General features: G+C 43.9%; 3 protein-coding genes, 1 long non-coding RNA gene and 1 other non-coding gene across 6 annotated transcripts; 2 read left to right on the top strand and 3 right to left on the bottom strand.

Moving 5' to 3' along the window:
* Positions 1-18238: 18238 nt before the first annotated feature.
* Positions 18239-28805, bottom strand: LOC121569296 (lipase member H). Of its 2 annotated transcripts, XM_041880121.2 has the most exons (11): positions 28675-28805; positions 25682-25787; positions 21983-22265; positions 21725-21833; positions 21442-21543; positions 21268-21357; positions 20682-20849; positions 20448-20537; positions 19406-19514; positions 19146-19319; positions 18239-19026 (listed from the first exon to the last, which is right to left on the bottom strand). In XM_041880121.2, exons 1-11 carry the CDS (start codon positions 28724-28726, stop codon positions 18942-18944), a joined length of 1368 nt encoding a protein of 455 aa, XP_041736055.2. In that variant the 5' UTR covers positions 28727-28805; the 3' UTR covers positions 18239-18941. The 2 variants fall into 2 exon arrangements, with proteins under 2 accessions (XP_041736055.2, XP_041736056.2); XM_041880122.2 differs by lacking the exon at positions 20448-20537.
* On the bottom strand, positions 23334-23408 carry trnaa-ggc. The gene has a single exon. It is a non-coding gene; the product is annotated as a tRNA-Ala (tRNA).
* Positions 28806-35474: 6669 nt separating the features above from the next.
* LOC121570472 (SH2 domain-containing protein 1B2-like) lies at positions 35475-37482 on the top strand. The gene is made up of 4 exons (XM_041881936.1): positions 35475-35696; positions 36351-36414; positions 37039-37207; positions 37382-37482. Exons 1-4 carry the CDS (start codon positions 35557-35559, stop codon positions 37420-37422), a joined length of 414 nt encoding a protein of 137 aa, XP_041737870.1. The 5' UTR covers positions 35475-35556; the 3' UTR covers positions 37423-37482.
* Positions 37483-38165: 683 nt separating this feature from the next.
* On the bottom strand, positions 38166-38892 carry LOC121570700. The gene is made up of 3 exons (XR_006001511.1): positions 38803-38892; positions 38342-38426; positions 38166-38261 (listed from the first exon to the last, which is right to left on the bottom strand). It is a non-coding gene; the product is annotated as an uncharacterized LOC121570700 (long non-coding RNA).
* A 4453-nt stretch (positions 38893-43345) lies between these two features.
* On the top strand, positions 43346-56449 carry LOC121569297 (protein CIP2A homolog). Its single transcript, XM_041880123.2, is given in 23 exon segments — positions 43346-43689; positions 44050-44152; positions 49156-49303; positions 49461-49573; positions 50112-50206; positions 50323-50419; positions 50849-50971; positions 51074-51219; positions 51327-51642; positions 51786-51948; positions 52021-52168; positions 52248-52347; positions 52430-52448; positions 52451-52547; positions 52625-52808; positions 52966-53040; positions 53908-54018; positions 54124-54180; positions 54282-54421; positions 54515-54628; positions 54715-54797; positions 55137-55276; positions 56006-56449. Coding segments are annotated over 22 exon segments (2718 nt in total). The 5' UTR covers positions 43346-43689; position 44050; the 3' UTR covers positions 56153-56449.
* The last annotated feature ends 15640 nt before the right edge of the window (positions 56450-72089 follow it).

Genomic DNA, 72089 nt, shown 5'->3' with positions numbered 1-72089 from the left:
TCTAACTCTGAATTCGGTCCATAAAAGTTGATAGAGACAGGAGACAAGTAAGAGACGGATCTGAAAGGACGGGTGACCTGTCCGCAGGAGCAGCCGGGAATCCAGCTCGCCTCAGGAAACTGATCTAGACGGCCGTCAATACAAAGGTAAGCAGAACCTGTTAAAACAAAATCTGCATATTGTATTGTAGGATAAACCCAAATTATGATCAGTAGTACTGGGCGTGAGTATGGATTACTGATAAATTTATAACATATCTATTATGACTCAAAAGGCACAGCTATGTAAAGATATCTGAATTCTTTAGGTTCTTACTGTTGAAATGTGACTCTCTAGGGGAGGAGTCTAGTTACAGGTTGTGGTTCACGAGAGACGGACCCTTTTATTTTTTGCTGTTGATATCTGAAATCTTAGGTTTTTACTGTTGAAATGTGACTCTAAGAGAAGAAGTCTAGTTACAGTGGTTTTTTTCCTGTTGAAATGCGGCTTTCTAGTGAGGAGCCTATTACAGAGGTTTTGGTCCACAAGCGATGGACTCTTTTATTTGATCCACAAGAGAAGGATCTGGTGACTTGATAAAAGATTCAGATAGTCGGGTTGAGTTAATTCCGTGAGAATCCAAGTCCAGAAAAGGTTCTCCCGACTAGACGCCAGTTGAATGGTTTAAACGACTGGGAGTCTCCTTGAGGAGAATCAAAAAAAATAATAAAAAAATACAAGTTCAGATAGTCGGGCAATTTGGTTGACGTGGCACTCAACTATATGTACTGTGAGGAACTTAAACTGAATTCGTGTGTTGATGCTGATATGTAATGAAAATGTAATTGTTGAAATGATAACCTGAATGTTGTGTAAGATTGGCCGTTTCATGAGACTAACTAGTGGATAACTTTTAAGAGGACCACTGAGTCCTATTTTGCCTGTTATGTAGCCGCTGCGCTAAAAGCTGACTTGAACTTTTTCCCTCTTGGGGTGTTGGTATTTAAATAATTCCCAAAATTAAATTGATAATTATTTTGGGAGCGCTCGAGTTTGCTAATATATTGTTCCAAAAGGGCGATTCTGATACCTTTTGGGAAAATATATAATAACTCGAATACCTGAAAAACAATAATAACTTTTGCAAAATAATTCCCAAAATTAAATTGATAATTATTTTGGGAGCGCTCGAGTTTGCTAATATATTGTTCCAAAAGGGCGATTCTGATACCTTTTGGGAAAATATATAATAACTCGAATACCTGAAAAACAATAATAACTTTTGCAAAATAATTCCCAAAATTAAATTGATAATTATTTTGGGAGCGCTCGAGTTTGCTAATATATTGTTCCAAAAGGGCGATTCTGATACCTTTTGGGAAAATATATAATAACTCGAATACCTGAAAAAACAATAATAACTTTTGCTAAATAAATCCCTAGAATTAGATTGATAATTATTTTAGGAGCGCTTGGGTTTGTTAATGTATTCTTCCAAAAGGGCGATTCTGATACCTTTTGGGAAAGTATATAATAGCTCGAGTACCTGAAAGACAATAATAACTTTTGCAAAATAATTCATGGGATTAAATTGATGATTGTTTTGGGAGCGCTCGGGTTTGTTAATATATTGTTCCAAAAGGGCGGTTCTGATACCTTTTGGGAAAATATATAATAATTCGAATAATTGAAAAACAATAATACCTTTTGCAAAATAATTCCTAATAATAAAGCATTGAACATTTTTTGTGTACGAGGGTGGGACATCAGAGATAAATCTCAGTCAGCGCCAAGAATACATTGCTGGATTCGGCCAGTGACGGGCTAAGAGCACCAAGATAGTCTAATAAACTGTATAACCATGGCAACCACTACCGTCCCAAAACTCAAATTTAATGAATATCTAGATCAAAGAATACAGGATAGAGCGGGAGGGAAAGAACAGTATAAGACAGTAAAGAAAGTGTGGGAGGGAGTGAAACTCAAATGGACACAGGCAGGTTACTTTAGCGGGGGTGCCCCGTCTAAAGGGCAACTCACCTCTATGGAGATAGAGCTAGGGGAGGCAGTGAGGGAAGGAACAGAAAGTGAAGTGAAAAGGAATAAGTCTCACTTATTCAAGAAGGAAGGGACTAAACACAGAGAGAGAGCAGAGGCTGAGCTAAGGATAGGTACGTGGGCAATTGAGGAAACACGACGAGCACACCCATACAAGAAACCAGACATGATGGGTGTGGTGATTGAACCCACAACTGAGACAACACCAATAGTGGGGACACAGTCCATGAGTGACATACCAGCGCCCTCAGCACCACTGTATCCGACCCTGCCACAGGAAGCGAAGAGCACACCACCCGCATACACACCCACTCCTCCAACTAACCCTTATAACCCATTCCTAAGTCCTGCAGTGGTACAAGCGCCTGTGTTCGTGGTGCAAGGAGGACACCTAGAGGGGAACATGGCACTAAGCGTAGGGCAAGGAGTACTTCACTGTGTGGAAGTCCGAGCCAACAGCGAGCCACAAGGACGAGAGGAGCCACACCCGGCCGGCGGAACCCAACCCAGACCCAGTCCCACAAGTGGGGGTTCCAACCCAGAGTCCCTGGTAATGATGACTCAAAACCAACCGTCAGATCTATACAGGAAAGGGGAGCATCTGGCCTAAGACAAGCAGCTGCACCCAATCAGCCTAAACCCAGACTCTTAGAATGGTTTGTCGAAAGGGGAAGTACCCAATCCATGACAGAAGGGGGTGCAGGGGACAATGAGCTTTGGGGGTCGATAGGGTCCGGCTCATTAAGAAGCTCACGGGGGGTCTCAATCGGGGACCCACCAAGTGAGGATGATGAAGGAGAACAAAGGAAGGAAGAAAAAACCTATGAGGCTGAGTGGGATGCGTGTCAGGGACAGGCGTCACATAACACCACCATAATAGAAGAAGCAGAGAAGGGGAAGACCTGGGCCTTGAAAGGGGGTGATGGTGGGGGGAAGTTGTTGACTTGCATGAACCCATCAGAAAATCTGCCAGACTCAGGGAAAGGGGATTGAACTCCCAAATGCCACTTAGACCAACAGCAGACCGACAACATGAAGAATACCAACCCTGGAAGATGACTGACCTGACCGCCCTGATGGATCAGATGCCCAGCCTCCATGGTGGAGCGTCTGCTTGGCTGTTGCAACTTCAAACCCTTACATCTGGATTTAGGCTTGCTCTGGCAGACATGAAGGCACTCTTGGCCAGGGCCACAGATCACACCACCATGATGGTACTGACAAGAGAGGCAGGTCTGGAAAAGAGCGGAGGTGTGACGCCACCGGAAGTCTATAGAACTGTGTTGTGGGAAGTTCTGAGGAGGGCATATCCTACCGAACGAAACCATGCAACACTGACCTCTTTACCATCGGCCCTGGGGAACAGCCAGCTGCCTACCTGGACAGGGCCAAAACCACCTGGAGAACGGTCCATGACGAACCATATGATCACTCCGACACCACGTGCAGCATGTGGAAAGAGATGGTGGTGAGCGGGACCCCAAGTGACGTTCGAACCAAACTAAGGGGAACTGTGGGATTAATGGCACTCCCTAGGGCGCAGTTTAGCTCCCATGTTCATCATCACATCACCCAATACAACAAAGACAAGGGAGGGGCGGAAACACATGTCCAATCCCTGCAGGTGCAGCTGCTCAAACTACAACTGAAAGAGGCACAGAAGGGAGATAAGCCAAAGAAACAGATGGTGGCTGAAGACCAACCTGACATTTCTCAAATAATTGAAAAAACTGTCTCACAAATGATACAAACACAACAGCCGCCTCCAACAACACTCCCAACGATCGCAATGGTGCCTCAGCCATACTATCAAGCACCAACTCCACCGTATCAGCCACCGGTGGCACCATACCAGACTCAATGGGGACAGCCAAGGCCACAAGGTAATAGGGGGGCCTGTTACAATTGTCATCAATATGGCCACTCTGTCAGATGGTGTCCATTACCACCTAGTCCGCAACAGCAACACTGGCTGGCAAACAGGGGTAGAGGTTATGCCTTCAGATCAAGAGGAGGCCCAAGACCGATGTACCAGCCACATGCTGCCCTACCAGCATATAACCACCCACAACAAGACCCAAACCAACAGCCTAACCAGCAGCCAGCTCCTACCTTCCAGGGCATGTCAGACGAATATCCTCCCTGGCCCTGAAGCTGCCCACCACCACAGAACGGGAATGGGGGTCAGCATTTTCCACTTCATACTGAACCAACTGTCATGTGTGAAGTGGAGGGAGTTACCCACCAATTTTTGGTAGATACAGGATGTACGTACTCTGCCATAAGATCTCGTCAACCACTCTCTTCGGAATCAATACAGGTGGTGGGGGTATCAGGAACACCCGAAGCACAAAACAAGACCATACCATTGCTCTTCCAATGGGGCCCTTCCAATTTGAAGCATCAATTCCTATATTGTCCCAACTGTCCAATCAACCTATTAGGAAGGGACCTATTGTGCAAACTGAAATGTTCAATCTACCTTACCGAAAAGGGTGTGGAGGTTTCCATTGATCCCATTACCTCCACACCAGTTCATCCAGTTAGGGTGCTGATGCTACCCATCATCCCAACCCCAGTGCTCTCCCTGACCCAAGAAATATACTGGTTGAAGTGCATTGAATCCGGCCAAGGAACCCCTGAGGTTCAATTCAAGTTCAACCAGCTGAGACAACTCATTTACACATTTCACCCATACAAGACTCCTCAAGCTGAAATCCACTGTACACTTAATGTGACTGATAATGATGTCAACCCATATACCGATGACTGGGATGAAAACATGATGCACCTGACACCAACAATCAGATGTTGTACCATAGTGTGTGGACAGGAAGGAGTGGCTGCTCCGGTTATCCTACCTTCCCATTTGAAATCCTGGTACCTACTGGGCGAAGAATCTGCTCCCCATGTTACACTGGCAGTTGGAAACGGTTTTGAAGCAAGGAGCCTTGGGCCTATGATCAGAAGAGCATCCAAACTCCAGTGGGAACCCACCCAAACTCCAGGAAGCAGGACCAAGAAACTTACACTCCTCACTTACCTGGACACCTGAAGCATCAACAGCATTTGCTCTCCTAAAAACCGATCTCTCGGTGGCAGCAGCTCTGACAGCACCCGACTACAAAAACAAATTTCATCTTGATGTTTCTGAAAAGGAGGGGTTCACTTCTTCCATCCTTTTTCAGAAACAAGAGGGGGAGAGAATAGTACTGATGTATCATTCCTCTAAGTTGGACCATATTGAAGCAGGTCAGACAACATGTTCCAGGTACGTGGCTGCAGTGGCAAAAGCTATTGAAAAAACCGCCCACCTGGTAATGTGCCACAAATTGGAAATCCATACGCATCATGGGGTTGCAGCATATCTGATGAGCAAGGAATTCACGTTCAGCGCTGAAAGAAAGAACAAAATCCAGAATAAATGCACCCAATCACACATTACTTTTGTCAACACCGACAAAAACATGGCAGACGCACTCAATGCAGAAGAAGGGTTGGCACACTCCTGCGAAGAGAGGGCGGCACAGGAACTGAAACTGCGACCAGACTTGGGAAACGAACCCCTTACCAATCCTGATCTATGGTTGTACACCGATGGATGCTGCTATAGAGGAGAAGAAGGGAACATAGCAGCATATGCAGTGGTACAGCAGCTTCCAGACGGGTCACACGTGACCCTGGAATCAGACATCATCCCACAACCTGCCTCAGCCCAACTAGCCGAGATCATTGGTTTGACTCAAGCCCTGGAAAAGGCTGAAGGAAAGACTGTGAACATCTACACTGACTCAGCATATGCTCATGGAGCAGTCCATACAGATGGACCACAATGGGTCAGACGTAACTTCACCACAACAGGAAACCTTCCGATCAAACACAAGGCACAAATGGAGAGACTGATAAAAGCAGTCTCACTACCTGAGCAGGTGGCCATCATGAAGTGCAAAGGACATCAGCAACTCAAGAACAAAGTCAGCGAGGGAAATGACGCAGCTGACAAAGCAGCCAAGAAAGCTGGGGGCTACACTCCAAGACAGATGGTGCTGCAGACTCAACCAGTTAGAACAGAACTCACAGACCAACACATAAAGGAACTACAATTCACAGCGGGCCCGTATGAGCACTCGGTATGGGGACAGATGGGAGCCACCAAAGGACCTGATGAACTTTGGAGATGCCATGACGGCAGGTTGGTGGCCCCAGCTAATCTCTGTCCCGAGCTGATACGTGATGCTCATGGGCCCACCCATGAAGGGAAACTCAAAACTTTACAGAAGGTTTCCCATATTTGGTGGCACCCACACATTAAGGACATGACAGACTTGTTTTGTGATGAGTGCAGCATTTGTGGCAGCCACAACCCAAAGAAACCTTTCCAAACACCCATGGGTTCATACCCAGTACCTAATGCATGTTTTCAGGACATTAGCATAGATTACACTGACATGGGGGCTGATAATGTAACTAATGGGAAAAGGTACTTATTGGTAATGGTAGATCGATTCTCCAAATGGGTTGAGGCAATACCAACAGCACGTGAGGATGCTAGGTCAGTTATTAAGTGGCTGCAGACTGAACTCATACCAAGGTATGGGGTTCCAAGACAAATTCGATCCGACAACGGGTCCCATTTCAGTAACCAACACCTGAGACAGGTGGAGGAGAGGTTCGGCATTGTGCACAAGTTTGGGTCTGTGTACCGGCCGCAATCTCAGGGCCTCGTGGAACGCGCCAATCAAACTTTGAAGGCTAAGATAGCCAAGGTATGTGCAGGTTCAAAGTTGACGTGGGTTGAAGCTCTGCTCCTGGCGTTGATGGCCATGAGAGCCTCTCCAGGAGCAGGCACCCATCTCTCTCCACATGAGATTATGACTGGTAGAGTCATGCCTGGTCCACCAAGGGAGGGAGGTCATATGCCCGCCCTTGATGTACAACAAATTGTAATGTCTGAATATGTGAGAAAACTAACGGAACTCTCTGCAGCTCTCTCCAGACAGATTCACAAGGTCCAAGAGGGGGAGCTGACGGGAGATCCGGCGCCGCTGAAGGTAAAGGTTGGCGACTGGGTAAGGATCAAGGTTCACAAAAGAAAGTGGCAAGATCCCAGGTGGACTGGACCGTACGAAGTGAAGGAGGTTACTTCACACTCAGTCCAGGTCAAAAGGTAAATCAGGCGCACCTTGGCACCACTTGACACATTGTACACCAGCACCAACTCCTTCCAGAACCCTGACTGAAGTCAGAAGTGATTTAATCACATTAAATTCGGATCAAATTCTTGACACCAACACTATCTGAATATGTGGAGGAGACTCCCATCTTCAGATACTGGAGGGGAAAAACAGAGGAGGGACAGACCACCATGGGAGAGACTGGGGTGCTCTGCTCCACTCCTTGTTTTGCTGATTGTAACTATTGGGGTTACTCTAGGAATCATACTCTGGTCAGTACAGCACATGACACAGACACCCATTACACCCACTAGTAAACCTAACGACACATTCAATGCCACAACCATACGTCCGACCAACCTGCACTCCGACACATTGAGCCCAGATCAGAATGTAAGCCACAGCCACCACGTAAATAAACGACAAGTTGTCTCTAACACCCTTTCCTGTGGGCCCAGACAATTGTATAGAAGCACCACATTATGTATACCCTTTAATGTTACCACTACTGCGACAGTGCCGTGGGTAGACTTCAGAGAACTTACCTACTACCGTGACTGGGACTGGTATATGACAGTGGGGGTCACCCATAGCGATTGGACTTGGACAAACTTGGTATGTGAGACTAATTATGACTGGTCCAGTTGCACCTCTACTACATTAGGAAAACAATGGAGGAAACTCTTGACTTTGACAAAAAACTCTAAAGGACTCAAATTTACTATCTATCCTGGTATTGCATTAGGCTGCCAGGACTTTAGACTTGCTCCTTATGTAAGCTGTACCACTGCACCAGTCCATTGGAATGTTCGAATTTGTCATATTAATAACACAAAAGCACAGGCTATTAATGAAAATGGTAATAAGAATAATTCTATTATTTTACTTACCACTCCACCTACTTTGGATGATGCAATCCTGACCGCTACAGGTGTCTCCGGCCTTTCTAACAACTGGCTCTTGTTGACTGAGGAAGCGGCAAAGGTGACTCATCAGAGTTGTGTGGTTTGTATGGGGGGCACGGCCATTGCTTCGCATTATCCCTGCCGCCATTACGCCAGAATGCTTCCTGTCTGTCATGAAACATGACAACCCTTCCGCCAATTGTACACTATGGGACGTAGTTCATCCCTTGGTTACTAAAGCAACTAAGAAACCAATTTTTTCCTATCAGGTGGCTAGAGCTAACTTTACCTGTGTTAATCTCACGAAAGGTCTACCATTGTTGGGTATGGTACCTGTTGGATGGTGTCGGTTTATCTATACGCCTAATGCTGAGTTTAAACCTGTTTCCAGGGCTGATGTCTGGTGGTGGTGTGGAGGCGTTCATCTGTTTGATGGACTGCCTGGAAATGCCACAGGCACCTGTGCACTAGTCTCTCTTTTGCTACCAATTTCTGTGTATCCAACAGGTGTTCAGGAGCTGGTGACCCATGTGTCTGACTTAATTCCTACCAGGACCAGGCGCGCTGTGGGCCCTACTCATGGGGACCCAACCTACATTGATGCAATTGGGGTCCCTAGGGGGGTACCAGATGAGTATAAATTGATTGACCAAGTAGCCGCAGGTTTTGAATCTTCATTTTGCTGGTGGTGCACAATTAATAAAAATGTTGACAGAATCAATTATGTCCATTTTAATGTTCAAAAATTAGGCAATTGGACACAACAAGGTTTTGAGGCGGTGCATGGCCAGTTGGCTGCGACCTCTCTCATGGCTTTCCAAAATCGTATTGCTGTCGACATGCTCCTGGCTGAAAAAGGAGGAGTATGTGCTATGTTTGGTGAACAATGTTGTACCTTTATTCCCAACAATACAGCCACAGATGGCAGCTTGACTGTCGCCCTGGAAGGGTTACGAACTCTTAATGGCAAAATGAAGAGCCACTCAGGGGTGGATACTTCAATGTGGGACTCTTGGATGGATGCGTTTGGTAAATATAAAACGCTTGTTTCTTCTATACTTGTATCCATCTCTGTTTTTGCTGCAATTCTAGTGCTTTGTGGATGCTGTTGCATTCCATGCATACGGACGCTGACAACCAGGATTATAACCACCGCTATTGATCCACATCCTGCAGATAACGGTCAGATGTTTCCTTTGCTTGCTATTGACGATGCTGACCAAGGATATCTGGATGATGAATAGCATTTAAGCTTTTTGTCACGTCTCTTGTGAGACGTGAAGAGGGGGAATGTAAAACTTTATCCTCTGATAAAGTTTTCCCTATTTTGCCAATTGCAGCATTTAAGCTTTTTGTCACGTCTCTTGTGAGACGTGAAGAGGGGGAATGTAAAACTTTATCTTCTGATAAAGTTTTCCCTATTTTGCCAATTGCATTATTAAGCTTGTGTCACGTCTCTTGTGAGACGTGAAGAGGGGGAATGTAAAACTTTATCCTCTGATAAAGTTTTCCCTATTTTGCCAATTGCAGCATTTAAGCTTTTTGTCACGTCTCTTGTGAGACGTGAAGAGGGGGAATGTAAAACTTTATCCTCTGATAAAGTTTTCCCTATTTTGCCAATTGCAGCATTTAAGCTTTTTGTCACGTCTCTTGTGAGACGTGAAGAGGGGGAATGTAAAACTTTATCTTCTGATAAAGTTTTCCCTATTTTGCCAATTACACTGTTAGCTTGTGTCACGTCTTAAGTTTTCCTTCTTTACTGTTACTTGGTCACGTCTCTGGGGAGACGTGAAGAGAGGGATTTGTCGTAGTAAATATATTATGTTATAGCTTGGTCTGACTAAAATCTTGTGCATGACCCATCTTGTGTGGGGCCTTTGGATTTAATACAATGCACAAAGACTTCTATCTTGTCGGCCTTATCAGCAGGTGGCTATGGACAACACCCACGCCATAGGTCTCTCAGTTCTCCCAACTCACAAAGTTATTGCTCTGAGGACATACACACACACACCCCCACACACACACACACATACACACACACACACACACACACATCATCATTGTTAAACATACACACATACACACACACACACATACACACACATACACACACACACACATACACACACACACACACACACACACACACATACACACACGCACACACACACACACACACACATCATCATTGTTAAACATACACACAACACACACACACACTACACACACATACACACACACACACATACACACACACACACACACACACACACACACACATACACACACGCACACACACACACACACACATCATCATTGTTAAGCACACACACACAAAAACCCCCTTCTCTTAGGCTGAACATCTGAAGACAGAGAACCCGACTCAGAGCCAATGCAATGGAAGTGACCTCGACCAACTCATCAGGACCAATCAGAAGATCAGAACTACTAGAATCAACCTACTTTATTTTATTGTATAAAATGTCAGCACACAATGTTTAGGGGCTCGCTCTCTCAGATATCTCCCTACGAGGTTGACGAACGGGTCCGTGCACGCTATTTACAGATATCTTTACCTCTGAATAAACTGCCTCATATTATACAATTATCCACCTTGTCCGAAAGTCTCTACTTGGTCTCCGTTCTCCAGTAAACTTGTGATCATCAACAAGTGCAACATTGTATCAAATCATCAACTGGATCTGGCCCAAAGCTGTTGCTAGCGAACTTGCAACATTGTATCAACTAGCCTATTCCGGGCCCACCGCTATGACGTTTCCACTGGCTATATGGGATCATCAGATAATGATATTTTGCTCTTTCACACCGAGGCTTGGTGATTATCGAGGCCGGGATTGTTGGAATTATTTTTCAAATACGGAGGAACTCACTCACAATGGATGCTAAAAAAAAAACACTTAGTTTGCTTGTGTGAGGTGAAGAAAAAATGAATGAGAAACTCAAATTATTAGTGGTGGACGTGGTGAGTTAAGTCAATCAGACATTGCCAAATGAGCACTTTCCTATATGCATGCATTCTGGAGAGAGATGCACCATATCTTCGCCACACATCCCTCCCCTTCTTCTTGATGCAACATTTTAAATTATACTCAAAACACATTAACTTCACACATATTTTAGATGCTTTTCACTGACAGCGCAACTCAATCAGCTAGACATATTGTCACGTGCGCTGCCCCAATTGTGGGCTTCCCAAATAGGCATAGTCCTACACACGTGATTTAAAACGATCCACAGCTATTAAAAAATAATAAAAAAGAAGTTAATGATCCTCTGTGGCTAAGTCATGCTCCCTGGTGAAGTATTTTGAGTGTTTTTATTTAGACAGGAGTAATTATATAATTTTTGCAAAACATAAATTTACTTGAGGGCAATCCAGCATCCGCCAACTTTCCTTTCCAATTCGCAAGAGGCTGAAACCAGAGATTTGTATATAATGACGAGATGCTCATTTGACAATGGGCGTCTTTGTCCCAAATGCGGGAAGGCAGGCGACAAGCTTAGGTCTGCATATTATTCCCACAGAAACGCATTGGGCTTATACTGGACAGATTTTGGCGAGAGTGAGCCCTCTCCCTTTGACTCTTCCTCTCTGCTGAAACAATATCACTGGAGAAAGCATCCGAGTGAGCGAAACAGCGCCCCTATATATGTAGCCCATGTATCTTGAGCTGTCGGCAAGACATATTACGACATGCCATACTATTTTGGTCCAGACAGCATCAGATACATGGTTTACACATACTGAGACAGAGGGGCGCTGTTTTGCTCGAGCCGATGCTTTAACTGAGATTGATGTCTTTCTGTCGGCACGTGTCTAGGTCAAATAACTGCTCAATATTTCAATATTTTATTTGATTGGGCAAGGAGGTACGGTAGGGCGGAGCAAGCCCCTTAATGCCCGCCCATAACGCTGGCCCTGCAAACTGAGCTAATTGATCAGTTCAATGATTGCCTAAATTCAACACACCTGATCTTCCAGTTCAGTTAAATCAAAAACATGAAGTGCTTGCAGCACACAGTGAAATATATTTTCCCTAACCAGAAATATTGTATTTTCAATTGTTTGAAGCTTGTGTACAAAACAGAAAGTAACAGGCAAAAATGAAACTTAAGAACTGGAAGCATAGAAATAGTGCACATAGAACAGATCTACCCCTTCTTAGACTTGCTTTCAATGAGAATGACAGATCTATAACACACATTTATATGTGAATTTGGTCCGGTTGCCCAAAAAGTGACATATTGCAGCTTTAATTGAGGGGAAGTGACATAATGCGAGCATCCTGTTAATGGGGAGCCACCTAATTCATTGCTCTACGATCATATTAGTTTATGTTGATGGTTTGTTTGACCGGTGTACCATAGTTGATGTTGTTGACCTGTCTCTACTGTACCCTGTGGTGCCAGACCATGGTATTGTTTCTGATCTGTCTGGTTTTAAAGGCATGGGTTACGCTCCACATGAGGAAATGCCCTACTGATCTACTGATGATATCAAATAAAAGAGGTTACTTCTCATACCATGTTGGCTAGTGTGTTGGTGTTAGGTAGTGTTAGTCAAATCAAATAAAATTTTATTGGCCACATGCGCCGAATACAACAGGTGCAGACATTACAGTGAAATGCTTACTTACAGCCCTTAACCAACAGTGGATTTATTTTTAATAAAAAAGTAGAATAAAACAACAGTGTTGAGAAAAAAAGAGCAGAAGTAAAATAAAATAACAGTAGGGAGGCTATATATACAGGGGGGTACCGGTGCAGAGTCAATGTGCGGGGCCACCGGCTAGTTGAGGTAGTTGAAGTAATATGTACAGTGGGGAAAAAAAGTATTTAGTCAGCCACCAATTGTGCAAGTTCTCCCACTTAAAAAGATGAGAGAGGCCTGTAATTTTCATCATAGGTACACGTCAACTATGACAGACAAATTGAGATTTTCTTTCTCCAGAAAATCTATTGTAGGATTTTTAATGAATTTATTTGCAAATTATGGTGGAAAATAACTATTTGGTCACCTACAAACAAGCAAGATTTCTGGCTCTCACAGACCTGTAACGTCTTCTTTAAGAGGCTCCTATGTCCTCCACTCGTTACCTGTATTAATGGCACCTGTTTGAACTTGTTATCAGTATAAAAGACACCTGTCCACAACCTCAAACAGTCACACTCCAAACTCCACTATGGCCAAGACCAAAGAGATGTCAAAGGACACCAGAAACAAAATTGTAGACCTGCACCAGGCTGGGAAGACTGAATCTGTAATAGGTAAGCAGCTTGGTTTGAAGAAATCAAATGTGGGAGCAATTATTAGGAAATGGAAGACATACAAGACCACTGATAATCTCCCTCGATCTGGGGCTCCACGCAAGATCTCACCCCGTGGGGTCAAAATGATCACAAGAACGGTGAGCAAAAATCCCAGAACCACACGGGGGGACCTAGTGAATGACCTGCAGAGAGCTGGGACCAAAGTAACAAAGCCTACCATCAGTAACACTACACCGCCAGGGACTCAAATCCTGCAGTGACAGACGTGTCCCCCTGCTTAAGCCAGTACATGTCCAGGCCCGTCTGAAGTTTGCTAGAGTGCATTTGGATGATCCAGAAGAGGATTGGGAGAATGTCATATGGTCAGATGAAACCAAAATATAACTTTTTGGTAAAAACTCAACTCGTCGTGTTTGGAGGACAAAGAATGCTGAGTTGCATCCAAAGAACACCATACCTACTGTGAAGCATGGGGGTGGAAACATCATGCTTTGGGGCTGTTTTTCTGCAAAGGGACCAGGACGACTGATCTGTGTAAAGGAAAGAATGAATGGGGCCATGTATCATGAGATTTTTAGTGAAAACCTCCTTCCATCAGCAAGGGCATTGAAGATGAAACGTGGCTGGGTCTTTCAGCATGACAATGATCCCAAACACACCGCCCGGGCAACGAAGGAGTGGCTTCGTAAGAAGCATTTCAAGGTCCTGGAGTGGCCTAGCCAGTCTCCAGATCTCAACCCCATAGAAAATCTTTGGAGGGAGTTGAAAGTCCGTGTTGCCCAGCGACAGCCCCAAAACATCACTGCTCTAGAGGAGATCTGCATGGAGGAATGGGCCAAAATACCAGCAACAGTGTGTGAAAACCTTGTGAAGACTTACAGAAAACGTTTGACCTGTGTCATTGCCAACAAAGGGTATATAATAAAGTATTGAGAAACTTTTGTTATTTGACCAAATACTTATTTTCCACCATAATTTGCAAATAAATTCATTAAAAATCCTACAATTTTTTTTCTTCTAATTTTGTCTGTCATAGTTGACGTGTACCTATGATGAAAATTACAGGCCTCTCTCATCTTTTTAAGTGGGAGAACTTGCACAATTGGTGGCTGACTAAATACTTTTTCCCCCCACTGTACATGTGGGTAGAGTTAAAGTGACTATGCATAAATAATTAACAGAGTAGCAGCAGCGTAAAAAGATGGGGTGGGGGGGGGGGCAGTGCAAATAGTCTGGGTAGCCATGATTAGCTATTCAGGAGTGTTATGGCTTGGGGGTAGAAGCTGTTGAGAAGTCTTTTGGACCTAGACTTGGCACTCGGGTACCGCTTGCCGTGCGGTAGCAGAGAGAACAGTCTATGACTAGGGTGGCTGGAGTCTTTGACAATTTTGAGGGCCTTCCTCTGACACCGCCTGGTATAGAGGTCCTGGATGGCAGGATGCTTGGCCCCAGTGATGTACTGGGCCGTACGCAATACCCTCTGTAGTGCCTTGCGGTCGGAGGCCAAGCAGTTGCCATACCAGGCGGTGATGCAACCAGTCAGGATGCTCTCGATGGTGCAGCTGTATAATTTTTTGAGGATCTGAGGACCCATGCCAAATCTTTTCAGTCTCCTGAGGGGGAATAGGCTTTGTCGTGCCCTCATCACGACTGTCTTGGTGTGTTTGGACCATGATAGTTTGTTGGTGATGTGGACACCAAGGAACTTGAAGCTCTCAACCTGTTCCACTACAGCCCCGTCGATGAGAATGGGGGTGTGCTCAGTCCTCTTTTTTTTCCTGTAGTCCACAATCATCTCCTTTGTCTTGGTCACGTTGAGGGAGAGGTTGTTATCCTGGCACCACACGGCCAGGTCTCTGACCTCCTCCCTATAGGCTGTCTCATCGTTGTCGGTGATCAGGCCTACCACTGTTGTGTCGTCGGCAAACTTAATGATGGTGTTGGAGTCGTGCCTGGCCATGCAGTCATGGGTGAACAGGGAGTACAGGAGGGGACTGAGCACGCACCCCTGAGGGGCCCCCGTGTTGAGGATCAGTGTGGCAGATGTGTTGTTACCTACTCTTACCACCTGGGGGCGGCCCGTCAGGAAGTCCAGGATCCAGTTGCAGAGGGAGGTGTTTAGTCCCAGGATCCTTAGCTTAGTGATGAGCTTTGAGGGCACTATGGTGTTGAATGCTGAGCTGTAGTCAATTAATAGCATTCTCACGTAGGTGTTCGTCTTGTCCAGGTGGGAAAGGGCAGTGTGGAGTGCAATAGAGATTGCATCATCTGTGGATCTGTTGGGGCGGTATGCAAATTGGAGTGGGTCTAGGGTTTCTGGGATAATGGTGTTGATGTGAGCCATGACCAGCCTTTCAAAGCACTTCATGGCTACAGACGTCAGTGCTACGGGTCGTTAGTCATTTAGGCAGGTTATCTTAGAGTCCTTGGGCACGGGGACTATGGTGGTCTGCTTGAAACATGTTGGTATTACAGACTCAGTCAGGGACATGTTGAAAATGTCAGTTAAGACACTTGCCAGTTGGTCAGCACATGCTCGGAGTACACGTCCTGGTAATCCGTCTGGCCCTGCGGCCTTGTGAATGTTGACCTGCTTAAAAGTCTTACTCACATCGGCTACGGAGAGCGTGATCACATAGTCATCCAGAACAGCTGGTGCTCTCATGCATGCTTCAGTGTTGCTTGCCTCGAAGCGAGCATAGAAGTGGTTTAGCTCGTCTGGAAGTCTTGTGTCACTGGGCAGCTTGCGGCTGTGCTTCCCTTTGTAGTCTGTAATCGTTTTCAAGCCCTGCCACATCCGACGAGCGTCAGAGCCGGTGTAGTATGATTCAATCTTAGTCCTGTATTGACTCTTTGCCTGTTTGATGGTTCGTCGGAGGGCATAGTGGGATTTCTTATAAGCGTCCGGGTTAAAGTCCCGCTCCTTGAAAGCGGCAGCTCTACCCTTTAGCTCAGTGCGGATGTTTCCTGTAATCCATGGCTTCTGGTTGGGGTATGTACGTACGGTCACTGTGGGGACGACATCATCGATGCACTTATTGATGAAGCCAGTGACTGATGTGGTGTACTCCTCAATGTGTCCCAGAACATGTTCCAGTCTGTGCTAGCAAAACCGTCCTGTAGCTTAGCATCTGCGTCATCTGACCACTTTTTTATTAACCGAGTCACTGGTGCTTCCTGCTTTAGTTTTTGCTTATTAGCAGGAATCAGGAGGGTAGAGTTATGGTCAGATTTGCCAAATGGAGGGCGAGGGAGAGCTTTGTATGCGTCTCTGTGTGTGGAGTAAAGGTGGTCTAGAGTTTTTTTTCCTCTGGCTGCACATTTAACATGCTGGTAGAAATTAGGTAGAACGGATTTAAGTTTCCCTGCATTAAAGTCCCCGGCCACTAGGAGCGCTGCCTCTGGATGAGCGTTTTCCTGTTGACTTATGGCCTTATACAGCTCATTCAGTGCAATCTTAATGCCAGCATTGGTTTGTGGTGGTAAATAGACAGCTATGAAAAATATAGATGAAAACTCTCTTGGTAAATAGTGTGGTCTACAGCTTATCATAAGATACTCTACCTCAGGCGAGCAAAACCTTGAGACTTCCTTAGTATTTGATTTTGTGCACCAGCTGTTGTTTACAAATATACACAGACCACCACCCCTTGTCTTACCGGAGTCAGCCGTTCTATCCTGCCGATGTAGCGTATAGCCCGCTAGCTGTATGTTATCCATGTTGTCGTTCAGCCACGGCTCGGTGAAACATAAGATATTACAGTTTTAAATGTCCCGTTGGTAGGATAACCGTAATCTTAGGTCATCCAATTTATTCTCCAATGATTGATGATTGGCTAATAGGATTGATGGGAGCGGCAGTTTACTCGCTGTCGGATCCTTACAAGGCACTCCGACCTACGTCCACGATATCTCCGTCTCTTCCTCATGCGAATGACAGGGATTTGGGCCTTGTCGGGTGTCTGTAGGATATCCTTCGCGGCCGCCTCGTTGAAGAAAAAATCTTCGTCCAATACGAGGTGAGTAATCGCTGTCCTGATATCCAGAAGCTCTTTTTGGTTATAAGAGACGATGGCAGAAACATTATGTACAAAATATGACGTAAATGTAAATAAATTACAAATAACGCGGAAAAACACACATAATAGTACAATTGGTTAGAGGGCTGTAAAACGGCAGCCATCTTCTCTGGCGACACGCTTATTATTATTAATCTATCTATTATTATTATTATGTTAGTGGCTCTTTAGCTTGGTAGTAATGCATCTTACATGAGTACAGTCTATTTAGTTATTACCTGTGTATTAATAGGCAGGATTGTCCAAATCTCTCACCTGTTAGGTACAGAGGTGATCCTTGCAGATATTTAACAGGTCAATCTTGCCTACTTCCACCCAGGCCTGCTTTAGGTAAACAGGGCTGGCCAGGACTATTCAAGGGTCAGTGTTAATGCCCCTGTCAGACAGATAGGTCAAAGCAGCAGAGGCAGGCCATAACCTTTAACCCCACAAGAGCAAGCCGTGGCAGGCATGCCTTAACATTTAACCCCACAAGAGCAAGCAGTGGCAGGCATGCCTTAATCTTTAACCCCACAAGAGCAAGCAGAGGCAGGCAGGCAGGCCTTAACCTTTAACCCCACAAGAGCAAGTAGTGGCAGGCAGGCCTTAATCTTTAACCCCACAAGAGCAACCAGAGGCAGGCAGGCAGGCCTTAATCATTAACCCCACAAGAGTAAGCAGAGGCGATGTGGGAGAAAATCCAGTCAGATCACAGTGAAACACACGGTGCATTTATTTCAAACAATGTAGGTAGAAACAAAAAGTCCATACAAAAATAACATTACACCACAATACCATGATTTTTTTATATAATTTATAAAAACATCACTTTTAATACAATTTAAATGTTCCAAGTCTTTTATTTTAGCTGCTCAGTTATGTCAGCACTGCAATACAAATGGACAAGACACTGACACAAACCAGGAGCTACATTGAAGAGTTCTAACAGCATGTGACTGGTTATAGCAGGTTATGAATGCCCTCTGACTGCATTAAAATACAGAATCGTCATAGCAACACCACCATCCTTCATAAGGCACAGAAATAGAGAGCGGTGAAAGAGAAAGGGAGAAGGAAAGAGGGAGAAAGAATGAAAGGAGAGAGAGAGCAACAACAACAACCCCACTGATCAGCAGCATCATTATTCATCTCTTCAGTAATCTCTGTATGGTCCACCAGTGTTCTATTGTGTTTTCCAACCAAGATGGCCCCTAACCCACACTGTAATCAGATCTCAAGGAACTGGAGAGCTGTAAGAAACATGGTGTTGGCTCCACCTTGTCTTCACCGTCTATGCCAAAGCCTGTGATCCTGCAGCCTGGCTAGACTATACAACGGCAGAGGCAGAAGCAGTGTGTGGGGGGGAGGGGGTGGGATGATGTCAGTTGTCTGCCCCTTGTGGTCCATCTGGATGTGTGGCTGGGGAGACCCTGGAGGCCCTGTGTGTGAGGAGAGGGCCCTCTGGTGGTGGCTCAGAGACGAGGGTCGCAGGGCAGCGGGCGGAACGCCACCTCAATATTCTCCTCCATGATGATGTCATAGCGACACATCAGCGGCCTGGAGGGAGGTGAGAAAGAAGAGAGAAAGGGAGAGTTAGAGAAAGAAGGAGGGAGTATATGGTGAAGCCAGAAAAGAGGGGAAAGTGTGTGTAACTCAGGTGTGCGGTGGTCTCTCACCTGTCGGGTTGCTCCAGGGGGGCGAGGCGGATGCGGATCAGTCTGATTTTGTAGCGAGGGCCTATCACGTTTCCGGTAGCAATGCTGAGGGATATCTTCTGGATGGGTTGAAGGTCCTCGTCAAACTGGACCAAAAGATGGGTGGAGGTGTACTGCTCAAACCTGAACAGCTTACTGTGGAGGAGAGGAGAGAGAGTGAGAGGGATAGATAGAGGTCTTGCTGTCACAAATGTGTGCGCGTGTAAGCGTGCGAGACCTACCGGTCAATGCGTGCCTCAGTGACGTTCCTGCCACTGTGTAGTCTGAGGATGAGGACTCCCCAGCGTGGGTACTGGTTCCATGTCACCATGTCCACCATGTAGCTGGCCTCTACACACACACACACATGTGTTATATATACACACACATGCACAATGTGTCACACACAATGCATCTTTAAGAACTCACTGCTTCAAAAGCATTATGTACACTACATTTACAAAAGTATGTGGACACCTTCAAATTAGTGCATTCGGCTATTTCAGCCACAGCCGTTGCTGACAGGTGTATAAAATCGAGCACACTGCCATGCAATCTCCATAGACAAACATTGGCAGTAAAATGGCCTTACTGAAGAGCTCAGTGACTTTCAATGTGGCGCCGTCATTGGATGCCACCTTTCCAACAATTCAGTTCGTAAAATTTCTGCCCTGCTAGAGCTGCCCTGGTCAACTGTAAGTGCTGTTATTGTGAAGTGGAATCGTCTAGGAGCAACAACGGCTCAGCCGCGAAGTGTTAGTCCATACAAGCTCACAGAAGGGGACCGCCGAGTGCTGAAGCGCGCAGCGCGTAAAAATCATCTGTCCTCGGTTGCAACACTCACTACCGAGTTCCAAACTGCCTCTGGAAGCAATGTCAGCACAATAACTGTTCGTTGGGAGCTTCATGAAATGGGTTTCCATGGCTGAGCAGCCGCACACAAGCTTAAGATCACCATGCACAATGCCAAGCGTCGGCTGGAGTGGTGTAAAGCTCGCCACCATTGGACTCTGGAGCAATGGAAACGTGTTCTCTGGAGTGATGAATCACGCTTCACCATCTGGCAGTCCGACGGACAAATCTGGGTTTGGCGAAAGCTAGCTGCCCAAATGCATAGTGCCAACTGTTAAGTTTGGTGGAGGAAAGCCATCCCAGAAGAGTGGAGACTGTTATAGCAGCATAGTAGGGACCAACTCCATATTAATGCCCATGATTTTGGAATGAGATGTTCGACAATGTAGTGTATGTTAATCACTGATAGATAGTCAGGGGTGTGGAACTTACTTTTATAGGGCAACGTGGCAGTGGTGGTGAAGTATACCTTGGTCTGACCCAATCGCAACAGAATATCCCTCCACCTGCTGACGTCATAACCTGGGGCAGTAACCATGGATACAACTTCAGGACGGTTGGTATGGCAACCAAACTACTTGATCGATGATTTGTTGACAAGCATCTTTTCCCTTGTTTACGGATTGAGTGAGATTCTGGGTTGACCAGTGGGAAGGCTGTCCTCACCTAGCATAGGGCAGGGGGCGGGCGTAAAGACCTCACACTGCAGGCACTGGCCATCCAGGAAGTCGCTGTAGGAGGAGCAGGGGTAGGCTGTGAGGCTGCAGGTTCGGTTGAGAGCACACAGGTACAGGAACACAGAGCGCTGGTGGTCACAAATGAAATACGACTTCCCTACAAAAGAGAGAAGCGGTGAGTTATTACATGGGTAAGTATTTTACATTTACATTTTAGTCATTTAGCAGACGCTCTTATCCAGAGCGACTTACAGTTAGTGAGTGCATTCATTATTATATGTTTTTTTTTTATATATATATTTTTTCATACTGCCCCCCGTGGGAATCGAACCCACAACCCTGGCGTTGCAAACGCCATGCTCTACCAACTGAGCTACATCCCTGCCGGCCATTCCCTCCCCTACCCTGGACGACGCTGGGCCAATTGTGCGCCGTCGCATGGGTCTCCCGGTCGCGGCCGGCTACGACAGAGCCTGGATTCGAACCAGGATCTCTAGTGGCACAGCTAGCACTGCAATGCAGTGCCTTAGACCACTGCGCCACTCGGGAGACTTGTGTGTGTGTTTTAGACTCACCTGAGAAGATGGTCTTGGGGCAGCCTGGCTGGTCAGATCCTCCGTTGGCGTAGTAGTCAATATGGCCATGTTGACCTCTGAGACCAAACGCTGCATGAACAAATAGGAAGACAAAAACACACATCTAGAGAATCCCTCGCCCCACACACACACACACAGCATGTCAGTACTTACAGTTCATGTCAGTGTGTAGTACGTCTACAAACATTGCGTCTGAAGCGTCTAGTCTCTCCTCAGGTGTCGCTCCAGTGAACATGGGCCCCGCTGGGTCCAGACCTGGACAACAATTAATCAATTAATGACCCAATGAATGAATGAATCAATGAATGAATCAATTAATTAACCACTTAATACATACATTAATGGCTACATTATTTAATCAATGTATTAATCAATCAATGAAATAATAGCTTTAAAGGTTGCAGACAATCTTTATTTTTCCCTCTGTGTATCCTACCTGTGATGCGGCCGATCTTGCCCTTCAGGTTTGCTCCTACGAACCCAGCCAGGTGAGCTCCCAGACTCAACCCGATCAGGTGGACCGAACTCAGAGGCGCTCCCTCAGCCTACACACGCACACACACACACACACACACACACACACAGTGAACAATTAGCAACATTAACCCAAGACTCATAGAACAACTGAAGACTCACAGCAAACGAGCAACACTCCACAATCCCCCCTACCCCCACCGTCCCCCAATCCACACACCTGCATGTTGAGTATGAAGCCGGTCAGGTTGTTGGCAGCCTGTCGTGTGTTGGCCACAGCAGTGAAATAGTTGAGGTTAGCAGCTCCTCTGTTCCAGTCCACAACCAGGACGTTCATGTCCTCCTGCTCAGACAGCAGGTGGACGATATGGTCCACCCAGACCGGAGGGGCCCCGGTGGGCCTGTAACCATGGATGACGAAGGCCGTGGGCAGGGAGAGGTTGAAGAGTGGCTGGGAGGACAGCTGGTGGTGGTTCAACTCTCTGCCGCAGCGTAGGTTGTACCTGGAGGAAGGAGAAGGAGAATACTTTATTTAGAAAATGTCATTACTTTTTATCCAACTGCTGACACATACACACACATATACACATACACTACTGTTCAAAAGTTTGGGGTCACTTAGAAATGTCCTTGTTTTTTAAAGAAAAGCAATTTTTTTGTCCATAAAAATAACATAAAATTGATCAGAAATACAGTGTAGACATTGTTAATGTTGTAAATGGCTATTGTAGCTGGAAACTGCATATTTTTTTATGGAATATCTACATAGGCGTACAGAGGCCCATTATCAGCAACCATCAGTCCTGTGTTCCAATGGCAGGTTGTGTTTGCTAATCCAAGTTTATCATTTTAAAAGGCTAATTGATCATTAGAAAACCCTTTTGCAATTATGTTAGCACAGCTGAAAACTGTTGTGCTGATTTAAAGAAGCAATAAAACTGGCCTTCTTGAGACTAGTTGAGTATCTGGAGCAACAGCAATTGTGTGTTCGATTACAGCACTCTGGGATGCTGACCTTCTAGGCAGAGTTGCAAAGAAAAAGCCATATCTCAGACTGGCCAATAAAAAGAAAAGATTAAGATGGGCAGTCATTGCAACTCTGCCTAGAAGGTCAGCATCCCGCAGTCGCCTCTTCACTGTTGACGTTGAGACTGGTGTTTTGCGGGTACTATTTAATGAAGCTGCCAGTTGAGGACTCTAATGTATTTGTCTTCTTGCTCAGTTGTGCACCGGGGCCTCCCACTCCTCTTTCTATTCTGGTTAGAGCCAGTTTGCGCTGTTCTGTGAAGGGAGTAGTACACAGCGTTGTACGACATCTTCAGTTTCTTGGCAATTTCTCGCATGAAATAGCCTTCATTTCTCAGCACAAGAATAGACTGACGAGTTTCAGAAGAAAGTTATTTGTTTCTGGCCATTTTGAGCCTGTAATCGAACCCACAATTGCTGATGCTCCAGATACTCAACTAGTCTCAAGAAGGCCAGTTTTATTACATTTACATTACATTTTAGTCATTTAGCAGACGCTCTTATCCAGAGCGACTTACAGTTAGTGAGTGCATAAATGTTTCATACTGGCCCCCCGTGGGAAACGAACCCACAACCCTGGCGTTGCCAGCGCCATGCTCTACCAACTGAGCTACAGGGGAGTGTCGCTGCACAGCTATTTTCAGGTCTCTCCAGAGTTGTTTGATCGGGTTCAAGTCCGGGCTCTGGCTGGGCCACTCAAGGACATTCAGAGACTTGTCACGAAGCCACTCCTGCGTTGTCTTGGCTGTGTGCTTAGGGTCGTTGTCCTGTTGGAAGGTGAACCTTTGACCCTGTCTGAAGTCCTGAGCGCTCTGGAGCAGGTTTTCATCAAGGATCTCTCTGTACTTTGCTCCGTTCATCTTTGCCTCGATCCTGACTAGTCTCCCAGTCCCTGCCGCTGAAAAACATCCCCACAGCATGATGCTGCCACCACCATGCTTCACCGTAGGGATGGTGCCAGGTTTCCTCCAGACGTGACGCTTGGCATTCAGGCCAAAGAGTTCAATCTTGGTTTCATCAGACCAGAGAATCTTGTTTCTCATGGTCTGAGTCCTTTAGGTACCTTTAGGCAAATTCCAAGCAGGCTGTCATGTGCCTTTTACTGAGGAGTGGCTTCCGTATGGCCACTCTACCATAAAGGCCTGATTGGTGAAGTGCTGCAGAGATGGTTGTCCTTCTGGAAGGTTCTCCCATCTCCACAGAGGAGCTCTGGAGCTCTGTCAGAGTGATCATCAGGTTCTTGGTCACCTCCCTGACCAAGGGCCTTCTCCCCCGATTGCTCAGTTTGTCTGGGCGGCCAGCTCTAGGAAGAGTCTTGGTGGTTCCAAACTTCTTCCATTTAAGAATAATGGAGGCCACTGTGTTCTTGGGGACCTTCAATGCTGCAGAAATGTTTTGGCACCCTTCCCCAGATCTCTGCCTCGACACAATCCTGTCTCTGAGTTCTACGGACAATTCCTTCGACCTCATGGGTTGGTTTTTGCTCTGACATGTACTGTCAACTGTGGGACCTTATATACAGTACCAGTCAAAAGCTTGGACACACCCACTCATCCAAGGGTCCTTCTTCACTTTTACTGTTTTCTACATTGTAGAACAACAGTGAAGACATCAAAACCACGAAACAACACATATGGAATCATGTAGCAACCAAAAAAGTGTGAATGAAACTCAGCATATGAAACTCAGCACACTCCTTCAAGACTGTTGGAAAAGCATTCCAGGTAAAGCTGATTGAGAGAATACCAAGAGTGTGCTAAGCTGTCATCAAGGCACAGGGTGGCTACTTTGAAGAATATAAAATATATTTTGATTTGTTTAACACTTTTTAGGTTACTACATGATTCCATGTGTCACTTCATAGTTTCGATGTCCTCACCACCACTCTACAATGTAGAAAACAGTAAAAAAATAAAGAAAATGCCTTGAATGAGTAGGTGTGTCCAAACTTCCGACCGGCACTGTACATCAGGGCTATCCAACCCTGTTCCTGGAAAGCTACCGTCCCGCCGGTTTTCACTCCAACCCCAATCCAGCACACCTGATTCAAATACTTAGATGGTTGATAAGCTGAACCAGGTTAATTACAACTGGGGTTGGAGTGAAAACCCACAGGAGGATAGCTCTCCAGGAACAGGGAAGGAAACCGCTGTTCTACATGGTCTTATGCTGTGCCACACGGGCTGCATTTATACAGGTAGCCCAATTCTGATATTTGCTCCACTAATTGGTCCTAATCACAAGACCAATTAGGGGAAAAAAGATCTGAACTGGGCTGTCCTTTCTCCAGCTTCGGTACACTGGCAATGGTGGGCTGGGGAAGCTGAGACTCTTTGTGCTTATGGCGATGAGCTTGTCCTGTCTGCAGTGAACGGCCAGCTGGATAAGAATCTGCCGAAAGTGGTGTAGGGGTTCTTAACCACCAACTGTTTGGTCCTCTTGCAGAAGATTTGCTGGTACTGCACGTCTCCTGGAAAAACATGGTATTATTGCTTCTTTAATCAGCACAACAGTTTTCAGCTGTGCCAACATAATTGCAAAAGGGTTTTCTAATGATCAATTAGCCTTTTTAAATGATAAACTTGGATTAGCAAACACAATGTGCCATTGAAACACAGGACTGATGGTTGCTGATAATGGTCCTCTGTATGCCTATGTAGATATTCCATTAAAATCAGCCATTTCCAGCTACAATAGCCATTTACAACATTAACAATGTCTACACTGTATTTCTGATCAATTTGATGTTATTTCGAAAACAAGGACATTTCTAAGTGACCCCAAACTTTTGAACGGTAGTGTACACACAATGAGCCTGTCCTCAAATAGCTCCTCCCACCAGCCTTCCCTGACACACACACACACTCTCTCTCTCTTTCTCTGTCTAACCTACTTGGTGTAGAGCAGCAGCTTGACGTTCAGGGTGGTCCCGAGGAAGCACTCATGGAAGTCCAGGTCTGTAAAGTCATCACACAGTGCACCTACACCACTATCCTGGCCTGGGGAGAGAAGGCGGAGGAGGAGGGGGTTATACAGTGTGTGTGTCAGAGAAGGCTGGTGGGAGGAGCTATAGGAGGATGGGCTCATTGTATTGGGTGGAATGGAATATTGGAACAGAGTCAAACAAGTTGTTGCCATACATTTGATGTGTTTGATACCGTTCCATTAATTCCATTCCAGCCATTAATAATAATAATATGCCATTTAGCAGACGCTTTTATCCATTTTTACGTATGGGTGGTCCCGGGGATCGAACCCACTACCCTGGCGTTACAAGCGCCATGCTGTACCAATTGAGCTACAGAGCCCATGCTCTCCTATGGCTCCTCCCCCAGCCTCCTCTGCTGTGTGTGTGTATGTTCAGTGATACCTTGCTAGCCCTGGGTCAGGGTCAGGTCATTCTCTGCTCTTACTGTAAACCCCAACTTCTTCTTCTTTCCCATTGCATTTAAACATGATCAGGCAGCTGGTGAATGGTGAATGAAGATGAGCATTTATATAGACAGGCCAGTGTTTCTCTAACTCCTCTTTACATTATTCTTCACCCCTACCAGTGGTATTCAAAAAGAAAAAGTAAATGCAATTGGAATAAAGGTTATATTTGAAGAGTTTCATTCCAAAACACTATATTCATTTTCAGAAATGTTGGTAAATTAGCTTTTATTGTTTAACCCCTAAAAGTCTAAGCCGTTGGGGGAGCTAACATATGGAATTGTTTTAAGATGGTCATACCATGGATCATTTAGCTATTTGATTTCGAATTTTAGACCCCTTTAGGTATCCCCCAAAATATACAAAAATGATTGTAATAAAATAAAAAAATTTGACCATAGAAACACATTGAATAGCACATTCATAAATGGCAAAATAGACAGTAAAAAACATTATCATAAGGAATAAGGTGTTCAAGTGTCTGTCCTATATCTAGGAGATATAAAAAGTTCAGGAAATATTTTAGATTTTTTAAACATATTTAACCCCAAGTGAAGAGTGTTTACTGGTTAAATGGCCAGCTGTTTATAACTGGTAATGTCAGATAGATTAACAGTTTATGAACTTCTATGAGCACTTATGGCAGATCTCATGGCAGAGATTATAAACACATAATTAAACTGCTAGGGTTTTGATGTTTAGTGAGGCAACAGTTCCAAAATACTACAGATAACAACATACAATATAATTTCAGACTCCACCCACCTTTCTGTATATCTCTCTCTCTTTTTCTCTGTCTCTCCCTCACTCCTGCCATTTTGTTTTCCTGGTCTCATTGTTGATCTGAGTCAGAATGAGTGGAGGTTTTAAAACATCCAGTTTCATCCTCTCACCCAGTCTCCTCTTCGCCCCCTCCCCCAGCCATTGATCAGGTGAAAGGTTAAAAGTGCCTCACAGAACCTTGCTCTGGAAAGTTCTCCTCTGTGGTTTGTTGTGCTGTATGATATTGTAGTCTCCCTCCTTGGCTGCAGCCAGGCTTTGACTTTAGCCTTTTAGCATTAGCCACAGGATAGTTTTAGCATGTAGCATTGAGTGTCATGATTCGGTAGCATTACCATGTAGCTTGTTAGCGTTCACACCACAGCAGTTATTAGTGTTAGCAGTGGTGGAAAAAGCACTAAATTGTCATACTTGAGTAAAAGTAAAGTGAAAGTCACCCAGTAAAATACTACTTGAGTAAAAGTCTAAAAGCATTTGGTTTTAAATATACTTAAGTATCAAAAGTAAAAGTAAATGTATAAATCATTTCAAATTCCTTATATTAAGCAAACCAGACGGCACCATTTTCTTGTTTTTTAAATTTACGGATACCCAGGGGCACGCTCCAACACTCAGACATAATTTACAAACGAAGCATGTGTGTTTAGTGAGTCCGCCAGATCAGAGGCAGTAGGGATGACCAGGGACGTTCTCTTGATAAGTGCGTGAATTTAACCATTTTTCTGTCCTGCTAAGCATTAAAAATGTAACGAATACTTTTGGGTGTCAGTGAAAATGAATGGAGTAAAAAGTACATTATTTTCTTTAGGAATGTAGTCAAAAAATATAAATAGTAAAGTACATATACCAAAATAAACGACTTAAGTAGTACTTTAAAGTATTTTTACTTAAGTACTATACACTGTTGGTGTTAGCATGTAGGCTAGCGTTCAACGTCATGGCTAGAGGCTTTAGCAGTGATCCATGCTCTGTGATTAGCGGCATGTCCTCTGCTGCTGCTCTCAATTGGATCATACTGCTATAAAAAAGCAGTTCATCCCATCACAGCTTCCTCCCACCTCCTCCTATATGCAAGACGTGATTAGTGATTATGGGTGTCAGTCACACAGAGGGGTGGAGCAGAGGTCTGTGGCCCCAGTTCTCCTTCTCCACAATCACCCTCTCCTCTCTGTCACTCATGCATGACCTGGCTGTGAACACACACATGCATGTACACAAGTAAGCATGAATGCACACATACAGTGCTCTCAAAGACAGAACTGGAGCAGATAGGGAAGTTCCAGGCTGTTCTTTTACCTCTGAGTTCTCTCTGGCCCCTCTCTCTGTCTGTTCTGGAGGGAGTTTAGAGACATGTCTGTTCTGGAGGGAGTTTAGAGACATGTCTGTTCTGGAGGGAGTTTAGAGACATGTCTGTTCTGGAGGGAGTGTAGAAAGACATCTGCTGACAGATACGAGACAGAAAACAACAAATGTCTCTCTTTCTCTATCTCTCTCTGTAAACTGCACTCTTAGAAAAAAAGGTGCTATCTAGAACCAAAAAGGGTTCTTCGGCTGTCCCCATAGGAGTGTGTCCAGGGTAAGACCTGGGTTAGGGGGGATAGAGGGGAGACCTCACACAACTAGCTCAACCCACACCCACCCACACCACTGAGTTCACAGAAAAAGGAGTCTTACCTTTGCAGAGCGTGAGGAAGACCATCAAACCGAGGAGTCGCCAGAGTAACATCCTACAACCAAAAGAAAGAGGGAAAGAAGGAGGGAGAGATAGAGGAAGACCGGACGATACTAGAGGGAGCCTTGTCTGAGACAGGAAAGACTGGGAGCTCTTAGTAAAACAGAGAGAGCGGAGGGAGGGAGGGAGGGAGAAGAGAGGAGGGAGGGAGGGAGGGAGGGAGGGAGGGAGGGAGAAGGAGGAGGGAGGGAGAGAGAGGAGGGAGGGAGGGAGGGAGGGAGGGAGGGAGGGAGGGAGGGAGGGAGGGAGAAGAGGGAGGGAGCAGAGGGGAGGGAGCAAGGGAGGGAGGGAGAAGAGAGGAGGGAGGGAGAAGAGAGGAGGGAGGGAGGGAGGGAGGGAGAAGAGAGGAGGGAGAAGAGGGGAGGGAGCAGACAAGAGCTCACTGACAGTGAGGAGAGCAGAAAGAAAGAGAGATGTAGTCGTTGAGGTGTGTTGGGCTCTGGGTTACCCAGTGAAACACACTGCCAACACTGAACACACCACAGAGCTACATACCTCACTGACCTACACACATCACTGACCTACACACCCCACTGACCTACACACCCCACTGACCTACACACCCCACTGACCTACACACCCCACTGACCTACACACCCCACTGACCTACACACCCTACTGACCTACACACCCCACTGACCTACACACCCTACTGACCTACACACCCCACTGACCTACACACCCCACTGACCTACACACCTCACTGACCTACACACCCCACTGACCTACACACCCCACTGACCTACACACCTCACTGACCTACACACCCCACTGACCTACACACCTCACTGACCTACACACCTCACTGACCTACACACCCCACTGACCTACACACCTCACTGACCTACACACCTCACTGACCTACACACCTCACTGACCTACACACCCCACTGACCTACACACCCCACTGACCTACACACCCTACTGACCTACACACCCCACTGACCTACACACCCCACTGACCTACACACCTCACTGACCTACACTGAACATACCACAGATCTACACACCTCCCAGACCTAGCATGGAACCCCGTATTATCGGCATATTCAACAGCATTTAAGAAATATATTACCTTCAACAGTGTTATCCTGTGATCAAGCCATCAATGTTTTGTGATTATTGGTGTCGTGAAAATGTTAGCTAATGGGTTAGCAATTAGCATGTTTGACATTTCAGTGGAAATACTACTATTATAAGCTTTTTGATAAGCGGTTTTGCTAAAAAATACGTCCCGTATTATCGGCATACGGTCCCCAGTTATTGGCCACCTTACTATTTTGTTCAATTACAAGATATATGTGTAGGAAAATGAGCTGCACACCTCACTGCAGACAGAGGAGAATGGTAGATGGAAGAAGAGAAAGTACCTCCGTATAGAATACTATTTCTAACTTTATTTCTTTATTCCTACTTAATCCTATACTTTTTTGTCTTTGATAATATTTAGCGCCAATAACGCATTATTGAATTGTACTGCAAGGGGGAGAAGAAAGGTACAAGACATGACACTGATTATATTTTGACCCTCTCTTCCTCTGTTTCCAATGAGTCACAATGGCTGCGTTTAGACAGGCAGCCCATTGTGATCTTTTTTCCACTAATTGGTCTTTTGACCAATCACATTAGAGCTTTTCACATCTGATCTTTTTCAGAGCTGATCTGTTTGGTCAAAAGACCAATTAGTAAAACAATAAATTATCAGAATTAGACTGCCTGTATAAACGCATCCTATGCGTCTTTCTCCATCTCTCTCTCCTTTACTCTCTATTTCCTCCATCCCTCTCTCCTCTGCTTCCCCCTCTACACTCGGTCCTCTCTATCCTACTCTCTGCCTCTATGTACCCAATACCATCAGTCCCTACTCTCCCAAACATGTGAGGACCAGGGGGCTTAGCTGGCCAAGTCAGCCCAGACAGGAGTGCTCTCTGTGGGGCAGCTGTGTTCTGATGGGAGTCTCTCCCTCTGGAGCGCTACATCTGCAGGGATATTAATAGCATCAGAGATGTGGTCACACTAACCAGCCCTGCCCTGCCTATACCCAGCACTGACACTAGTCACTGACTACAGCATTAAATGTACAGTATGGGGTTTAAATACATGTCATTGACAGGCAGAGTACAGGGCAGGAGCTTCAAAGGCATCAAAAGCAACTAATCATAAGCTGTCCAACCCTAGTAAGGGTGTGTGCCCATTTCCCTGGTTACCTCATAATGTGCCAAGCTGTAGGGCACGTATACATATACATTTATAATGTACAGTGCATTTGGAAAGTATTCAGACCCCTTCCCCTTTTCCACATTTTGTTACGTGTGGACCTTGTGGAACGTCACGTGATATGTATTTTCTCTTAGTTATGTTCACCAAGGGTGACAAAAAACTCACGACCATTTAAATAGGTCCTAAACCAATTTAGAACTGGACCGGAGAGGCCAACCCACCTCTCCAGTCTGTCCAGAAGGACATCATGGTCAACGGTGTCGAATGCAACAGTGCTGCACTTAAATCCAAGAGAGCTGTTTGGCATCTGTGTTGGCTCTAAGATCATTTACAACTTTAACTAAGGCTGTGTCTGAATCAATACTTTGTAGAAGCACCTTTCGCAGCGATTAAAGCTGTGAGTCTTTCTGGGTAAGTCTCTACACTCAAAAAATTAGGGGTTCAATAAAGGTTATTCTAAGATCCTCAAAGTTCTTCGAAGAACCTTAGGGTTCTTGGCACTGAAAATTGCCCCCAAAAGGTTATTCCAAGAACCCCATAGGAAGTGGGGTCCATCGAGGAACCTCCTTAGTTGGTGGGGGTTCTTGCAGGAAGCTAACTGCCCAACTGAAACATTTGAATTTGAAAGGACAGCAGGTGCAGGCACATAAATGAAGATCTCCTCAATTTAAGGTAAGGTTTGTTCCTTGTATGATCTAAATTGATATTGTTTTCTGATTATACCATCTATCTTTTCATATTGGTTCAAATCTTTCTAAAACAGAAAATGGACACAATTCAATGGATATCAATCAACAAAGAGGTAAGAGTATGTAGGCTATAAGAATATGTTGAAGGCTAGCTGTATTGGGTGCAGATGACTGAACTGCTCACTTTTGTGTCTGTGTCTGCAGGTATACAGAGGAGGAGGCATACAGTGGGGAAAAAAAGTATTTAGTCAGCCACCAATTGTGCAAGTTCTCCCACTTAAAAAGATGAGAGAGGCCTTTAATTTTCATCATAGGTACACGTCAACTATGACAGACAAAATGAGAAAAAAAAACCCAGAAAATCACATTGTAGGATTTTTTATGAATTTATTTGCAAATGATGGTGGAAAATAAGTATTTGGTCAATAACAAAAGTTTCTCAATACTTTGTTATATACCCTTTGTTGGCAATGACACAGGTCAAACGTTTTCTGTAAGTCTTCACAAGGTTTTCACACACTATTTTGGCCCATTCCTCCATGCAGATCTCCTCTAGAGCAGTGATGTTTTGGGGCTGTCGCTGGGCAACACGGACTTTCAACTCCCTCAAAGATTTTCTATGGGGTTGAGATCTGGAGACTGGCTAGGCCACTCCAGGACCTTGAAATGCTTCTTACGAAGCCACTCCTTCGTTGCCCGGGCAGTGTGTTTGGGATCATTGTCATGCTGAAAGACCCAGCCACGTTTCATCTTCAATGCCCTTGCTGATGGAAGGAGGTTTTCACTCAAAATCTCACGATACATGGCCCCATTCATTCTTTCCTTTACATGGATCAGTCGTCCTGGTCCCTTTGCAGAAAAACAGCCCCAAAGCATGATGTTTACACCCCTATGCTTCACAGTAGGTATGGTGTTCTTTGGATGCAACTCAGCATTCTTTGTCCTCCAAACACGACGAGTTGAGTTTTTACCAAAAAGTTCTATTTTGGTTTCATCTGACCATATGACATTCTCCCAATCCTCTTCTGGATCATCCAAATGCACTCTAGCAAACTTCAGACGGGCCTGGACATGTACTGGCTTAAGCAGGGGGACACGTCTGGAACTGCAGGATTTGAGTCCCTGGCGGCGTAGTGTGTTCCTGATGGTAGGCTTTGTTACTTTGGTCCCAGCTCTCTGCAGGTCATTCACTAGGTCCCCCTGTGTGGTTCTGGGATTTTTGCTCACCGTTCTTGTGATAATTTTGACCCCACAGGGTGAGATCTTGCGTGGAGCCCCAGATCGAGGGAGATTATCAGTGGACTTGTATGTCTTCCATTTCCTAATAATTGCTCCCACAGTTGATTTCTTCAAACCAAGCTGCTCACCTATTGCAGATTCAGTCTTCCCAGCCTGGTGCAGGTCTACAATTTTGTTTCTGGTGTCCTTTGACAGCTCTTTGGTCTTGGCCATAGTGGAGTTTGGAGTGTGACTGTTTGAGGTTGTGGACAGGTGTCTTTTATACTGATAACAAGTTCAAACAGGTGCTATTAATACAGGTAACGAGTGGAGGACAGAGGAGCCTCTTAAAGAAGAAGTTACAGGTATGTGAGAGCCAGAAATCTTGCTTGTTTGTAGGTGACCAAATACTTATTTTCCACCATAATTTGCAAATAAATTCATTAAAAATCCTACAGTGTGATTTTCTGGATTTTTTTTTCTTAATTTGTCTGTCATAGTTGACGTGTACCTATGATGAAAATTACAGGCCTCTCTCATCTTTTTAAGTGGGAGAACTTGCACAATTGGTGGCTGACTAAATACTTATTTTCCCCACTGTACAAAGGTATGTCAATTGGTATTGGTATGTTATGCAGATCACATGTACCATCCTCCTCCCTTACCTCTTCAATTAATATGATCAAAACAGTTTGTTTTATTCACATTTACCACAAAAACCAAGGTATGAATACTGTCATGTGCATGTTTTGTTAATCATCTGTATAATTACATTTTTTTGGGATTCACAGACTTCACCCTCCCTACACCTCTGATGAATATAACAGGAAACCTGTTAGATCACCATGCACTGCAAAATCATTCTGGCTATGGATACGGAGAACATCAACACATTAACATCAACATGCCAGGGGATATACCCATTGGACTTGGGGCTCTGCTGGGAGTTTACCTCATATTTAGATTTTGTTATTCTGCTTTGCCACTAAAATCATAATAAACACTGACAACTAAAATATTGTGTTATTGCTGTTATTGTTATGCGTATTAATAATAATAATAGGGGGGGGGGTTCAAAAATTAACCCCAAAAGGTTATTCATAAGGTTCTTCGAGGATCCATTAATTATAGGGGTTCCCCTACAGTTTCAATTTGAAGAACCCCTAAAGGGTACTCCAGGAACCTACTCTTTTTAGAGTGTAAGCGCTTTCCACACCTGGATTGTACAACATTTGCCCATTATTTTTTTCAAAATTCTTCAAGCTCTGTAAAATTGGTTGTTGATCATTGCTAGACAACCATTTTCAGGTCTTGCCATAGATTGTCAAGTAGATTTATGTCAAAACAGGAACATTCACTGTCTTCTTGGTAAGCAACTCCAGTGTAGATTTGGCCTTGTGTTTTAGGTTATTGTCCTGCTGAAAGGTGAATTCATTTCCCAGTGTCTTGTGTAAAGCAGACTGAACCAGGTCTTCCTCTAGGATTTTGCCTGTGGTTAGCTCCATTCTGGATTTTTTTAATGCTGAAAAACTCCCCAGTCCTTAACGATGACAAGCATACCCATAACATGATGCAACCACCACCATGCTTGAAAATATGGAGAGTGGTACGCAGTAATGTGTTGTATTGGATTTGCCCCAAACATAACACTTTGTATTCAGGACAAAAAGTTAATTGCTTTGCTGCATTTTTTGCAGTATTGCCTTGTAATGCCTTGTTGCAAACAGGATGAAGCGGTTTCCTTCCTCTCTGGCAACTGAGTTAGGAAGGACGCCTGTATCTTTGTAGTGACTGGGTATATTGATACACCATCCAAAGTGTAATTAATAACTTCACCATGCTCAAAGGGATATTCAGTGTCTGCTTTTTATTTTAATTTTTTTATCTATTTACCAATAGGTACCGTTTTTGAGGCATTGGAAAACCTCCCCGGTCTTTGTGGTTGAATCTGTGTTTGAAATTCACTGCTCAACTGAGGGATCCTACAGATAATTGTATGTGTGGGGTACAGAGATGAGGTAGTCATTCAAAAACACTATTATTTCAACTTATTCTGTGACTTGTGAAGCACATTTTATTTAGTCTTGCCATAAGAAAGGGGTTGAATACTTATTGACTCAAGACATTTCAGCTTTTCATTTTTAGTGACAAAGAATCTATATTTAATCAATTTTAAACTCAGGCTGTAACACAACAAAATGTGGAAAAAGTCAAGGGGTGTGAATACTTTCTGAAGGCACTTTACATGAAGACTTGAAGTTTTCCACTGTCTTTCTCTCAATAGCTAATCTGTTTAGGACCCACCAATCGCTATCTCTCTCTCTGTCTATCACATACACACACACATTTCCTGTAATCTTGTGGCCAGAGAGGCTTCTTTGAGATGTTCAACCTTTGAAGAGAATCAAATTCTGCCTGTATGTCTGCTCACCTCACTGCTGCAGTGGGCTCTCTGTCTATGTGTCAGTCTCTGCTCTCACTGCAGATAATGGAGGGATTGGTTGATTGATTGCAGGAATCATCAGAGAGTAACTTTACTGACGCTAGCCTCTCTCTGGGGTAAGGAGAGAGAGAACACAGGGAGAGGAGAGGCGGAGAGGAGAGAAAGAGGAGAAAGGACAAGAAAAATCATCCTACAACAAGAATAGAGGAGTGAAGAACCCCCTGTTGCCCCCCCCCATTGGTGGGGTAGTTACCATGGTGTCGGCTCTAGCGGTGTACCACGGGGCAATCAGTAAATTGGAGTGTGAGGATCGGCTGGGGAAGATGGGGAAGGATGGAGCCTACCTCATCAGAGACAGCGAAACCATCCAAGCAGCAATGTGTCTGTGTGTCTAGTGAGTAGCACACTCCTTGTTCTTTTTATGGAAATGTAGGAAGTTGAATGTACACCAATCCATCCTCCAAGTATTTTATAAATGCTTTATAGAATTAATCCTAGCTTTTAATATTGTGGGGTGGTTTGGTGCTTTAGGGAACACTAGTCTGAACCAGTGCTTGACTTGGACTGAAATAGGTTCCAGTACTCATGTTGGATGGCGGTACTGTTTATATTGAGGTGCAGGAGCTCCACAATACGTTTGAGCTAATATTCTATAAGAGGAACAGGAGCTCAAGCAGTAGAACATTTGAGGTGCCGGTACTCAGCTCCGGTGAGCTTCTGCCCAAGTCAAGAACTGGGGGTGGTGTGGGGAAATTCTCTCCGCTCTGCTGATGAGTTTTTGCTCCACTCATACAGGAGTAATAAAGGCCTAGTGCACTAATTTGGTGGGGGAAAAACTCAATTAATTAAAAAAAAGATTATTTATTATTTTATTGTGATTTATCAGGGGGTGCTCAGCACCTTCAGCACTCCTACCTCATGTGGCTATGCTTGTGTGTATTACCCCATCACCACACATGAAGATCCCTCTCAGGAAATAAAAGTGAATTTGAAATGATTCAGTTCTCTCTCTTCTTCTGACTGTTGTGTGTGTGTTGTGTTTCTGCAGTAGACAGAAGGTGGTGTATACCTACAGGATCCTCCAGACCAACACTGGAAACTACAGCCTGCAGGTACACCCTGTGTGTGTGTGTTTCTTACTTACTTTTAAAAAAAACTATCTTGGTTAAGGGCTTGTAAGTAAGCATTTTACGATAAGGTCTACACCTGTTGTATTCTGGGCATGTGACAAATACAATTTGATTTGTTTCTGATGGTCTGTGTGTGTTTCTGATGGTCTGTGTTTGTGTGTGTTTCTGATGGTCTGTGTTTGTGTGTGTTTCTAATGGTCTGTGTTTGTGTGTGTTTCTGATGGTCTGTGTTTGTGTGTGTTTCTGATGGTCTGTGTTTGTGTGTGTTTCTGATGGTCTGTGTTTGTGTATGTTTCTGATGGTCTGTGTTTGTGTGTGTTTCTGATGGTCTGTGTTTGTGTATGTTTCTGATGGTCTGTGTTTGTGTGTGTTTCTGATGGTCTGTGTTTGTGTGTGTTTCTGATGGTCTGTGTTTGTGTGTTTTCTATTCTTGTTGGTCTTTTGTGTTTCGATGGTCTGTGTTTGTGTGTGTTTCTGATGGTCTGTGTTTGTGTGTGTTTCTGATGGTCTGTGTTTGTGTATGTTTCTGATGGTCTGTGTTTGTGTGTGTGTCTGATGGTCTGTGTTTGTGTGTGTTTCTGATGGTCTGTGTTTGTGTGTGTGTAGACAGCTCCTGGTGTGGAGGAGAAGTTATTTAAGACATTAGAGGAACTTGTTCAACATTATAAGCATCGAGGGCAGGGATTGGCCCAGCACCTGCGCCACTTAGTCAAGAGAAAGACTCTGCTTCAACTCACTGCCCCCAATGTCATCGATGAGGAGCCTGATTATGAGAGTAGGTAACACACACCTCGACACACACACACACACACACACACACACAGTTTGTCTGTCCATTTGTTAGTTTCAGTTCCATCTCTCAGTGTTCCGAGACCTTCATCAGAGCTGCTCAGACATACCGTCTAGACAGTTCACTTATCCTTTATAACCCTCCCTCTCTCACGTCTAGATGTGGATGAATCAGACTATGTCGAGGTCCTGCCCTCCTGATTCAGCAGCACACCCTGAACCCTGAACCCTGGCCTGTGACATTATCTATGAGCCTGTGAGCATCTGGGTGTGGTTTCATCAGATCAGGCTGTGTTTAGTGATCATGATGCAATGGATTATCTGTTCTGTGTGCCAGGGGTACTGAGGTTGTCAGAGAGAATAGTGTTTGTCTGTTTGTTGAAGTGGAAGTTTATGTCAATGACACGTCAGAGAGGGGAAATGGGGACTGTGGCTGTGTCTGTGACTCAGTGTGTGAATCCTTCCCCCTCTCTCTATGATCTAAACTGTCCCTCCGCCGACAGTGAGGTTTCCCACTCCCTATAGGCTGGGTCTTTCACATTACCCAGTTCTGGTAGAGTTGTTTTATTCATAATGGTTTGGGGTAGTAATGAGTAATGGCATTCACACCTGACGTAACAATGTTTATTTTTCTCTACAGCTGCCCACACACACACACACACACACTATAGAAACTTCCCATATAATTTACTTGTCATTCATCATATGAATTTAGAAGCATGATTATGTTTTTGTCCCTATGGCATTCTGAATATTTGATCTCGCACTTGGATTTTTACTGACAGCAGGATTAGATATGGCCTGCCGGACATTGGATGGATGTGGGCCATATCATTTGTACTAGCTGGGATTGTATGAATGAATACATTGATGACATCTCTGTACTGTAGACAAATAACTCACCATCATGGGTAAATAAATGTTTAGCACACTGAGGTCTGGTCTCTAAAGATGAAACTGGAACACTTCTTCATCTACTTCTGTCTCAGATTCATTGTAGACTTTTAAGTCCATGGTAGGCAGGATACACTTCTTGACAACTTGAAAGACATTAAACAAAGGTACATTTGGCTCGCTGTTAGGGTTTCTGTAAACAACTGCAATTGTGGCAATCACTCACCTCCTTCCAAGAAGTCATTGAAAGTCAATGAAAAAATGAACTTCTTCTCATCTTTGTATTTCACTGGTACAGCCAGCATCCTTAGCTAAAAGAGAATGAGACTGTTAATTATCTCATATTAAATGTCACATCTAAAATAGTCAGCACTACCCTAAGACAGCCTATATGATCCCAGCCACGTTCAACTTCAATACATTCTAATACAAATGTAGCCTAATGAACAATGCAGGACACGATATTGATATTCACACTAACTTACTACTATGAAAGCCTCAAAACTAAGCCAAGGCGAACAGTTGCATGCGAGACATTTGCATATCGCGTGTAGATTTCAGCATATGAAATTGAGATAAACACCTAGCTAGCTTTCATTTGCTATGGTTACATAAAATCCCTTCAACCGAACTAACCATACACACACAAATAAAAGACAGTTATGTATGCCAACCAGCTGGACCCACCTGTTAGTGATCTACGAGGGCACTTTATTCTTCCCTCTGCATCCTCCTTTTGCAGGTGCTTCAATCTCCATGCCAAGTAGCCACTCCCATCTTCTTCATTGTAATAGTGGGCCTAGAAAAACAGACAAAAAATAAACAAATATTTTGTTCACCTGAAGCAAATTTGTCACTGGAAGAATCTGGAAGAAAAGTTGAACAGTTGCAGGGACTGTGTAATGTTTAATGCTCCTCGGTCACCTTCACATACACAATGCCTGAATGCCTGAGGAGGAGCATGTAAATAACAGCAGTGTTTTGTTAGACAGCTTTGCAACTTGAAAAGTCATTTGAAAAATTCCCTGCTTTCTCCCCGGCTTCGCTGTGCTGCACCAATTAACTCTATATTTAGTAACGCACAGGAGGCACGCACCACATTTTACTCTCGATTCCGTAGCTAGTACACAAGGCACGCACGCATAATAAAAGTAACGCAAGCTGACATAGTTAACGACGTCATACCCAGGCACACATCCATTACTGAATTCTCTAACCGAATGCAGGTTTAGGTTATCTATTTAGCTAGCTTAGACATGTGGCTTTGGTAGCCATCTAGCTAACGTTACTAGCTAGCCAGCCATCTAGCTAAGCAGCCATCTATCTAGCCAAAGAAGCAACACTCAGGTCAGCCAAAGTTGTGTATAGAATGAATGAATGACTGACCTTAGCTAGACTATAACCAGAATTTGGTTTGATTATTCTAGTGTCCCTGGGTGGGCATCCTCGTCGCCGTTAATGTAGTGTCGAGAACTATGCTGAGATGCTGTGAGAACAAGAAATCCGCTGACACTGTCCTCGATTATAATTATTTATTACATTGAAGATCTCAGCGCCAATTTACAGACTTCTGCAGACATCTGGAGAATAACCGGCCCCAATCTCTAATATGTTATTCTCCCCTCCTTTGTCCCAAACCATAGTATATATATATCCTATGTAACCTGATATGGGTGTTTTCCCCTACAGACCAATCCCAGGACTCCACATAACAGACTTCCTCTGTTTTAGGGTTCCCCTATAGAAATGGTCTCCAGATGCTGCTTCCTCAAGCTGAGTCAACATCCTCTAAGACCATTTGCAAATGTCAGCAAAATTGTAAATTGTCTAGATACTACACTAACCCTCATTGTTCTATCTGTGATTCTAGTTTGCAAACGTTAACGTTAGCTAGCTACTATAAAGGGCCACGCTAGCTAACATTAGCTATTAGCTAGCTAGGTATCATTAGCTAACTGCTGTAGCTATTTGCTACAGTAACATTACAAAACGTTAGCTAACGTTAGCTATTTGCTACGGTAACATTACAAAACATTTGGTGTCTCATTGCCAAATGTTTATTGGTTTATTCTACTGTGGTGATAAAAAAAATTGAATTTAGCCGCTTCAAGTACCTACCTTTGTCTGTCCATTCTGTCAAATTGAACTAAAATTATTAGCTAGCTAGCTAGCTAACGGTAGCTATGCTTTGAGAATGGCGCCAAGCCTGGCTTGGTTAAAAAAAACAGGCTATACCGATCGACTGCTAGGTAATAATGAATATTTGGCTTGGAACTAGCTAATGATAAATGATAAGAAGGATACGCCAGTCTAAATGGTTGACTTAGGCCAAATATGAATTTCAAAACCATATTACTTACCTGAATGCAAAAGACTACTTCTGTCAGGGTAAGCCTGAGTCGAACGTGAGGAAGAAAATATCAATGGCGGCAAAATCTAAATTTAACTGCTAATCTGTGGGCGGGATCACATTGACTCTAGCAATACTTATGAACGCTCTATTCGAATGAACTCTGTGTTTTACCTCTGACTCTAGTGGTCACAATCAGTCACTTAATTCCCAAAATAGTTAAAGCTGCTCTTTTCGAGTCAAATAACAGTAACTCTGCTGTAATGACTCTCCATTATTTGCTGTGTACACACAAACACCACTGGTTAAATCAACGTTGTTTCCACGTCATTTCAATTAACCATTGTGGAATAGACGTTGAATTGACGTCTATGCCCAGTGGGACAGCACATGCATGCACACTTTTGACTGTAATTCTCAAACTGGGTTACACACACAAGCACACTCACACCCAAACCCACCGCCATTTGTTTTTGTCACACTTTAGTTCTCACATCTCTCTGCAAGGTCCCTGCCGTAGATAGTGTGTTTCACTTTCAGCCAGCCTTCCCTGATTCAGAGGACAGAAGGCACTGCAAAAGTAAATATGGACTATGAGTATTAGTAAAAATTGGCAAGCCGGTGTAAACTTTTTTTTAATCCATCTTCTATTTGCATTTCTCTTGTGATGCGGTTCACAGCAGCACTGACAGATGTGTTGACTTGACAACTGCGTCTGAGTTTTGAATGATCCTTCCCCCCTTTGGTTCCATGCCGGCTGAAGACCTAGCTAGCCAGTAACTAGCTAACACCAGACACATATGAAAGGGGAAACATATAAGTATCTTTACCATAGATGAATGGTGTAAACTTTTAATTATATTTGCTGACACCCTACAGTAGAATTTTGGCAAACACGCCTTCTCCCATGTTGGTTCAAGGCGGTATGTATTCAAATGAGAGTTAAGGTGATATCACCTTGTCCCCTTAATTATTAATCGGTCTCGCCTACTACTTACTAAAACTACATACTGTGTACTAATCATACTACATACTACATACTATTTAGAACGTACTGTTTAGTGTAAATGTATGTAGTAAGCAACAAATATCAACATATTAGGCTCACCCATACTGAGAATGCATCATTTAATACGCAATTGCTTTGTTTCTCGCCATTCCTTCGTTATAGTACAGATTGTCCTCTTATCTGATTATCAGATGTCAAACACACATGGGTCTGAAAATATGCTTTTTCCCTTCACTGGTTTGCAGCGAATTCTACTAAATGAAAAGTTGAAATTAGTATGACATCCTTGCCTTTAAAGGATAGGCCTACTTAATTATAGACATTTCACATACTCTAAAACTTTATATTTTCACATACCCAATCAGCCTACTATTTAGCTAGAACACAAGTACAGATATTCCGACATGGCGATACACACACACACACACACACACACACACACACACACACACACAAAGCACGCACTTGGGCGCCTGGCTATGTCTGAAAGTGGGGGTGCAAAATAATTATGATTAAACATTTTGAGTACTCTAATGAAAAATTATATGTATTTTTAGACCACAAGGCCAGAAAAAACATGATTTATTATTTAGCAAATATTTGTCTTACTTTTTAACTCTGCATTGTTGGGAATGGGCTCCTAAGTAAGCATTTCACTGTAAAGTCTACACTTGTGGTATTTGGCACATGTGACCAATAACATTGGATTATTGGTCACATGATCTAGTCCTATATTCCAACAGTGTGCAAAAATGCATAATTTATCATAACCATTACAGATAACAATTGCTCCATATACACTGAGTATACAAAACATTAAGAACTATTTCCATGACATAGACTCACCAAGTGAAACAAGATGAAAGCTATGAACCCTTATTGATGTCACTTGTTAAATCCAGACAAAATATTTAAGTGCCTTTGAACGGGGTATACTCAGTGTTAATTCAGTCAATAAAAAAACAAGTGCCATTTAAGATTGATTTATTGAAACCGTAATATCAACTGGTTATATTATATCATGGAACACAATCTTGAAAATTGCAGTAACCTCAGCAGTGGAGCTTGCTTGTAGAAGCCTGTGGCTGTGCATAGGCATAGCCTTGTTTTGTTAATTTAAAGTAGACAAGACTCTTATTTTCCGAGCCCTTATCACAGTGAAGACACACCTATTTTATAATCAAAATACATAAAACGTGCAAAGTGATGCGCATCTCGCGTATGGAAGTTATTCTCATAGAGTGATAATTTGAAACAGGGCTCATTTTGGCAAGTTTTCAGGGTTACAAGAGAAAGTGGACCCTTGCCTTTTGGCTGATCCATATGTGGTGGAAAGTAGTGGGTGTATGGAAAGCAACTCCGCTATATGAAAAGCGAATCAGCTAATTGGCAGATTTGTTGCCACTCAAGAACGTTTTGCTTGGCTGAATGGGCAGCAAGACACTTGTATTGGCCTGCCTGGCGACTTGAAGTGCTTCTTACTGAGTATCACGGTCCTGTTGCAAGAGGTAGCTAACTTAGCCATTTTTTTCTCTCACAATTTTATTTCAAGAAGGATAGCAGCCTACCCAAGAAATAACTACTATTGATAACCATCTAGATGTCACCTTGATACATAGCCTCCTACTCAATGGGGAGGGCATGGAAGGCAACACTGGGACACAGTGCCCTTAGCTCCCGCTTGACAATAACTACTGTCTGGCAACGCATGGGAAGTAGCTACCTAGTAGCAATATTAGCGTGAGTCACAGTAAGCACATGCATGAAGCAACAGTACACCCATCATAATTTTTATCAAAAATAAACAATCGTCAGTTTTATAACTGAAAATGTACAATTATTTGTGTAAAACTAACAGTGAAATACGACTCAGACTCATCCTCTGGCTTAAAAACAAAGTCCAAACTCTCGCGGTATGGTAGCTCAAATATGTACGTTAGTTACGTGGAAAGAAACGGAAGAAAAAAACCACCGCTCAATCAAACCGTCTAAACTATAGCAGATCGCTTTCGACACACCCACTAATTTCCGCACGCCCACTACTTTCATTTCGACCGACACACTCACTCGCCCATACTCCGGTCGCCATATTGAGATGCAGCTACCCCCTGCTCCTTCAATATCTCATGGGCGCTTCCGCTGTTTGAAGTGGAAAGCGGGAGGAAGTAGAAGAGGTACAACAACGCTTGACAGAAGAGGACAGAAATAATCGAATGTATGTTGTTTTAAAAAAAATCTAATTGGTCTATATGTTATTGATGTATATTACATAAAGTTACGTGAATAATGGTCATCAATGCAGTTATAATTTGCCACATCTAAACATTAGTCGGGGACCATAACAATAGTTAGCCTAGGTAGTTAGCTACTAGCTAGTTAGCATTAACTGTTTTCCTTTGCTAACAAGTTGTCAAACTAAAGCCGTATCAGCTGTAGTTCAGCCATTGCGTTTTAAAAACTGTAGGTAGCTATCTATACTGTTTGACTAAGCTTCCCAGCAAACAACGCCTTTAGCTGATGAACAGTGTAATACAGATGAACTGCTACTGAGCTCAAAAGTGCTGTTGTGTTGCAGAATGGACGTAACGACGTGTCTGAAGTCTCTCCTGCTGGCCATCCACCAGTACAGAGACAACAGGACGGCCCATAACGCTGCCCAGCTGCAGAAACAAGTGGAGGTCAGTTTCAACATGTCCACACTGTGCCAAAGCACACTTCTACTTTGTGAGATATATCAACGTGACACTGAGCAGGGTTACATGCACACAATAATACGATTTGGGAGTTAACGTTATTTATAATAAGGGTTACATGGAGAAAATTGGACCTCTGAAATGAAAATGGATGGGCCTCCCTTCAGCAAAATGCATTTTACCTAAACCCTCCCAGAACGCTTGAAAAAAAACAAGTGACCCTCTCCTATACCCAAAATAAATAAATAAATCATAACGTGGATAACAGAGAACATGTCTACCGTTTACCCTCACTTCTTGGACAGACCAGAGCCTTAGAAATGCAGTTTTAGAAACTGTTCTTCGTCCTGTAAGCATTACATGGCAACGCAGGAATTTTGATTGCGCACAGGGCTGCGGGTCAGAAGGTTGTGGGTTTGCAGACCACCTTGGACAAGAGTAGGGGTTGGAAAGATCTCCTTTAATGTAAAAATTAAACTACTTTCATATTTACCTTGAATGTGTGTATTTTGAAGTACAGACTACAGTTGGCCTTTATATTTTCCAAATGTAGTGTTCTTGTTACTACAAGTAGGATACAAAGTCTCATAAGGCTTTTCAGTCAACCAGATTTCATAGCTTTTGGCAATGGCTCACATAACTTGTTTTGGTACTCACATCTGTCCCCCTGTGTTTCTGACCAAGTCGGAAGGTTAATGAAACAACATCAAACAAATTTTAGTCCACTGAGTGCTAGTATAGAATTTTACAATCTAGTAAAGATAGAGCGCTGATTTGGACAGGCAGTGTCACATCCGTAATGTTTTTGATGAAAAGTTGTTATTGTAGACGCGTTTTGAGTATGATTGTATTCAAACTTTCTATGCAAAGCTAACTTTCATCAAGGGCTTAGGTGATGTGTAATTGGTTGCCTTTCTCTCTGTCTGTGCTCGTTCTAAGCGTAACGGATGTGACTGTTACGGACGCTTCATAAAATGATCATGGACTCACTAGTCAGCATCACAGCATAACGCGATCATGAAAACATTTTTATGCACTTCCTATTGCTTCTGACGTGTGTTTATGTTAGCAAGCTAGCTGGCTATCTTAATCTATCTGTGTGAGCGATCCATTTCAGGTGTACTCACGTTCTCATATGAACTGCAATGATGCGTTGTTCTGCTAACCGGAGCATTGCACGTGATCACATCACATGGCATAATAAAGGTATTACATTCATAAACATAATTAAGGTCTTAAAAATCCATAAGAAACTTTCACCGGTCCTGCTGACTTTTACTTCCTGAGTAAGTACGGTTCCCCCAGTGACAATATTGGTCTGTATCTGTGTGGTCTGCCCTGCGGCGGGAGAGGCACTTGAGAACTGGAGCTGTCAAGCCTGAGGTAATTTACGATCTTACAAGAAATTGACAGAAGTGCAAACCATGTGCCATGGGTAGGTTATATATGCACAATTTAAGATACTCAAATCTGGCTTATTGTGAGGTCAATAACTCTGATAAATACATAATGGGCAAGAAACTCTTAATGATCGGCTATGAAAAGCCAACTGAGATTTATTCCTATTATTTTTACCTCTTTCACTTTTTCCCGGACAGCCAGAAGAGGACTGGCACCCTCTAGCCTGGTTCCTCTCTAGTTTCTTCCTAGGTTTTGGCCTTTCTAGGGAGTTTTCCCTAGCAGTCTCCCCATTCCTTTTTACTTTTCTTCCCTTAGATATAGCTGATGTAAAGGGCTATATATTTTAAAATATTGTTTTTAGTAAAATATATTATAGGAGTAACAAGCTATCAAAGTTGACCTCCGGTCCTCCTCATATTTGCACTCTCCTTAAACTGAACAGAACATAGGCTATAGGCTAGTCCGCGTGCAATATATATATATATATTTTTTTTTGCGGAAGTATCCTTTGACACAGCACAGCCGTTGGCCAGGCAGCACCCAAAACCTTTTGATCAGCAAGAGCAGAGCAGGCCGGGGCTCAGGGTTGGAACATCCATTGCGATGTGTAATGCAGCCTAGTTTTATTTACCCCTTGCCAGCAGCTTTATTAGAAATATAACTTTGCTCTGTGCTTCTCCGAGCATGCATTTCGTAGCCAATAGGCTATGGATCATTTGATTGAGCCCACACTAAATAGCCTGTAGGCACACTTCATATTGCGCGCCCAGCGGAGCGTCAGAGATGAGGGGCGACATCGGGGCACACAGTGATATACAGTGTCTTCAGAAAGTATTCATACCCCTAGACTTATTCCACATCTTGTTGTGTTACAGCCTGAATTCTAAATGGATTAAATAGATAATTCTTTCTCACCAATCTACACAATGACAAAGTGAAAACATGTACAACATCTTTTTTTGTGTACATTTATTGAAAATGAAATACAGAAATATCTAATTTACCTAAGTATTCACACCCCTGAGTCAATACTTTGTAGAATCACCTTTGGTAACGATTACAGCTGTGACTCTTTCTGGGTAAGTCTCTAAGAACTTTCCACACCTGGATTGTACAACATTTGCCCATTTATTATTTTCAAAATTCTTCAAGCTCTGTCAAATTGGTTGTTGGTTATTGCTAGACAACCATTTTCAGGTCTTGCCATAGATTTCCAAGTAGATTTAACTCAAAACTGTAACTCGGCCACTCAGGAACATTCACTGTCTTTGTGGTAAGCAACTACAGTGTAGATTTGACCTTGTGTTTTAGGCTATTGTCCTGCTGAAAGGTGAATTCATTTCCCAGTGTTTGGTGGAAAGCAGACTGAACCAGGTTTTCCTCTAGGATCTTGCCTGAAAAACGTCCCAGTGCTTAACGATTACAAGCATACCCATAACATGATGCAGCCACGCTGTGCTTGAAAATAGGGAGAGTGGTACGCAGTAATGTGTTGTATTGGATTTGCCCCAAACATAACACTTTTTTTTGTATTCAGGAAGTGAATTGTGAATTGCTTAGCCACATTTTTTGCAGTATTACTTTAGTGCCTTGTTGAAAACAGGATGCTTTTTTTGGAATATTCTTATTCTGTACAGGCTTCATTCTTTTCACTCTGTTAACTAGGTTAGTATTGTGGAGTAACTACAATGCTGTTGATCCATCCTCAGTTTTCTCCTATCACAGCCATTGAACTCTGTGTTTTAAAGTCAACGTTGGCCTCATGGTGAAATCCCTGAGCAGTTTCCTTCCTCTCCGGCAACTGAGTTAGGAAGGACACCTGTATCTTTGTAGTGACTGGATGTATTGATACACCATTCAAAGTGTAATTCATAACTTTCATCATGCTCAAAGGGTAATTCAATGTCTTTTTTCTTTTTTTTTTTTTTTACCCATCTACCAATAGACCAATAGGTCCCCTTCTTTGCTAGGCATTGGAAAATATCCCTGGTCTTCACTGCTCGACTGAGGGACCTTCCAGATAATTGTATGTGTGGGGTACAGAGATAAGGTAGTCATTCAAAAATAATGTTAAACACTATTATTGCACACAGTGAGTCCATGCAACTTATTATGTGTCTTGTTAAGCACATTTTTACTCCTGAACTTATTTAGGCTTACCATAAGAAAGGGGTTGAATACTTATTGACTCAAGACATTTCAGCTTTTCATTTTTAACTAATTTGTAAGATTTTCAAATAACATAATTCCACTTTGACATTATGGGGTATTGTGTGTAGGCCAGAGACCCCCAAAATATACATTTAATCAATTTTAAATTCAGGCTGTAACACAACAAAAGTTGGATAAAGTCAAGGGGTGTGAATAATTTCTGAAGGCACTGTATAGCCTAATATGCAACTAATTATAAAACACTAAAATAATACTAAACCCTCCCCTTGACTGGAATTGAAAAAACATGACCCTCCCCCATTTTCCTCCAGATACCCATTATGTAAAATTCGATCCATCCCTTATTGTGGATAGTCAGATTAATGTAATAGTTTGTTTAAAAGCATTGAAGAACAGTTTCCCTAATAATCCTGTTTACATGGACACATCTGAAATCAGGCTACCTGATGGGACTTAAATAAATGCAGAAAATCAACAATCAAAACAAACGTTCTACCATGTTATTTTTCCAAAGCCTATTTAATTCTGAGTTCGGACATATAAAGTTTGTATGTGAAAACTATTTCACTTCACTCGCGCGTAAGAGGGAGGCTTGCGCTACGGGTGTTTCAGATGCACCTCTTTCACATTACTCATAAGCACTCCGGTGCACCGGGTGTCATGCATTTTAATGGGACTTCCACGACGGAGGTAGCTAGCTAGCTAGCTAGCTGCTTTGCAGTTCAAGCAAGCCTGACTTGCTATAAAGTTAGAGAAACAATTTTAGGAAAAGTAACTAAACAAAACATTTTTTATTATCACTTGAAACAATGTATAGATCCTGTCTTGAATGAAAATGTCATATTTTGTAATCTCCCAAAATAAATGGGATCTCTGACGAGAGACAGGCTCTCTTCCATATTGTGTTACATACACTACCCTTGTCCGTTCAGTAGCAGGGCAAGACTCCGCGAAGATGACGTACTGCGTAATGAAATGCGTCCCAATGTAAACGGGGCATTACGCCTCATGTCCACCAGATGCATCCGACTGTGTTTCTGCTCTGTGTTCTGTTTACCACATGCGTTCAATATTTTCAATTCGTGCGTTGCTTTACCGTTTGGTGGTACAAACGGAAGTACTCACATAGAGTCCAACTAGCTAGCTTTTAGCTAGTTGAAAATCGAAGCACATGTGCGTCACGGAAAATGCGGGCTAGACTTCCGGCAAAACAAAACACATATGCATCTGGTGGACATCGGGCGTTATGCGCGAGTGAAGTGAGTTTGGAAAAACTGAAAGTATGCATATTTTTTCACATACAAATACGCCGCTAGAACGCCAAGTAAGCTGTTTACTTGTCCTGCCATAATCAGTTTAATATCAAATTATTAGTGTGCATGTAAACGTACTTTCTGGTGTGTGTGTGTGTGTAGGAGCTGTCAGGAATGCGGTGTGTTCGTCTGCTGTCGTCGGGCCAGGTCCTGCCCAGTGAGTGTGTCTGTGGACTTGTGGAGCTGGCAGGAGACCCCAACACTAGCCCCACACTCACAGGAACCATCATCTCTCTACTGGCCCAACTAGGTACACAGACACACACACACACACACACAGTCAATTACTAATTCCCAACACATTTCAGTCATATCATTTTTGTCAACAGCCGACAATGTGTCTCTCACTCAAAAACAATACAAAAACAATAGAACTTGTGTTGATGTGTGTGTGTTCTCACCCCCAGCCTGTGATGATGAGAGCAGAGATGTTCTCCAGAGTAGTTATAACCTGACCAGCACTCTGGCCTCCATCATCCACTGCCACAGCACCACCCCCAGGGAGCCGCTCGTACTACAGGTAGGCACAGCATTTGCCGACCTCTGGTTCACAGTCTGGCTTTGTCATACGTTTGTTTGGAAGTGCGTTCAGATTTCTATCTCCTGAATCATGCGCAGAACCATGTAAACGTGTGCATGAGCTCGACAAGTATGCATGTATTATCATCTTGTGCAAATCTGAACGCGCTACCAGCACTTTGAAAAGTTGATTTAAATATACTTTCCTGTGGATATATTGTCACACATTCCTACCTGCAAAAGGACCAACCACACGGACAACTGGTAAAGGATCATTTTATTCAGCATTCTGGCTTGTAGAGGTCGTAAGAGGAAACTCTCCTGACCCAAACGCTCATTTCTGCCCGATGTAGAATTTATGAAATTCAACATCGGGTCTTCAGGCTACTCACCAAAATGACATGATGAGACTAAACCAGGGGTCATGAACCCTGGTCTTGGAGAATTACGGCGCTACACAAAGCCAAAGCTCCAGTGGTAAACATGTCTGTAGGATGTGATGTGTTCAACTACTGCTTTAGAAACTCTGTGTGTCTCAGTGTCTAAAGCTGCTGCAGAGGCTCACCTATAACGGACGGATATTCCACTGCGCCAACTACATCCACGAGCTCATAGACTTTCTCATGACCAACATGTAAGATACCTCTCCTCTCTTCCCTCATCCTCTCTCTTCTCCCACTCTACAGTAAAGCAGAGGTGAATGTTTACATGTAAGTATTCATTTTGTCCCCTTTGTATACCCCCCTCTAGCCAGTCGCACAATGATGACATCACCATGCCGTGCCTGGGTTTGATGGCTAACCTGTGTCGCTACAACCTGTCAGTACAGACTCACATCAAAGCTCTGGTGAGGACCACCCTCTCTCTACCGCCGTCTATCCAGCTTTTCTATTTTCCTCTTACTCACCCTCTTTTCTCTCCTTTGTCTTTGATGGAACGGGTTGTTGTAATGTGAAGGCTGTGTGTTTTCCTACAGAGCAATGTGAAGGCGTTCTAGTGAACGTTGATTAACATCTGGCTGTGTGTGTTCCTACAGAGCAATGTGAAGGCGTTCTAGTGAATGTTGATTAAGACCTGGCTGTGTGTGTTCCTACAGAGCAATGTGAAGGCGTTCTAGTGAATGTTGATTAACACCTGGCTGTGTGTGTTCCTACAGAGCAATGTGAAGGCGTTCTATTGAACGTTGATTAACACCTGGCTGTGTGTGTTCCTACAGAGCAATGTGAAGGCGTTCTATTGAACGTTGATTAACACCTGGCTGTGTGTGTTCCTACAGAGCAATGTGAAGGCGTTCTACCGTACCCTGATTAACTTCCTGGCCCACAACAGTTTGACGGTGGTGGTGTTCGCTCTCTCCATACTGGCTAGCCTCACTCTCAATGAGGAGGTGGGGGAGAAGGTAACACACAGACACACACCAGGGTTTTCTCTATCTTTAGTTCTGGTTGTGACAACTCTCTGTCTGGGCTCTGTGACGTGTGTGTGTGTGTGTGTGTGTCAGCTGTTCCATGCTAAGAACATCCACCAGACATTCCAGCTGATCTTTAACATCATCGTCAATGGTGATGGAACCCTAACCAGGAAGTACTCTGTAGACCTACTGGTGGACCTGTTAAAGAACCCCAAGATGGCTGACTGCCTGACCAGGTATACACACACACACACACACACACACACACACACACTCACACTCACACTTTTATAGAACAATAAAAGTGATGTTGTGTATGTCTCTCCCTCCTCTCTCTCTGTAGGTATGAACACTTCTCAGTGTGCTTGTCCCAGGTATTGGGTCTTCTACATGTCAAAGACCCGGACTCTGCTACCAAGGTGTTGGAGCTGCTCCTGGCTCTGTGTGGTGTGTCAGGCCTGAGGTCTCTGCTGTGTGAGGTCGTGTTCCGTCCTGCCGCCCCTCGGCTCCGAGCTGCAAGCCGCAGACACGGGGCGGGCCTAGACGCAGGGCAGACAACAGAGCCGGGCTTAGCTCTCATCCAATGGCTGAGCTCTCCGGCTGAGGGGGAGGAGTTATGCTGTCTACAGGCCCTGCAGCTGCTGACTGAGCTACTGGAAGTACGACAGCTCTACACGGACACACAGAACTAAAAGTGGAAGCCTGGATTTCACTACATCCTGTCTAGCACAGTGATGACTCCTACAGAAAAAGTGACTTGCACTGATTTGCTCTTTGTCCTTTCTTATGTGTTTCTCTCCAGGAGGCGTTGGGTTCAGAGGTCGTGTCTGTGTGTGTGTTGGGCTACGTTGAGTTGTTGGTTCCAGTGGTGTTGGGTCTACTACAGGGGCTGGACCCAGCCGCACCAGACAGCCAGCTCAGAACACACTGCATACGTACCACAAACACCACCAGCCTGCTGCTAAATATCCTTTACATCTGTCTATCTGTCTGTGTGTGTGTCTGTGTGTCTGTGTTATCAGCCTTAACTCTTCCACTGCTGTGTAGTGAGGAATCGGTGTGTAGGGTGGTGTCTCGTCAGATGAGCTCCCAGCTCTGTCTCTCTCAGGTGGAGCTACTGCTCTCCTGTTGCCATAACAACGACCCGCTCACCTGCCCCCCCACCGGCCACGACAGCAGCCTCAGGTCAGTGACCACATACACACTCAGAACACACACATACACACAGAACATAGTTGTAAACACCTGCGTGGGGGTGTTCCAGTCAGGTGTGTGGTGAGGCGGTGCTGAAGAGTGTGGAGTTGATGAGTAAACTGAGACAGCAGGTGAAGGACATGGAGACCAGCTTCTACAGAATACTACAGGTACACACACACACACACACACACCTACCTACCTGCGGAGCCGAGCTAAAAGATTGCCATAATAAAATGTCTCTCCCTACAGGACCAGAGGATGGTCACGCCCTTTCTCTGGCTCTGACGTCCAGTCACAGAGAGCATGTTCAGACCGGGCTTCGCCTACTGTTTGAGGCCACGCCTCTCCCAGACTTCCCTTCGCTGGTGTGAGTGATTGAACACACACACACAATGAATCAGTCAGTCATGGAAGTGTTTATTCTGATGGCAGCCTGTGTCTCAGTCTAGGGGAGAGCATTGCTGCCAACAACGCATATCGCCAGAGGGAGGCTGAGCTGTCTGTCAAACGGGTTGCTGTGCAACAGGATGTCCCGGCCCCCATGGGGAAGAGCCTATCAGGGCCTTCTCCCTCCAGCCCCTCCCACAGCATTCACAGCCTCATAGAGAAACTACAGAACGGCATGGAGGTGTGAGTCTGTATTCTGACGTGTGTTGTAGATGGGGTGTGTGTGTGTGTGTGTGTGTGAGTCTGTATTCTGACGTGTGTTGTAGAAGGAGGTGTGAGTCTGCATTCTGACGTGTGTTGTAGATGGGGTGTGTGTGACTAACGTGTATGTGTTGTAGTTGCAGGATCAGATGAAGGATGTGCGTGTGTCAGAGATCATGGATGTTTATGAACAGAAGATCTCCGCTCTGGCGGTGAGTATCCCCACTAGATCTTCCAACTCCACACCTGTCAACTCTGATGGTCCTAGGTCTTCCAACTCCACACCTGTCAACTCTGATGGTCCTAGGTCTTCCAACTCCACACCTGTCAACTCTGATGGTCCTAGGTCTTCCAACTCCACACCTGTCCACTCTGATGGTCCTAGATCTTCCAACTCCACACCTGTCCACTCTGATGGTCCTAGGTCTTCCAACTCCACACCTGTCCACTCTGATGGTCCTAGGTCTTCCAACTCCACACCTGTCCACTCTGATGGTCCTAGGTCTTCCAACTCCACACCTGTCCACTCTGATGGTCCTAGGTCTTCCAACTCCACACCTGTCCACTCTGATGGTCCTAGGTCTTCCAACTCCACACCTGTCCACTCTGATGGTCCTAGGTCTTCCAACTCCACACCTGTCCACTCTGATGGTCCTAGGTCTTCCAACTCCACACCTGTCAACTCTGATGGTCATGGTGGTGTGGTCAACTCTCTTTTCCACCATTTCTTTGCATTTGATGTAACCACCATGAGACATTTAATTGAGTTAGTATTGTAACTGCTTCGCTTTCCTTCTCTCTCTCTCTTTCATTCTCTCTCAATTTCAATTCAATTCAATTTAAGGGCTTTTATTGGCATGGGAAACGTGTGTTAACATTGCCAAAGCAAGTGAAGTAGATAGTAAACAAAAGTGAAATAAACAATAAATATTAACAGTAAACATTACACTCAGAAGTTTCAAAAGAATAAAGACATTTCAAATGTCATATTATGTATATATACAGTGTTGTAACAATGTGCAAATAAATCTCTCTCTCTCTCTCTCATTCTCTCTCTCTCTCTCTCACCCCCCCTCCAGTCTAAGGAGGGGAGGTTACAGGATCTGTTAGAAGCCAAGGCTCTGGCTCTCTCTCAGGCCGATCGCCTCATCGCTCAGTACCGCTGTCAACGAGCTCAGGCAGAGGCCGAGGTAACAAACACACACACCCAGGCCGAGGTAACACACACACACACACACACACACACGAGGCCTTGGCTTCTAACACAGATGGCCTTTGTCTCTGTCTCTCTGTAGGCACGTAAGCTAGCATCTATGCTGAAGGAGGCAGAACGGAGGAGAGAGGAGCTGCAGGTTCGTAGCAGAAGAGTTAGCACATGCTAAGAGGTTTAGCATTATTGTTCTGCTAAAGACTAGCTAGCAGATGCCAAAAAGTGTGTGTGTGTTTGTGTTAGGCAGAGTTAGGTAGCCAGGTACTGGAGGCAGAGAGGTCGAAGGGAGACATCGAGGAGCTGCTTCAACACAACGCTAGACTGCAGGCTGACTCTCAGGAACATCAGGCTCTCAAAGGATCCTATAACCAGCTGCTTAACAGGTTACACCCACACACACACTGCTCTCTACATTCTTCTCTACATAGATGTTTCTTATGCAGGTATTTCATGACGCATTTCCTGTTCCTGTGTAGGTTTAATGAGAGTGAGCGTCTGTTGAAGGAGCTGCAGATGGCTCATATCTCCGTCACTAAACAGATGGACACGCTGAGGAAGAGCCAGGACACACTACGTCTACAGCACGACAAGTAAGACAAGCACACAGTAGCAATAAAAACATTCCCTCTGCAACTATTTACAATTAGCTTTTTTTCTTTTGCTCTCTCTCTTTCAGGGCAGTGTGTGAGCTGAAAGAGAGGGAGGAGCAAATTAAATCCTTCCAATCAGAGCTTCAGCAGAGAAACCGTGACATCACAGGTCAGTTTGAGCTAAACCAGAAAGAGCTATCTCAATACCCCAGTTACCACTCTCTTACACTCTGTGTCCCTCCTTCACTCTCTTTCTCCCAACCCCTTCTCTCTCCTACTCTCCCTCTTTTACTGACTCTCTCTCTCTCTCTCTCTCACTCTCTCTCTCTCTCTCTCGCTAACTCTCTCTCTCTCTCTCTCTCTCGCTAACTCTCTCTCTCTCTCTATCTCTCTCTCTCTCTCTCTCTCTCTCTCTCTCTCTCTCTCTCTCTCTCTCTCTCTCTCGCTCTCTCTCTCTCGCTAACTCTCTCTCTCTCACGCTAACTCTGTCCCTCTCCTCCTCTCTCAGGTCTGCGTGGTGAGTTGCGGGGTCAGGAGGAGAGGGGGAGAGCGAAAGAGAAAGAGAGGGAGGAACTAGAGGAAACTGTGGATATTCTGAGGAAGGAACTCAACAAGACGGAGCTGGCCAGAAAGGACGCCAGCATCAGGGTAAGGACACACACTGGTAAAGTATTGGAGGAGGGAGGGTCTTGCCAGCTGACTTGTACACCGTACTGGATAAGCTAATAACCAACTCCATACACCCACTAGGGGAGATCTAAATGATTCTAATACAAAGTAGTTTCTGGTAAGGAAGTTGGCTTAGTCTGTGTCCTTTCTCCTGTCCTCTCCTCCCCCCTCTCCTCTCCTGTCCCCTCTCCTGTCCCCTGTCCTCTCCTGTCCTCTCTCCTCTCCTGTCCTGTCCTGTTCTCTCCTCTCCTGTTCCCTGTCCTGTCCTCTCCTGTCCTGTTCTCTCCTCTCCTTCCCCCTCTCCTGTCCTGTCCTCTCTCCTCTCCTGTCCTGTTCTCTCCTCTCCTTCCCCCTCTCCTCTCCTTCCCTCTCTCCTCTCCGGTTCTCTCCCCTCTCCTGTCCCCTCTCCTGTTCTCTCCTGTCCTGTTCTCTCCTCTCCTGTTCTCTCCTCTCCTGTCCTCTCCTGTCCTGTCCTGTTCTCTCCTCTCCTGTCCTCTCCTGTCCTGTCCTGTTCCCTCCTCTCCTGTCCTCTCTCCTGTCCTGTTCTCTCCTCTCCTGTCCTGTCCTCTCTCCTCTCCTGTCCTCTCACCTCTCCTGTCCTCTCCTCTCCTCTCCTGTCCTCTCTCCTCTCCTTCCCTCTCTCCTCTCCGGTTCTCTCCCCTCCCCTGTCCTCTCCTGTCCTCTCCTGTCCTCTCCTCTCCTCTCCAGGCGTCCTCTCTGGAGCTGCAGAAAGCCCAGGTGGAGGCCAAACTACAGAAGAAAGAGGAGGAGCTGAACAAACACTCTTCTATGATCGCCATGATACACAGCCTCAGCTCTGGCAAACAGAAGAGCGACGTCAACCTGTCGCTCTGAGAGACACACACACAGCGACGTCAACCTGTCCCTCTGAGAGACACACACACAGCGACGTCAACCTGTCCCTCTGAGAGACACACACACTACCAATCTGTCTCTGTCACATCTGCACACACAGGATCAGAAGGAATGGATTTTTAAAAACAAAATTAGTAACTCATTTCTGTAATTTTAATGTACCGCTATCTGCATTTTTAAACCTATTGTCCATATATCCTGCATTTATCATTCTTTTACACTCAGTTTTTCTGTCCATTGTATTGAAGTCTAAATAAATATTGACTGGTCTGATGATCAGTGTATTCATGATTTTATCAAAACTCCTACAGTCCTTCTGTAGACATAGGGGAACAGCAGGAGCAGAGTTTGAACCAGCAACCCAGTGTTTTATGGGGAGAATGACCTGACCTCTTATCAAAGTCCAGACCTCTTAGCAGAGTGGCTGTATTAGGCTGGACTCACAGGGGGTTACAGGACAATAAAGGGGAGTTTTATACACATCCAACTTACCCATCCAAAACCTACAGCACTGTGTACAGGGACTCAGTAGGCATTTTGCTCTTTAAATTATACTCTGCGCTCCTCAATGTATACTTAACAGAAATATAAATGCTGCAATTTCTAATATTTTGCTGTGTTACAGTTCATATAAGGAAATCAGTCAATTTAAATAAATTCATTAGGCCCGACTATGGATTTCACATGACTGGGCAGGGGCGCAGCCATGAGTGGGCCTGGGAGGGCATAGGCCCACCCACTGGAGAGCCAAGCCCAGCCAATCAGAATTCGGTTTACCCCACAAAAGGGCTTTATTACAGACAGAAATACACCTCAGCACCCCCTCAGACGATCCCACAGGTGAAGAAGCCGGGTGTAGATGTCCTGAGCTGGCGTGGTTACACATGGTCTGCGGTTGTGAGGCCAGTTGGATGTACTGCCAAATTCTCTAAAATGACGTTGGAGGCGGCTTACGGTAGAGAAACTCAAATTCAATTATCTGGCAACTGCTCTAGTGGACGTACCTGCAGTCAGCATGCCAATTGCACGCTCCCTCAAAACTTGAGACATCTGTGGTGTTGTGTGACAAAACTGCACATTTTAGTGGCCTTTTATTGTCCCCAGCACAAGGTGCACATGTGTAATGATCATGCTGTTTAATTAGCTTCTTGATATGCCACTCCTGTCAGGTGGATGGATTATCTTGGCAAAGGAGAAATGCTCACTGACATGAACAAATTTGTGCGAAAAATTTGAGAGAAATAAGCTTTTTGTGCATATGGACAATTTCAGGGATCTTTTATTTCAGCTCAAGAAACATGGAACCAACACTTTACATGTTGCGTTTATATTTTTGTTCAGTATATCTGTAATGCAGCCTGCATGAACCATTTCTGTTAATGCAAGGCCACACATTAGTGAAGCAAAGCTTGCATTGTGTGTACGCTCACATACACTCACCGGCCTGTTTATTAGGTACACCCATCTAGTACCGGTTCGGACCCGCTTTGCCTTTGAGAGGGGAGGAGGGAGGACAGAAATAAGGGGGGGGGGGGGGGGAGATGGGGAGGAGAGAAAGAGGGGGAGGACATGGGAGGATTAGTTTGTCTGTAGTCACTAGTGAGTTAGTGAATCATTACGGCTCAGCAAAGGTGAACATGACATAAATGAAAGCGCTGCTTGTTGACAGCCCCCTTCTACCTGCTCCCCCCTGTAGGAGAAGGATAACTGTAGTGGCAGAGCTTGTACGGTGGATCGTCTGTGTCTGTTCCTGGTCACCCCAGTCATGACAACAGGCACCATCATCATTTTCTACAACCACCCTTCGAGGGAGAACAAATGAAGAAATGCTACGCCTGATACACACACCAACGCTATGTGTAATATGCGCGCACACACGCATGTGTACACACATACCGTATAAAGGCCATGCTACAGCCAATAAAAAAACATTAATCGTCTTTCCAATGAGGCTCAGTCACTCTGGGTTTGACGGCCTGGGTTCAATATGTGTGACGTTCAGTTAGCTAGCTAGATTGTTTCTGACAGTCATATGTACATATTTACTTGCGTGCTTTTATTAAATATGTACAACTGACACACTGTCAAGGGTGGAAGTGAGAAACCACTATTTTACTACAGGATTAGTACTGTATAATCTAGTCTAATCTAACTAGCAATGTGCCAGAATCCCAATCCATTACTTAGGTAGGAATAGTGGCTTATGATTATGAACAGAACTAGCTACAGTATTCTCTGATCACAAACACAATTGTAGCTTAGATCTCAAATGGGTCTCTCTTTCAGTCTCTTTCCGATTAAGACTCAGTATCATAAATGTATGTAGCCATTGTCAAAATGCTGCATAAATGACTATATATATGTGGATGTATATTATATAAGTTGTTTTGTTGTGTATTATAATATAATAATAATAATATAATAATAATAATAATATAATATGCCATTTAGCAGACGCTTTTATCCTAAGCGATTTACAGTCATGTGTGCATACATTTTTACACTCTGCTTATTTCACTCTGCTTCAGACGCCCATGTTTACATGTATGTTTCTGTTTACAGACATCCAAGTAACCTGTGTGTGTATGTTTCTGCCTCAGATGTCCATGTTTACATGTCTGTTTCTGTTTACAGACATCCATGGAACCTGTGTGTGTATGTTTCTGCCTCAGATGTCCATGTTTACATGTATGTTTCTGTTTACAGACATCCAAGTAACCTGTGTGTGTATGTTTCTGCCTCAGATGTCCATGTTTACATGTCTGTTTCTGTTTACAGACATCCAAGTAACCTGTGTGTGTATGTTTCTGCCTCAGACGCCCATGTTTACATGTATGTTTCTGTTTACAGACATCCAAGTAACCTGTGTGTGTATGTTTCTGCCTCAGATGTCCATGTTTACATGTCTGTTTCTGTTTACAGACATCCATGGAACCTGTGTGTGTATGTTTCTGCCTCAGATGTCCATGTTTACATGTATGTTTCTGTTTACAGACATCCATGGAACCTGTGTGTGTATGTTTCTGTTTACAGACATCCAAGTAACCTGTGTGTTGTCAGAGGACTGTGTCCTGCACTGCAGCTTCCAGCCTGGCAGTGAGGAAGTCATTCACTGGCTGAAACCAGAAGACAAGGTCCTGACCGTCCACTCCTACAGTACAGATCAGCTCAAGCAACAGAGCCAGCCTTACAGAGGGAGAACAACCCTGTTCAATGACCAGATCCCCAAAGGAAATGCTTAATCAATTGGAGGTTTACTCAGTAGCAATGCAAATATTATGGTACAGCTACATGGACACTCAATCACTATGGTACTTTTTAATGGTGAGTTTACAAACATATATTATGATAAATATATTTGAAACTTGTATCTCATTATGGTAAAATAAGTATAACCAGTTATAATTGTAATGGCTTAGCAGATAATAAGAAAAGACGATCAGTATTTACCTGGCTAAAAGAGAAGGAATATAATATCTATTGTTTACAGGAAACTCAGTCAACTATTTTAGATGAAGTTGTGTGGAGAAAGGACTGGGGGGGGGAAATATATTTCTCCCATGTATCACGGTTCAGGCTAAGACCCAGATGCAGACACAGGCGGGGGATAGTACGAGTCTCAGAGTTTATTACAGTATAAGGGGAAGGCAATCGGTAGGTCAAGGCAGGCAAAGAGTCATAATCCAAATCAGAGTCAGGCAGGTACAGGACAGCAGGCAGAACGGTCAGAACTGGGAAAAGTAGAGAAAGCAAAAACTAGAGCACAGGAAACACGGGAACACGCTGGTTGGACAAGACGAACTGGCAACAGACAAACAGAAAACGCAGGTATAAATACACATGAGGTAATGGGAGACACCTGGTGGGGGTTGGAGACAATCACAAGACAGGTGAAACAGATCAGGGTGTGATACCATGGGCAAAGAAACTCAAAAGGGGTGATGACATCACCAACGATCTATCATGGTCCAAACACACCAAGACAGTCGTGAAGAGGGCACGACAAAGCCTATTCCCCCTCAGGAGACTGAAAAGATTTGGCATGGGTCCGCAGATCCTCAAAAAATTATACAGCTGCACCATCGAGAGCATCCTGACTGGTTGCATCACCGCCTGGTATGGCAACTGCTTGGCCTCCGACCGCAAGGCACTACAGAGGGTATTGCGTACGGCCCAGTACATCACTGGGGCCAAGCTTCTTGCCATCCAGGACCTCTATACCAGGCGGTGTCAGAGGAAGGCCCTCAAAATTGTCAAAGACTCCAGCCACCCTAGTCATAGACTGTTCTCTCTGCTACCGCACGGCAAGCGGTACCGGAGTGCCAAGTCTAGGTCCAAAAGACTTCTCAACAGCTTCTACCCCCAAGCCATAAGACTCCTGAACAGCTAATCATGGCTACCCGGACTATTTGCACTGCCCCCCACCCCATCCTTTTTACGCTGCTGCTACTCTGTTAATTATTTATGCATAGTCACTTTAACTCTACCCACATGTACATATTACCTCAACTAGCCGGTGCCCCCGCACATTGACTCTGCAACGGTACCCCCCTGTATATATAGCCTCCCTACTGTTATTTTATTTTACTTCTGCTCTTTTTTTTCTCAACACTTTTTTTGTTGTTGTTTTATTTTTTTTTGTTAAAAATAAATGCACTGTTGGTTAAGGGCTGTAAGTAACCATTTCACTGTGATGTCTGCACCTGTTGTATTCGGCGCATGTGACCAATAAAATTTGATTTGATTTGATATTAATTAACAGTGATTTTGATCCGAATGTGCAAATTGTCCAAACAGATCCTCAAGGTAGATGATTTTAAATATGTTATTGGACCATAAACAGATATGGTTCATTAACCTATACGGTCCAAATAATGATGATCCACGCTTCTTTGAAAATATATATAATAATTTATCAACCCTACAAGCAATACAATTATGGTGGGAGATACCTGGTTGATGAGGGCTGGGTCCAGGATATTCCTGGCGGGGACCCAACGCCTCTCCTCCGGGCCATAACCCTCCCAGTAAACCAGGTACTGGAATCCCCTGCCTCGAGGTCGAACACTCAGGAGGCGCCTCACCATGTACGCCGGATGGCTGTCGATGAGACGGGGGAGAGGGGTGGGCCTGGAAACAGGAGACAAAAGGCTGTGAGACAGGGGTTTAATTCTAGATACATGGAAAGTGGGATGTATACGGCGGGTGCGGGACAACAGAAGGCAAACAGCAGAGGGGCTAAGGACCTTAGAGATGGGGAAAGGGCCAATAAAACGGGAGGAAAGTTTGCGGGACTCCACCCGGAGGGGCAGATCCTGAGTGGAAAGCCATACCCTCTGCCCAAGACGGTAGCGGGGAGCAGGGGTCCGGTGGCGGTCCACCTGTCGTCGATACCCTGAGGTGGTCTTGAGAAGAGCGGCCAGGGCTCTCTTCCAGGTATGGCGACAGCGAAAGACGAACGTCTGGGCAGAATGTATGCTGACCTCTTCCTCTTTCTCCAGGAAGAGCGGGGGCTGATATCCCAGGGAACACTCAAAAGGCGAGAGACCAGTAGCAGAACAAGGAAGGGTGTTGCGGACATATTCCACCCATACGAGTTGCTGGCTCCTGGTGGTGGGATTGGTGGAGACGAGGCAACGAAGAGTCGTCTCCAGGTCCTGATTGGCTTGCTCCGACTAGCCGTTAGACTGGGGATGAAAAACCAGAGGACAGGCTGGCCGACGACCCAATGAGGGTGCAGAACGCCTTCCAGAACCCGGATGAGAACTGAGGACCATGTCGACCGGAAGTCCATGGATCCGGAAGACGTGCTGCACCATGAGCTGGGCCGTCTCCTTAGCTGAGGGCAACTTAGGAAGGGGGATAAAATGGGTGGCTTTGGAAAACCTATCCACCACCGTAAGGATGGTGGTGTTGCCCTCTGACGGAGGGAGACCCGTGACGAAGTCCAAGGATATATGGGACCAGGGGCGGTGAGGAACAGGGAGTGGTTGAAGGGGGCCAGCCGGAGCTTGCCGCGGAGTCTTGTTCTGCGCACACAGTGCAGGCGGCAACGAACACAGACACGTCAGGAACCATGGTGGGCCACCAAAAACGTTGTCGGACGGGAGCCAGGATGACAGGTGAGTCTTGAGGAATGTGCCCATTCCAGGACCGGAGCACGGGCAGAGTCCGGGACAAACATCCGGTTAGCAGCCAACAAGTGCTCAGCATGTGTGGGAACTCCTTCAAGACTGTTGGAATATCTTTCCAGGTGAAGCTGGTTGAGAGAATGCCTACTTTGAAGATTCTCAAATATAAAATATATTTTGATATGTTTTAACACTTTTTTGGTTACTACATGATTCCATATGTGTTATTTCATAGTTTTGATGTCTTCACTATTATTCTACAATGTAGGAAATAGTAAATATAAAGAAAAACCCTTGAATGAGTAGGTGTGTCCAAACTTTTGACTGGTACTGTACCTCTGATAATCCGTGAAAGAAGCGTGTCGAACAGGGCTTCCGGGTTCAAGGCACTCTCAGCCGCTAACGTGCGAAAATCCACTGTGTAGTCTGCCACACTACGGGAGTCTTGATGTAGTTGGAGCGGCTTACGAGCAGCCTCTCTCCCGGACAATCGAACACTTTTCGTATCTCCGCCACGAACTCCTCCAGACTGAGGCAAACGGTGGACTGTTGCTCCCACACCGCCGTAGCCCAGGCGAGAGCCCTCCCGGACATCAGCGTTATCAAGTACGCCATCGTCGAGTGGTCCGAAGAAGGCTGCAGCTCGAAGATGAGGGAGCACTGGGAGAGAAACACCCGGCAGGTTCCAGAATCTCCAGCGTAACGCTCCGGAGGAGGTAAGCAAGGTTCTCGGGACACCGGGGTAGGCGGGGAATAAGTGCTGCTTGTGGCAGGGTTGCTGAGAGTCTGGGGGGGTTACTGTTGTGGCTTGCTGTCTAGTTGGGAATCCGAGGAATTGCTCCAGCAATTGAACACATGGTCATGGCGTTCTGCCAGGGTGTGGAGTCCCTCCATAAGGCTTTGTAGTTCCCCTTCGTGTCTTCCAATGGTGGCTCCTTGGGAGGAGACAGCGTTGCAGAGCTGGTCCAAGTCTGCTGGGTCAGTCATGGCCATTTCGTACTATCACGGCTCAGGCTAAGACCCAGATGCGGACACAGGAGGCGGATAGTACGAGTCTCAGAGTTTATTACAGTACAAGGGGCAGGCAATCGGTAGGTCAAGGCAGGCAAAGAGTCATAATCCAAATCAGAGTCAGGCAGTTACAGGACGACAGGCAGGATCAGGGTCAGGACAGGCAGAAAGGTCAGAACTGGGAAGACTAGACAAAGCAAAAAACTAGCGCACAAGAACACACTGGTAGGACTTGACGGGACAAGATGAACTGACAACAGACAAACAGAAAACACAGGTATAAATACACATGATGTAATGGGAGACACCTGGTGGGGGTTGGAGACAATCACAAGACAGGTGAAACAAATCAAGGTGTGACACCATGGGCAAAGAAACTCAAAAGTGGGTGATGATATTAATTAACAGTGATTTTGATCCGAATGTGCAAATTGTCCAAACAGATCCTCAAGGTAGATGATTTTAAATATGTTATTGGACCATAAACAGATATGGTTCATTAACCTATACGGTCCAAATAATGATGATCCACGCTTCTTTGAAAATATATATAATAATTTATCAACCCTACAAGCAATACAAGACTCTATTATTATGGTGGGAGATTATAATACGGTTTTAAATACCTCTATGGACCGTAAAGGAAATAACACTACAAACTATCACCCTCATGCACTTAAGGAAATCACAAATGTCATGGATATATTGGAACTAGTGGACATATGGAGGCTTAAATATCCTGACCTAGTGAGATATACATGGCGGAGGCTCAATCAAGCTAGTCGTCTTGACTACTGTCTTATCAATCGATCGAATGTATTTATAAAGCACTTTTTACATCAGCAGATGTCACAAAGTGCTATACAGAAACCCAGCCTAAAACCCCAAACAGCAAGCAATGCAGATGTAGAAGCACAGTGGCTAGGAAAAACTCCCTAGAAAGGCAGAAACCTAGGAAGAAACCTAGAGAGGAACCAGGCTCTGAGTGGTGGCCAGTCCCCTTCTGGCTGTGCCGGGTGGAGATTATAACAGTACATGGCCATTAAGGCCAGATTTTTCTCCAAGATGTTCAAACGTTCATAGATGACCAGCAGGGTCAAATAATAATCACAGTGGTTGTAAAGATTGCAACAGGTCAGTACATCAGGAGTAAATGTCACTTGGCTTTTCATAGCCGGGCATTTAGAGGTTGAAATAGCAGGTGCAGTAGAGAGAGAGAGTTGAAAACAGCAGGTCTGGGACAAGGTAGCACGTCCGGTGAACAGGTCAGGGTTCCATAGCCGCAGGCAGAAGAGTTTAAACTGGAGCAGCAGCATGATCAGGTGGACTGGGGACAGCAAGGAGTCATCAGGCCAGGTAGTCCTGAGGCATGGTCCTAGGGTTCAGGTCCTCCGGGAGGGGAGGAAGAGAGGGAGAGAGAGAAAATTAGAGGGAGCATACTTAAATTCACACAGGACACCGGATAAGACAGGAGAATAACACCAGATAAAACAGACTGACCTTAGCCCCCCGGCACATAGACTATTGCAGCATAGATACTGGAGGCTGAGACAGGGGGGGTCGGGAGACACCATGGCCCCGTCCGATGATACCCCCGGACAGGGCCAACCAGGCAGGATATAACCCCACCCACTTTGCCAGAGCACAGCCCCCACACCACCAGAGGGATATCAACAGACCACCGACCTACTACCCTGAGACTAGGCTGAGTATAGTCCACGATCTCCTCCACTGCACAAGCCCGAGGGGGCGACAAACCGGACAGGAAGATCATGTCAGTGACTCAACCCACTCAAGTGACGTACCCCTCCTAGGGACGGCATGGAAAGCACCAGTAAGCCAGTGACTCAGCCCCCGTAATAGGATCAGAGGCAGAGAATCCCAGTGGAGAAACGGGAACCGGCCAGGCAGAGACAGCAAGGGCGGTTCGTCGCTCCAGTGCCTTTCCGTTCACCTTCGCACCCCTGGGCCAATCATAGGACTTACTGAAGAGATGAGTCTTCAGTAAAGACTTAAAGGTCGAGACAGAGTCTGCGTCTCTCACATGGATAGGCAGACCATTCCATAAAAATTGAGCTCTATAGGAGAAAGCCCTGCCTCCAGCTGTTTGCTTAGAAATTCTAGGGACAGTAAGGGGGCCTGCGTCTTGTGACCGTAGCATACGTGTAGGTATGTATGGCAGGAACAAATCGGAGAGATCGGTAGGAGCAACCCTAGCCTTAACAGGAAGCCAGTGTAGAGAGGCTAGCACTGGAGTAATATTATCAAATATTTTGGTTCTTGTGAAGATTCTAGCAGCCGTGTTTAGCACTAACTGAAGTTGATTTAGTGCTTTATCCAGGTAGCCGGAGAGTAGAGCATTGCAGTAGTCTAATCTAGAAGTGACAAAAGCATGGATTAGCTTTTCTGCATCATTTTAGGACAAAACGTTTCTGATTTTTGCAATGTTACGAAGATGGAAAAAAGCTGTCCTTGAAATATTCTTGATATGTTCGTCAAAAGAGAGATCAGGGTCCAGAGTAACGCCGAGATCCTTCACATTTATTTATTTTGAGACGACTTTGCTTCTTGGGACCTACAGTTGAAGTCGGAAGTTTACATATACTTAGGTTGGAGTCATTAAAACTCGTTTTTCAACCACTCCACAAATGTCTTGTTAACAAACTATAGTTTTGGCAACTCAGTTAGGACATCTACTTTGTGCATGACACAAGTAATTTTTCCAACAATTGTTTACAGACAGATTATTTCACGTATAATTCACTATATCACAATTCCAGTTGACGGTGCCTTTAAACAGCTTGGAAAATTCCAGACTGTCATGGCTTTAGAAGCTTCTGATAGGCTAATTAACATAATTTGAGTCAATTGGAGGTGTACCTGTGGATGCATTTCAAGGCCTACCTTCAAACTCAGTGCCTCTGGTTGACATCATGGGAAAATCAAAAGAAATCAGCCAAGACCTCAGAAAAAAAAGTAGACCTCCACAAGTCTGGTTCATCATTGGGAGCAATTTCCAAACGCCTGAAGGTACCACGTTCATCTGTACAAACAATAGTACGCAAGTATAAACACCATGGGACCATGCAGCCGTCATACCACTCAGGAATGAGACTCGTTCTGTCTCCTAAAGATGAATGTACTTTGGTGCGAAAGGTGCAAATCAATCCCAGAACAACAGCAAAGGACCTTGTGAAGATGCTGGAGGAAACAGGTACAAAAGTGTCTATATCCACAGTAAAACAAGTCTTATATCGACATAACCTGAAAGGCCGCTCAGCAAGGAAGAAGCCACTGCTCCAAAACCGCTATAAAAAAGCCAGACTACGGAGTGGCCATCACAAAGCCCTGACCTCAATCCCTATAGAACATTTGTGGGCAGAACTGAAAAAGTGTGTGCGAGCAAGGAGGCCTGCAAACCTGACTCAGTTACACCAGCTCTGTCAGGAGGAATGGGCCAAAATTCACCTAACTTATTGTGGGAAGCTTGTGGAAGGCTACCCGAAACGTTTGACCCAAGTTAAACAATTTAAAGGCAATGCTACCAAATACTAATTGAGTGTATGTAAACTTCTGACCCACTGGGAATGTGATGAAATAAATAAAAGCTTAAATAAATCATTCTCTCTACTATTATTCTGACATTTCACATTCTTAAAATAAAGTGGTGATCCTAACTGACCTAAGACAGGGAATTTTTACTAGGATTAAATGTCAGGAATTGTGATGTATTTGGCTAAGGTGTATGTAAACTTCTGACTTCAACTGTATGTCATTCTCTCTGGCACCAAAAGTTTAAAAAGTGTTGACAGGGGACAGAATGTGGTCGGACCATCAAATAATTGCCATATATATTACTCTTACAGAATTTCCACGTGGGCGAGGATAATGCAAATTTCATTGAAGCCTATTGGATGATAACTTGTTTTTAACTAGGACAGAATAATTTATAACTGACTTTTTCCGACACAACATAGGTAAAGCAGATCCCTTATTGTATGGGACACTTTTAAATGTGCATTTAGAGGCCATGTAATTCAGTACTCATCTCTAAAACAAAAACAATTTAGGTCAAAAGAGTCCATATTAATAAAGGAAATGGAAGGACTAACATTACAGATAGATAGCAATAACAACTGTACCATAGAGGCTCAGAATAAGTTAGAGGAAAAAAAAATGGAGGAAATTATTCAAGAAAGATCAAGTGTAATATATTATAAAAAATAAAGTGAACTGGATGGAATATGGGGAAAAATGCACCAAATTATTTTTTTCTACATAGAAATGCTACCAAAAATAATTTACTGAAACTTGTTACAAATGACGGAGTCACCATGATTCACCAAACTATATTTTGAAAGAGGAAGTAAAGTACTTTAAGCATATGTTTTCGTTGCAGTCTCCTCCACCGACCGAAGTTAATTGTATGGATTTTTTTTCTATTAATAATTTAAAAGTAACAGCTGTACAGAAAGACTCATGTGAACGCCAAATTACAGAGGAGAAACTTCTTGATACAATTAAAGCCTTTAAGTCCGGGAAAACTCCAGGGCTGGATAGCATACCAGTGGAGGTATACCAAACCTTTTTTGATATACTCAGAGGACCGTTATTAGCATGTTTTAATCACTCCGATATAAATGGTAGATTATCAGACACTCAACAGGAAGGTCTGATTTCATTATTACTGAAACAGGATCCAAGTGGTAAATATAAAGATCCAGTCCATTAAAAAAATTGGAGGCTCCTTACACTTCAGTGTTGTGATGCAAAAATTCTAGCAAAATGCATAGCGCATAGAATTAAAAAGGTATTGTCGGATATTATTCTCCTAATCAGACAGGTTTTTACATGGACATTTACATTTACATTGGAGATAATACGACTGGAGTTTATATATAAATGTCTGGAATATTTCAATTTGGAAGAATCTCTTATAAAATGGGTTAAAGTTAAGTATAGTAACCCTAGGTGTAAAATAGTAAATAATGGCTACTTCTCAGAAAGTTTTAAACTGTCAAGAGGAGTAAAACAAGGTTGTCCACTATCGGCATATCTATTTGTTATGGCCATTGAAATGTTAGCTATTAAAATCAGATCCAACAATAATATCAAGGGAATAGAAATCCAGGGCTTAAAAACAAAGGTGTCATTGTACGCTTTTTAAATCCACAACTTGAATCCCTCCACAGCCTCATAGAGGATCTAGATACATTTTCTAACCTCTCTGGATTATGATAAACAAATTATGATAAATGTACTATATTACGTATTGGATCACTAAAAAATACAATTTTTACATTGCCATGTAGTTTACCAATAAAATGGTCTGATGATGATGTGGATATACTCGGAATACATATCCCAAATGAAATAAATGATCTCACTCCAATACATTTTTATTGAAAGTTAGCAAAAATAGATAAGATCTTGCTACCATGGAAAGGTAAATACCTGTCAATTTGTGGAAAAATCACCCTGATTAACTCTTTAGTATTATCCCAGTTTACCTATTCGCTTATGGTCTTGCCTACGCCTAGCGAACTTTTTTTTAAATTATATGAGAATTTTTTTATTTTTTTTATTTGGAACGGCAAGCCAGACAAAATTAAATGGGCCTATTTATATAATGAATATGAATTCGGAGGACAGAAATTATTAAATATTAAAGCATTAGACCTATCACTAAAAGCTTCAGTCATACAAAAGTTATACTTAAATCCGAACTGGTTCTCAAGCAAATTAGTAAGATTGTCTCACCCAATGTTCAAGAAAGGCCTTTTTCCCTTTATTCAGATTACAACCTCTCACTTTCAGTTATTTGAAAAGGAAATCATCTCCCAAATATCACTATTTCTAAAACAAGCCATAGAAAGTTGGTTGCAATTTCAATTTAATCCTCCAGAAACTACAGAACAAATAATGCAACAAATATTGTGGTTAAACTCAAATATACTAATTAATAAAAAAAACATTATTTTTCGAAAAAATGTTTAAAAAAGGTATAATCTTCGTAAATGATATCATAGGTAGGACTGATGGAGTTATGTCGCACATGCAGCTAACAAAAACATATGGAAATGTCTGCTCTACCCATAATTACAACCAAATAATTGCAGCATTACTGCAAAAATGGAAGAGGAAAGTGGAAGGAAGGGGGAAAAAGTAAGGAACTTGTCTGTCGGCCCTGCATTAAAGAACATAAGAGGTTAAAGAAAATTGTGATAAATAAAAAAGTATACCAGTTTAATTTAAGGACCAAAGGATTGGTTGGGAAGATATTTTTGACGTACCGATTCCATGGCATAGTGTTTATGAACTGATGCGCAAAACGACGCCAGATTCAAAACTTTGAATTTTTCAATTTCAATTATTATATACAATTCTTGCTACCTATAGAATGTTATTTATATGGGGGATACAATCTTCCCAGCTCTGCAGATTTTGCTGCGAAGAGACAGAATCATTAGATAATTTGTTTTGGTACTGTCCATTTGTAGCTTGTTTTTGGACACAGGTCCAGGAATGGCTAAAGGATTGCAATATTTACCTGGAGCTAACCCTGCAGATAGCACTACTGGGTGATCTGAAAAGTCATAGTCAATCGATCAATAATATAATAATACTTTTAGCAAAAATGTTTATTTTCAATTTACAATCTGTAGAAACAATGAGAATAGAAGGGTTCAGAACTTTTGTAAAACATCACAGTACAGTTTAAAAATATATGGCAAATAGAAATCCAATATGGATGGTGTTAAGAGGGCGACAGGTAGCTTAGTGGTTAAGAGCGGTGTGCCAATAACCGAAAGGTCGCTGGTTCTAATCCCCGAGCCGACTAGGTGAAAAATCTGTCGATGTACCCTTGAGCAAGGCACTTAACCCTAATTGCTCCTGTAAGTCGCTCTGGATAAGAGCGTCTGCTAAATGACAAAAAAAGAGATAGATGGTGTATGGAGTTGAAGGATGGGACTAATAGCAACTAATAACAACAAGATAACTAATGTAAAGCATACTGTGTCCGTTATAGGTTCAGAGCTTTTGTGAAAGAGCACAGTTAGAAAGATATGGCATATAGAAGCAAACCGGATGGACATCATGAAAATGATCGGAGAGGTTGAGGGTAGAGGAAGTTCATGAGTAAAAACAAACAAAATTGAATGGTTGTAAAATTGACAGCGTCCATAAAATGTATGTAGTATGTATAAGCTGGAAGTAGAGGCCTAAGCATTGTTGTTCACTAGTTTACTCCAATTAGGGAAGGGGTGGTGGGGTTGGAATGTAATAAAGGGAAATATATATTTTAAAAGGATATGTATATATATGTATGTATATGTATTTATATGTATGTACGTGTATATGTATGTGTGTGAACATGTATGTATATGTATATATATATATATATATATTTGTGAGAGAAAAAAACCTATGGGGGATTGGAAGTGATGCAGACAATTACATTGATGGAAGTTACAATCTATCTGCAATATTAAAGCTGATCTACCCCCTAAAAAAAAGAAAGTTCTAAGAATGTTATTTAAAAACATATTCATTCCGTTCTCAGCATCAACAAAAGTCTCTCTATCCTCTATCTTGTTGTGTTCAGGTGTATTGGACGCGCCCACTAATTGGCCACATCTGATCTTAATAGGGTCCCTTTGAATAGACTAAAATGAACAGCTTTGTATGAGTTTAAAAAAACAACATTGCATGGTTGCTCCATCCTGGTGGTGCAGTGGACTAATTCCATGGTTAAAGAGCAGGAGATCATAAGCTCGACTCTCACTGACGCCATGCCACAATAAAAAATTAATGTGTTTGCATGATTAATGCCTAAGCAAATGTATTTCCATGTATCTTATCTGTGCTTGGAGTTCAAAACGGTTAAACTAAGCTAGCAGGGTTATTAGAAGTCTTATTGAAACTGGTCCTCAGAACGTTATTTAATTACCTTCAAATAACCTATTATTAAACAATAAAAAACGTTAGTAAATCCTCCCAGAAAAACTTTCAGGGAACCATTGAAAACGTTCTCCGAATCTCCCTGCAACCTAAAAATCGCCCAGAACAGGCAAAATCTTCACTTCTGTTTTCAGAACATTTAGAAACTTTCAGCTTTAACGGTCAGGAAACTTATGGCTGTCTTACCAGAACCAAAAAAACGTATGTTCCCACAACTTCTAAGGAACCAAATGTGCTAGCTGGGCTAACAGCCATAGCAGCAATACTGTAGCAGTGCTTCAGAATCAAGACAAGGTTGACCTAGAGGTGAAAATTGACCTATTCAAAGTGGACATTCAGGTGCTGTTACATTTCGCACAAGGTAAAGATATCTTTCCTATGATAACCATGAGATTTTGACCAAAAAAATCCCCTTGTCTGGAGTTACCAGTCAAATAACATGTTAGTAGTGTATAGGTACTGTGATTTTCTTTTCTTTCTGTTGGTCGATTTAGTTTGTTGAATGTTTGTTGTCCTTATGTTTTGATATTGAGGAGAAAAAGTACTGCCATAATAGCACTGGATCATTCCACATTATACTGTGAACATTAAATACTTTAACTTTACTAGTCTTTGTATGCTTCTACTTCAAGTTGCCTGATCAACCCCAACCCAAACCTCTCAGTTTTCCACCTCTTAACATTTGGATCAGTGAGTAGGTCTAGTCAATAATATGCCTGGTCTCCAAGGCAACACTGCACCTGAATGACTTTCAGAGGACATTATAGGGTGTGTGTGTATGTGTGTGTGTGTGTGTGTGCGTTCGTTCGCCA

This window comes from Coregonus clupeaformis, chromosome 7 (assembly GCF_020615455.1).
Source record: "Coregonus clupeaformis isolate EN_2021a chromosome 7, ASM2061545v1, whole genome shotgun sequence".
Classification (NCBI taxonomy): Eukaryota; Metazoa; Chordata; class Actinopteri; order Salmoniformes; family Salmonidae; genus Coregonus; species Coregonus clupeaformis.
The sequence above is the reverse complement of the archived record's forward strand: the minus strand, read 5'-3'. Positions and strand labels throughout refer to the sequence as shown.

Bases quoted from the DNA above. Each gene is read 5' to 3' on its own strand.
- LOC121569296 (XM_041880121.2), bottom strand. From the start codon at position 28,726: ATGTTACTCTGGCGACTCCTCGGTTTGATGGTCTTCCTCACGCTCTGC. The intron at 20,850-21,267 runs GTGAGTCTAAAA...TCTCTTTTGTAG, and splicing joins CCCCAAGACCATCTTCTCAG to GGAAGTCGTATTTCATTTGT. The intron at 19,320-19,405 runs GTAGGTCTCGCA...TCTCCTCCACAG, and splicing joins ACTGAGGCACGCATTGACCG to TAAGCTGTTCAGGTTTGAGC.
- LOC121570472 (XM_041881936.1), top strand. From the start codon at position 35,557: ATGGTGTCGGCTCTAGCGGTGTACCACGGGGCAATCAGTAAATTGGAG. The intron at 35,697-36,350 runs GTGAGTAGCACA...GTGTTTCTGCAG, and splicing joins GCAATGTGTCTGTGTGTCTA to TAGACAGAAGGTGGTGTATA. The intron at 36,415-37,038 runs GTACACCCTGTG...GTGTGTGTGTAG, and splicing joins CTGGAAACTACAGCCTGCAG to ACAGCTCCTGGTGTGGAGGA.